Source organism: Erpetoichthys calabaricus, chromosome 4 (genome assembly GCF_900747795.2).
Source record: "Erpetoichthys calabaricus chromosome 4, fErpCal1.3, whole genome shotgun sequence".
Lineage (NCBI taxonomy): Eukaryota > Metazoa > Chordata > Cladistia > Polypteriformes > Polypteridae > Erpetoichthys > Erpetoichthys calabaricus.
Genome location: NC_041397.2, coordinates 253,847,454 through 253,919,542, shown reverse-complemented (window position 1 = coordinate 253,919,542; position 72,089 = coordinate 253,847,454). Strand labels below are relative to the sequence as shown.

The window sequence follows — 72,089 nt, the reverse complement described above, 5'->3', positions numbered from 1 at the left end:
AACCTCCTCAATCTCACTCTCACTCTGTCTCTCCAAGTACAGGGTCAGGCACCTCTGGCCCAAGCTGGGTCACCTGAATTTTCCCCAAGTATCACTCTTTTTTCCTGCTCCGGTATCCTCCAGGCTGTTACAGTACATCTGTTGGCACGCACTCCACCACCTGCCTGCCCTTTTTGCTACACTGGGATTCCACATTCTCTTGGTGTATATATTTATATACATATAGTACAGTATATGGAAGCGAAGGTCTGTGATACATTTTTCATATTTGTAGCTAGAGGTCCACAAAGGAAGAAAATGAGTCACGTATCTTGAAATAGTTTTTTATTCCTAAGCTTTTGACAACCTACCAGGTGTCCTCATCAGAGGAAAATGATTAGACATATAGGAATCAAAGGCACTAAATAGCAGGTCAATTGAGGTTGTGGTGGAGGATTAATAAGGTGGGGTTCGGAAGGTGTTGGTCATAAAGTCTTTTATTATTTGGACGTTCTTCTTTTTAAGCCTTCATGTGCTGGGTTCAAGTCCAATATATAATATATATGTATTGTCAAGCTTGGGTCACAAGGTTGCACAGGAGAGTACAGAAGGTTTTTTCAAAGGAGCAGAAACTTTATTGCTGTTCTGGCAGTTACAAACACAAGGTGATCCGGCTTCACTAGAAACAGCTGTCAGACTTGACTCATCGGCCCCAACTCCTGCTCAAAAGAACACAAAGTCATCTTCATCAAGGGGGTACAGCGGCTTGGAAGCAGCGGCCAGAGCAGAGGGAGTCTGGGGGGACCTCAGGATGACAGTGGCTCGCCCTTTTAAATGTTTGAAGCCCCGCAAGAGGAGCACATCAAGCCTGCAGCTGATCCTGCAAAGAGGATCTGTAAGAATGTGTTTGTTTCCTATTGAAAAACTGTTTAAATTGGGGTTTCTGAAGGGCAGCCATGTCCCCCTGCAGCAGCATTCACAGTATACAGTATATATTGTTGTGAACTAGTTGGGAGACAAAATGGTGAATTGGGCAATATGCTATTAAATCCCAAAAACTGTTGCAAAAAGTCCCACAAGAGGAAGGGTCACTGTCATCCTTTGGTTTGTGGAACAAAACCTGAAAACAATCTTTAGAAAATAAAAGACTTATTTCACAAAATAATGCTCTGTAACACAAGAAGTACCAGAGGGAGTTGCTTTTACAAAATAGGCAATCCAGTGGCAAACAAGTCCCAAAAAACAGTGCATGCAATATACTGCAAGGAACTGTGATGGACAGGAGGGCAAACACCCACAAAATACAAGGAACATTGTAGAAGCATGGACACACAGAAATTAAACAATACAGTACACCAAACTAATACAAAACACAACACATAATAATACAAATAATAGACATAAATAACTATATTAGCAGAAACAAAATAATCAAACATGCACAAAAAAGACATAAAAAAAGGAATTTGAACACTAGCCGGGGAGGAACTCTGGCTGAAAAATAACATTATAATTACATATATACAGTACAAAATAAATGAGGTTTTGCCTGATGTACTACCTAATCAATACCATACCATGGTACAATGCAATGCTGCTCTTTTGCAGGCAACACTCATGCACACCTATGCCCTGTAGTTCCAGTGGCTTTCCTACTCATGCAATATTTTTCCCTTAATGAAATGCTATTTGAGAACATGACTGGTATACCAATGCGCAACAATAATGGGCCAATTTAGTGTCACCAATTATTCTAACAATGACATCTTAGGAATGTGGGAAGATAAGTAATGTAGATGGAGAAAGAGTAGGACCCGAGTGCAGCCATGTGACAGGTGACACCTCAGCACCACATTAGTTCAGATGGAGTGGAACAGTACGAGGTTTTTTATGGTGGCTGGAGTGCCAAGTCTGCCACCAACCCCCAGGTTTTTTCCCTGCAGGCTGGAGGGCCTACATGCAGATTAACGTCATACCCAGGATGGACCAATTGTAGATTAAGGGCCTTGCTCAAGAGCCCAATGAAGTAGAGTCACTTTTGGCATTTACAGGATTCAAACCGGCAACCTTCCAATTGCCAGTGCAAATCCCTAGCCTCAGAGCCACCACTCCACCCATGTACACTGAAGTCCTCGCTAAATTGCCCATCGTGGTCCTGAACATTCTCGCCATTAATCATTCCCTGTCAATAATTGGCTAACTATTTCTCTCACCCCTTCACTACCTAATGGCTAATGTGCGGTAAGTGAGCCTGCTATTGTATCATCCTGGTAGTTGCTATGCATGTGTAGTCATTAAGTGGCTCCCCATTGTCTATGTAAAGTGCTTTGAGTGTCTAGAAACATGCTATGTAAATCTATCTATCTATCTATCTATCTATCTATCTATCTATCTATCTATCTATCTATCTATCTATCTATCTATCTATCTATCTATCTATCTATCTATCTATCACAAAAAAGAAGCAGAGGGTTATGGAAACGTATATGAATTAGGTGATATTAAAAGTGGTGTCTTTCAAGGGTCAGTGCTGCTGCTTCTATTTGTAAAATATATAAAAATGATATAGTATGGCTAAAACTATAAACAACAAGCTGGCCAGGTTTGCAGATGATAGCAAGTAGGTAGAATGGCAGATAATCTACATGTAGAATCCGTTGAATCATTATAGAGGAACTGGGGCAGAATACAGGCTTGGGCAAATTTGTGGCAGATTAAATTTATTGTATAGAAGTAAATGTAGGGTTTTTCATGTTAGACATATACATTTATACAATTGAAGATCCAAAACTTTAGAGTATTCCTCATGAGAATGACCTGGGATTCATAGAGGTCTCAATCTACAGCTAGAAAATGTACAGAAGCCATCAAAAAGAATGCTAGCAGATATGTTAGATTACATAGAACAATATGTGGAGTACAAGTCTAAGGAGCTTATACTTAAGGCTATATAATGCACTAGTGAAGCCAGACCTGGAATATGCTGAGTGTAGTTTTAGTCTCATTGATACAAAAATGAAAACAGAAGCACTAGAAAAAGTCCAGAGAAGAGTGACTAGGCTGATTCTAAATCTGAGAGGTATGAGCTATGAGGAAAGATTAATGGGGCTGAAACCTTTTCAGTTTAAGCAAATAGAGACTTAGAGGTGACATGATTGAAGTTTTTAAAATTGTAAAAAGAATCAGTCCTGTGGATCCAGACCACTACTTTAAAATGAGTCCAACAAGAACAAGAGACACAGTTGGAAACCTGCTAAAGGTAAATTTTGCACAAATTTTAAAAAGATTTCTCTTCAAGCAGAGAACCTCAGACATAAGGAATAAGTTACCAAGTAGTGTGGCTTGAGGGACCTTCAACACTCAACTTGATGTTTTTTTGGAGGAATCAGGTGAATAGCATTAGTGAGCTTTGTTGGGCTGAATGGCCAGTTCCTGTCAACATTTTTCTGATGTTCTAATACTGTATATACCCGTTCTTTGTCTCTTTTTCTCTCCATAACCAGAGTATCCTATCAAGTTCTTGGTTATGTAATACATTTTGTACTTGACCATATCTTGTTTTCAACTTAACCTCTGGATGTTTAGATCTGAGAGAGGCCAGGTTTCAAAGCCTATATAGGGTTATAATTATACTGTCCTAGTATAAGCTGAAGTACTTTTAAATGTACTGCTAAATGTATGCTACATCTAAATATAAAATATGTAAACACAGCAAAAAGTCTTATTTATATGTAGATATATTGTATATCCACCTTAATAAAAGGATGTGTCTGTGAGTCTGTGTATCTGTGTGTCTGTCAAGCTGATATATCTCTGTCATTCCAACAGATGATATATCAAAAACATTTGTAGTAATAAAATGCTTTGTGTTTGTCATTCCAACAGATGGTGCATCACAAACATTAACACAGCTTCTATGAATCCAATACCAAATGGCAAAAAAAACAAAGACATATGAATTGCATGTGTCATTCCCACAGATGGTGCATCACAAACATTTGTAGTAATGCAATTTTTACAACAAATGTTTGTGATGTGCCATCTGTTGGAATGACACATGCTATGCATTTTATTACAACTTGCATTACAAAATACATTGCAATAGATGGTGCACTATAAACATTAACACTAACGTGTCCATTGATTACTTACAATTTAACCCGTCTGAGATGGGTAGCACGGCTATTATTTACATAACCATGTAAACCATAAATTGTAGTGACATATTTAATATTGATGATGCATATTTGTGGCACACTACACACCAGATCACACATAAATATGGGAAAATAGGACCTAGAAGTTGCATTTTCAAAGGTCCAGAGGTCGATATTTTCTCTTCACCATATGGCATTGCAACTTAACTTAAGAGGAAGATGTGTTCTCTTTTCAGAGCTGTTTAGTTTTAGAATTGGAGTATTAATTTAGCAGTAATGGAGAGCTTTAGCCTTCTCCACATCTTTTCAATTTGGGATGGCTCAAGAAATTCCTAATTGTACAGATTTCTGATTGAGAAACATGCGCCTTCCTAAAGTTTTGTATTACCAGGAACAGAAGTCATTTTAATCTGAAATACTAATGCAAACGGCATTGTGCTGCAAAACTGCAGGCCCCCACTTAATGACATTTTGCTGGAAAAAAAGATTAAAATGCCTCAATGCGCATGGATTTAATGTTCATCCAGTAATTGCAATGGACAGTACCGTTTCGGAGAGACAAAGAATTAGATTAGGAGAAAGACAAATAGTGGAAATGTACAAGTCTTAGAATTGAGAGAATATCATACAAAATTCAAAAGGTGATTGTGCGGTAATGAATCTGCCAAAAGATAAAAGTTAACTGGAAGTTGTGATTGAATAAGCTGTAATATTCATTAAAATCTACCTTAACGTATCAATTTATTCTAATGATTTTATAAGGGTTACAGGGCAGCAGGGCTGACTGACAAAATGACTTAGGAAAGGCTTCAGAAAAGTGACACAGATTTAATTACGCTTACCTTGTAAACCTGCCAAGACTGAGAGGTGTATACTGTTCTGCTTGTGTGACTCCCCCACCAGCCACCCAGTCCACATGCCTTTTAAGTCATATTCCATAAATGTATGAAACAAATATGATTTTTTTGGGAAAACAAGTTTCATTGACACAATCTTTCTAGCGCTGGATTTGAATCCTAAGCAGTACCTGATTGCAGTTATCACATTCTCCTCCTATCTGTCTGTAAACTGGCACTGAGTGTGCATAAATGAGCCCTGCGATGGTCAGGTGTCACTCTCTCCAGGGTAGGCACTGACTCACCTCAGCCCCCCCTGCAATCCTGCCAGACTTGAAAATGGACAGATGAATGAATTCATTACGTCTTAATACAACTGGAACTCACTCCAGTGTTTTACTCTAACGCATCTGACCTAATGTGCCTTTCTTAATTTCAGACAAAATGAAGCCTTTGATTTGGAATTTTTCTCCCTATAGTGGGAAATTTATTTATTTATTTTTTTAAAGATCCATGAAATGTTGTGATATTACTGTAGCATATCAGATTGAACCCAAGGAGTGTGTTTATTCTTTTTTTTTCTTGCTCCTTTAGACGTACTTTGTTTAGTTTAGCGCTCCCTTGAAAGATTACAGGGGTTATATTCATTGTAAGGTAATTAAACCATTACTTCCTGAAAATCTATTTTTCCCCTAAAAGGACGAATATATTCATGTTGGTTTCACACGCAGTTATTTTTAAACCTTAATTTAATATCTAATTAAGACGCAGCTCGAAAAAGCAATTGATTTCACAGTATACACAAGACTTTATCGACAGTGTCATGGTGCAGCTGTTGAAAAGGCCTCATTCTCTCTCTCTCTCGCTCTCTTTCTTTATTTTCATTAAGCGTTTTCAAGAAAAGCTTGAAATCTGGAAAATGAGCTGTTTCTGATAACTTTTAAACTGTCCAGTGTTGAAACACAAGTGACAGACCTCTGCACTGGGGGTCTTTGGGTTTCTGCACATGTCAAGTGTCGTCCACACACCATCAAGTTGAATTACTGTTAAGAAAGAACAAATGTTAATTTGGGTGCATCCCTTTTATTCTGTCCCAGCATTACATTTGTAAAAAATGGCAGTGCTTTAATAATTCAGAATTTTCCAGAACAATTAGCTATTAACTGTTCTGTGACGGCACTTTAGTAGCTTCCTCAAGCCTGCATTAGTTGCCTTAAAAGTCTTGAATTGCAGAAATTAAAAGATTTCTGCACTTTCATCCTAAAGTGTGTAATACAATTTAGTCTTTTTTCTTGTTGTGCGGATGGTTTTTACATTGAATGTTAACTTGCTCACACTTGAGAAATGCCTGATGCTTCCAAGACGAAAGAAAAAAGAAGCCTCCTTTGATCTAACTTCTTCACGGTAAAGAAAAGCAGCAGCAAACCTCAAACAAGGGTGAAAGCTTTCATATGGCTTTAAAGCTGTCCACCTCCAAATCTGTGTGAGGGAATGATAAGCAAGCTAATTGCGTGTGGATGCTGAAGCACATTTCCTTTTCAGACACAAGTAAAGTAATTCCGCCCTCTAGTGCAAGAAATGAGAATTACAGCCACATTTCACAAAATACTTGGCTGGAAAGAATGTGCAGATGATGACTGGAACAGAAATCAAACCCAGACCCCTTGATTGACTTCATGGGTTCTCAGACTCGGTCCTGGAGACCTACTGTGGCTGCAGGTTTTTGTTCCAGACAGATTCATAATCATTGACAATACCTAATAACACTGAACTCTTTTAATTAGCTGGTATTTTTTTCTCTTATTCTACATTCAGAAAGGCACAGCAGCATGATTTTTACTTTTCTACAACATTTAGAAATATTTCTGCTTTTACTATAGATTTAAATGCTTAACTGTCTTTTGCTGATTTCATTATATTTTGACCTTTCTCTGTGCAGTTTTTCCCCTTCCTTGTATCTTATTAATGACAATTAAAAGTTAGCAGAGCAGAGCAAACACCCAGGCAAACAACACTGAGTAATCAAAGGCTGCAACTACTTTAGCATCAGACCCATTAATTAGTAAATAACCCGGAAAAGTAGAATGAAAATGAAGATGAAAGTATATACAGGGTATATACTAGCCCAGGGGTACTCAATCACGGTCCTGGAGGTCCGCAGTGGCTGCAGGTTTTTGTTCTAACCCAGTTGCTTAATTAGAAAGCAATTCTTGCCAATAATTTAATTTCATGGCTCGTAAGTGCTTTTACTCTGCTATGTCAGGTCATTCTCATATCCTGGATTTTCTTCCTCTTTCTAAGGATATCATCCGAATGATCTGAACGCTAAAATGGATGAGTGATTCTTAGTCCTTCACTTTTTTCTCTTCACCTTCCTTCCAAATATTTAATTAAACCAATTAGTGCACGATAAATACAGAGGTGTAAATGGTAACAAGCTAAATGGAGAAATGCTGGTCTCTTTTGTCATTTGCATGTTACTGCTAATAAGGAGCAATTAAAAACCAAGACTACAGCTGTTTAAGACTAAAATAAGCAATAAGGGTTCAAAATCTTAATGAGCAAGACAACTAAAGTGAAGCAGAAGTGTTACTTGAGCAGTAAGTGCTTCTTATTAAACAATTGGGTTGGAGCAAAAACCTGCAGCCACTGCGGACCTCCAGGACCGTGATTGAGTACCCCTGTACTAGCCGTTCCCCGCTGCTTCGCCTGTGTATTAGTTAAACAGGACAGTGAGGAGGGCCTGGCCCAGCTCTCTACTCCTGACGTCACTCTTCCCATCCCCTCTCAGCCCACAGCCTCTGTCTCGGATTAGCGCGAATATATCGCTCCTGCAAGCGAACTATGATTGTTAACGCAAGGAGGGAAATCACAAAATCAACCAGAATATTCAAGGAAATCATAGAAAAGAAAAGATCTAAATCCGTTAAGTAGTTCTCTCGTTTACTAACTAAGCGGAGTTAAGCTTACACCCCGAGGCAGATGCGTGAGTGAGGAGGGCCGCGCCTTCCTCCCCGCAGCCTGATGAGTCTCTCTCAGATTCGTGCTAATAAATCGGTGCCACAAGCAAACCATGATACTTCGCGTGATGAGAAAGTCGCAAAATCAACAGAATGTTCAAGCAAATTATAGAAAAAAAGCCGATCTAAATCTGTTAAGTAGTTCTCTAGTGAAAAGCAGACAGACATACAAATGGGTCTAAAAAAACTATAGGAAATTTTGCACTTGGACCACGAAATTTTTAAAACCATTTCTTAGCGAGCACCTATGGGACAAGGGTAACCTACATTCCAAATTTCAAGTCCCAAGTCGTGATGAGTGAGTCAGTATTTGGTTTTTATATAGATAGATTTTTTACCAAACTTAGTTTTCTAATTTCTATATTGTTCCCTTCTTCAGGCAAGATGTAATCAATTACATCAATTACATCTTGCCTGAAGAAGGGGCCTGAGTTGCCTCGAAAGCTTGCATATTGTAATCTTTTTAGTTGGCCAATAAAAGGTGTCATTTTGCTTGGCTTTTCTCTACATTCATAATGGCTAACACGGTACAACACCCTAGTATTATATTGTTCCCAAAACAGTGAATCTCAGAAATAACAGTTCACTTAATTAGCCCAGGAGTCCAATTAAAAACAGAAGCGGGTTGGAACAAAAACCTGCAGCCACAGTGGGTCCCCAGGACTGAGTTTGGGAAGCACTGATCTATAATGAATAATAGAAAATTCTAAGCAATAATTCTATTGAATAAAGGGAAATGGTTCCTTTTTGCACTTTGAATTGATTTTAATATGTTGTAATTATTAAATTGAATTTTACACATACTGCTAATAAATTTTACCAGAGCACATTTTCTGTTGGTGTTTAATGTAGTCTTAGTACAATAATAATTTACACTGATAATAATATTGTATTCCACTGGAAATAATTGCAACCAGCCCTTTAGCTCACAGCCTGCTTAACCTTGTATGTACTGATTGATGTCTGTAGCCTAACCTGGTAGCACTGGACACAAAGCAGGAGCCAGAAATGGACAGCACACCAGTCCATCTCAAGGTGCACTCATGCAAATGTCACAGTCATTCACACCAACTCGATTTATAGCTTTATAGCGTCATGTTTGCCTAGTGTACAGAATACAGTGAAATTCTTACTTTCATGTGCCAGTCAACATGCAACATCTCAGCACTTTACATTGCTATGATTAGCGAATGAGGCTGGCTTACCTTGAAACTTCTGAAAAATCTGAGCACGTGCAGCATTTATTATATTGTTGCAATTCTATATTTTCTTGAACACTTTAATGGGTTGCACTATCAAGTGGCATTAAACCAGTAGTTTTTTTTCAAGTTGGGTAAGAATCAGAGGCAGGCAACTAGCAGGTGAGAAGAGGCACCATAGGCAGGGGGCAGAATAATACCTGGCAGCCGCTGGTGTGTTGCAAAACTCATGGGCCCCATCCTCAAAAAAAAAAGCATTTGTGCTAAACCAACCTGCACATGTCCAATTAGTTGCAATTTGTGGGGAAAATGTTTTGGTGTTAACAGATTAATAGTGAACCATTGTGAACCTGCAGTGTTTTTATTCATTAATTTTCATTCCATTACTATTATTTGTTGTTTCTACCTGGGTTTGGGGCCAACTGGTCAGGCGGCACATACTTCTTAATAGGCACATGGTCACTATGCAAAATGCCCCATGGCAACTAGAGGAATCCTGTTGGCTGAACACTGAAATCTTACCCTTTTACTATAGAATACACAATAAATTAGATACGGGGAATGATATCAGCTAATATATACATAACATAGGCAGGCAAATTGCATCACACAAGGATATGCAGTCTGTCATGCCTGCATTATGTAGAAAAAATGCTTTTTGTGACATATACTGTATAACTGACGCACTATTTGTCAATGACCAATGCTACTTCACCTGGATGGTTTCCTTTACCTCTGGAGTTGAATGCCAATTTTTTTAAAGCGGCTGCCAATCTCCTGTTAGCCCATTTGCATTTCTGCTGACTGCTGGGATTTGAAGTCCTCTCAATAGCACTGGCAATGGATCTATCCAATAACAGCTTGTTTATTGAACAACTAAATATAGCAACATGGTAATGCCTGAATGGTGTTTTGGATTTATTTGTTTCCTGCCCTTATTCTTGAACATTTCAGATTTAAAGAATGCAGACTGCTACAAATCAAACATCCCATCCTGCCCATCCTGGTTCCAGACCCTCATCTCACTCCATCCATCTCCCACACATTCAATCCTGCCTGTAAAGTGAATTCTGCACACTGTTATAATAATTTTTTGAAAACTAAACCCATCAGTGGGCACTGAATAATTTATAACGTCACATGATGTAGTCTGAAGTTTCACACTTTTTCTATAGCCCAAAAATGCCCAAAATATTTATTTCTCTTTCCAAAAATGAATGTATATTTTTGTGGTTGGCAATCTAATGAACCTCATGGCAGTTGTGAGGGCATCCCTTAAACCAGATCTTTGCTGATGCTTTAATAGTATAATGAAACTTAAATGATTTATTGATATTAGGGCTGCTAGGCACTTTGTACACAATTATCAAAATGCAATTTACTTACAATATTTCTAAGAGTCAAATTCACAATTTTGAATACTGCATTGTGTGTTGGGCCTAGTGTTTGTTTTAGCTTTCACCACAGGGTCTGAATAACACAATTTATAATTGTAATTTAAAGTGGTGCTTTTTTAATTTTCCCAGATAAACTAATGTGAAATGTAAACTGCTCAAAAAAATTAAAGGAACATTTTTAAAACACATCAGATCTCAATGGGAAAAAATCATGCTGGATATCAATACTGATATGGACTGGGTAATGTGTTAGGAACAAAAGGATGCCACATCATTTGATGGAAATGAAAATTATCAACCTACAGAGGGCTGAATTCAAAGACACCCCGAAAATCAAAGTGAAAAAATGAGGTGGCAGGCTAGTCCACTTTGCTGAAATTTCATTACAGCAACTCAAATTGTACCCAGTAGTTTGTATGGCCCCCCCACTTGCTTGTATGCATGCCTGAAAATGGACATGACAACGAATGGTGTCATGGGGGATCTCCTCCCAGATCTGGACCAGGGTATCACTGAGCTCCTGGACAGTCTGAGGTGCAGCCTGGCAGTGTCGGATGGGCCGAAACATAATGTCCCAGAGGTGTTCTATTGGATTTAGGTTAGGCAAGCGTGGGGGGGCAGTCAATGGTATCAATTCCTTCATCCTCCAAGAATTGCCTGCATACTCACGTCACATGAGGCCGGGCATTGTTGTGCACCAAGAGGAACCCAGGACTCACTGTACCAGCATAGGGTCAGACAATGTCTCCAAGGATTTCATCCCGATACTTAATGGCAGTCAAGGTGCCATTGTCTAGCCTGTACAGGTCTGTGTGTCCCTCCATGGATATTTCTCCCCAGACCGTCACTGACCCACCACCAAACCGGTCATGGTGAACGAAGTTACAAGCAGCATAACGTTCTCCATGGCTTCTCCACACCTTTTCACGTTTGTCACATGTGCTCAGGGTGAACCTGCTCTCATCTGTGAAAAGCCCAGGGCACTAGCGATGGACCTGCTAATTCTGGTGTTCTATGGCAAATGCCAATCAAGCTCCACAGTGCCAGACAGTGAGCACAGGGCCTACTAGAGGACGTTGGGCCCTCAGACCACCCTAATGAAGTTTATTTCTGATTTTTTGGTAAGAGACATTCACACCAGTGGCCTGCGGGAGGTCATTTTGTAGGGCTCTGGCAGTGCCCATCCTGTTCCTCCTTGCCCAAAGGAGCAGATATCGGTCCTGCTGATGGGTTAAGGACCTTCTCTGGTCCTGCCCAGCTCTCTTAGAGTAACTGCCTGTCTCCTGAAATCTCTTCCATGCCCTTGAGACTGTGCTGGGAGACACAGCAAACCTTCTCGCAATGTCACATATTGATGTGCCAGCCTGGAGAAGTTGGACTACCTGTGCAACCTCTGTAGAGTCCAGGTATCGCCTCATGCTACCAGTAGTGACTCTGACCATAGCCAAATGCAAAACTAGTGAATAAACAGTCAGAAAAGATGAGGAGGGAAAAATGTCAGTGATCTCCACCTTTTAAACCATTCCTGTTTTGGGGATTGCCTCATTGTTGCCCCTCTAGTGCACCTGTTGTTAATTTCATTAACACCAAAGCAGCTGAAACTGATTAACAACCTACTTAACTGACCAAATCAATAGCCCAGAAGTTTAATTGACTTAATGCTATACTCTCATTAAAAAGTGTTCCTTTAATTTGTTTGCTCAGTATATGAATATTTTAGCATAGCGCTATACTTTTAGTGTATAAGGATTTTTTTGATGCTGGCAAAAAAATACCCTATATCAACTAAAGGTCTTCCAGGCCATTGGAAATCATCGTGTCTAAAACCAATCTAATGGAAAAATTTGCTTAGTTGAGTTCACCAATGTCCAAAGCAAGGTTCTGACCTGGCTGATATCAAACAGTTTTTTAAAATTAGCTGATATGTATCAGTGCTCTCTTTGAATTGTTATAAAATTTTGAGCTAGATTTGTCAATGTAATGAAAGGTAAGGACAACTTTTAGGACATTCAGACTGCAAGTCCAAAAAAACTTTGTTTTCCATGTTGATCACTGATTTTACTACACTGCAATAAATAAAGTGCATCCATCCTTTTCTCTATCTATTTTCAAACCTGTTGTCTTCAAGGTAGAAGGGAGCCAGGGTCTATCTCAGCAGGCACCACTTTTAACTAGGATGTCATTACATCAGGCAACACACTCATTCACATATCCGCAAATGCTCTTAAGAGCTCATATTCAAATCTACATATTACCTAAAAAAGTAAATCTTTGGGATGTGAATTGAAACTGAAGAACTCAGACAAAATGTAGACCACCACTGGAAAATCATTCAAACTCCATATGCCTGGGCTAGAAATTGAACTGAGTGCCATGGAACTGTGAGACACTGAATAGTACAGATAAAGACACACGGAAGTGAAAGACACTGCACTCACCCAGCACAGTAGGATTTAGAGATATCCAGATCAGTGTCACTGAGATCATGGCAGAAGAAATCCACTGTCAATTAATTTATTCTGATGAAAGCTGTCTGTTGGTCATGTTAGATGTGAACTGAGGAATGTAGAAAAAACTGGCAGCACATGTCGGAAAATGTAAATGTCCTAACAATGTATTCATCTTCCAAGAATTTCACTAACACTTGGGACCTGCTTGGCCAGAGGGGAAAGGAACAGTTCTTATAGAAACAGGCTGCAAAACACAAGCTCCATATTGAATCAAACCAACGTTTCAATAGTATGCAGGACTATCTGTGCTTCTGTTTGTTTACAGCCATGTAGTCAGTTGGCATTCACATTTACAGTGGAACATTCACTTTCTTCTTTATTTTTTTTCTAATATATACTATCTAATGCAAAATAGTCTTACATAAACAGAAAATAACCTCTATGTGTGAAGTGAAATAAAGAAGAATAACAAAGCCTGTAATACATGTCTAAAATGTATGCTACTGTATAGGACACAGGAAACCGCTTAATTATGTTTAAACAATTGTCACGGGCGGCACGGTGGCGCAGTGGGTAGCGCTGCTGCCTCGCAGTTGGGAGATCTGGGGACCTGGGTTCGCTTCCCGGGTCCTCCCTGCGTGGAGTTTGCATGTTCTCCCCGTGTCTGCGTGGGTTTCCTCTGGGCGCTCCGGTTTCCTCCCACAGTCCAAAGACATGCAGGTTAGGTGGATTGGCGATTCTAAATTGGCCCTAGTGTGTGCTTGGTGTGTTTGTGTGTGTCCTGCGGTGGGTTGGCACCCTGCCCGGGATTGGTTCCTGCCTTGTGCCCTGTGTTGGCTGGGATTGGCTCCAGCAGACCCCCGTGACCCTGTGTTCGGATTCAGCGGGTTGGAAAATGGATGGACAATTGTCACATTTGCTTTTATGCAGTATTTTACGTCTGGAAATTTGGCATTTAGAACAACTATCTTAACTTATGTTATGACTTATGTTAAATTAACAGGAAATTATTAACAGCAGATCTAACACTTAGCTTTAATACCAGTAAATTTGTGTTAGTATCATGATAGGCAGCAGCCATCACCTTGGTCCACATCTTAGCTGTTCCTGTCAGGCTCAAGGTTTAGATTCAAGGTTAAGAACAACAGATTTAAGAGATCTTTTATTGTCAAAGTTCTTAGAGATCTGTACTTTAACACATAAAATATGTATAGGTAAGTGTTGGACACAATGAGAAACATACTCTTGTGTCCATCTTTTTTGATTTACATTACAATAATGTTTTATACTTGCATTCTACATTCCCTTGGCCTACAAATTTTCTTCTGCATGTTGTGGTGATGATGTAAAACAAGACCAATGTGCCTCAAAATAATAGATTGGTGGAGGACTATGTGTAGTACCACAGAGAGCAGGTTGGGAGTGTCTCAGGCTAATAGGTGCTAATCTCATCCTCACTATGGATAAGTGTTTTGAAAGTATCCTGACCTTGAAGGGAGATGCAGGGTTTGGGATTGCAGGGACACCACAGAAGGGAACACTGTGAAGAATTTTAGTGGAATAGCTGTAGGAGTTCCCAAGGCCCTCCCTGACCTCAAAATGCTATACTGATCTTCTCCAGAAGTAGTACTTCTCTGGAACTTAAAAGCCCTGTCCAGTTACAACTACCAGGGAGCTTGCAGCTTGTAGGACTAGTGTTAGCAAGGGCTCAGTTGACATAAGAAAAGGACAGCCAAAGCAATTAGATGAAGCAGACAGAATGAGTAAGAGAAGATATGTAAAGATATTAACCTAGTGGGAAAGCGCTCAAGGCACCCCATGTGTTGAGTTGAATTTGAATTCTTATATGCGTAGGACAAAAATGAAGGCAAACCTGATGGTCATCATGAACAATGCTGCATATCCTCTCTTTGACACACTATGATTAAGTAATTTTAGCCAATTAATTATTAGGCAGAAGTGTATCAAGAAACTGTACTGGAGCTTCTTCATATCTGTTACAGTTTGTGCCTTTCTTGAGGTGTTTTCTGATTATACAGTGGATTCAGAAAGTATTCTGACCTCTTCATTTTTTTCACAACTGTGCTATGTTGCAGCCTTCTGCTAAAATCATTTACATTAAATTTTTCCTCATATCAAGCAACACTCAATACCCCAGAATGACAAAAAGAAAATGGGATTTTAGCATTATTTGCAAATTTATTAAAAATGAAAAACTAAAATATCACATTGACACAAGTATTCAGACACTTTACTCAGTGCTTAGTTGAAACCAACTTTCAGAGAGAGGCTAAGGATTGTGATCTAATAGTAATAATAATTCTGCACTTTCTTTTAAAAAATGAGGTCTCCTGTTCCAGTGTTTCAAATCAAAGGAACAATCCCTGCGTCTTAATGACAAACAAACACATTAACCAACACAACCCAGCAATTTGTAGTACTGTGAACATTTCCAGACTCATCACATTCACACATGGAGATTTACATATTTGGATCTCAGCAACCAATGCAGTGAACTCAGTCCCAAGGATGCTTCTGACACTGATTTTCTACCAGATTTGAGAAGTTCCATGAAGTATTATTTTCACTCACCAGTTTTTGGGTTGTGAGCTTGGTTGGCAACAACAACCACCCTTTAACCTAAGCAACTTTGTAATCCCCAAGTATCTGAAGTGTGGAGCCTCATATAAGAAAATACAACTTTAAAGACCATTTTGCAATGGCTTAATTTGCTGTGGTACCTGTTATACAAATAAGCAACTTTGTCCCCAAATATGTTTTTTTTTTACACAAAGCCCAATGTTTCTGAATCATACCTCCAGAAGTCTTTCAGTTTGAACACAAGAGATGCAGAACCCTTCTGAGTCCTGCAACCATCATTACTATGAAGGATGAGTATTCAGACTAATTGTAAAGTAAAAGGTAAAGTATTCCTCTCTGCAATTCAAAGTCTACATAGGGGGCAATCCTGTCAATGATGAGCTGCCTACTGGGGGAACACCTAATTGAGAGAGAGAGAGGGGGACTTTAATTAAACTTTAATTAAACTTTAATTAAAGTCTGCTTACAAGGCCAATGCTGTGCAGAGAGGAACTTTTTAACCTCCTGTGCAATCTTTGCTTCATCACGGATGACCCAAGATACAACGTCTAACACACAAAGTTTATTTTATTTAGCTTTTTTTATAATTTTAATTGAAAGTAAATAACAATCCATACAATCAAATCAAACTTAAAAAAACCAAAATTCAACCCCCACCCAAAAGAAAGAAAGAGAGGAGAACCAGCCAACAAATTAAATCTTTGAAGCAGCAAGGAAGGAAGAGTATCCTTTTCCCTGATAGAGAAGATTATTTTAACATGTTATTGATTAAATCCTGCCAAATTTTAAAAAGTTTGGAATAGATCCTCTGAGTGAGAATTTGATTTTTTCCAGTTTCAGATAGTATAGGACATCAGTTATCCACTAACTATAAGGTGGTTGGTTGGGATTATTCCCGTTGAGCAAGATAAGTCTATGTGCTAGTAGTGAGGTAAAGGCAATTTAATGGGTTAGGGCTGATTGTGACACCAAGGCTGTCTGATAGGCATTCAAAGATTTTTGTCCAAAGTAATGTTAATTTGGTGCACTTCCAAAACATGTTGCCCAGTGAGGCTGGGGCTAAATTGCAACATTCACAGGTTGAATCTTGCCCCTGAAACATTTTGGATAGTTTTAATTGAAAAAAGGCGCTCAACAGAAATAATTTAACTTGAATAATTGAGTACTCTGAGCATATGGAGCTAGAGTGTAATCTGCCTTCCAGTTCTTTTCTGAAATGTTAAGTAAAAGTTCCTTCACCCATTGTGCCCTGGGATCTTTGTAAAGAAAGGACTTTAAAATATTTTTTCAATTGTGAAGATGCTATTTGGGTCTTCAAGACTGATCAATATTCCTTCTTGAATAGAAATAGGTGGAAGGTGAGGAAAATTGGCCAGGTTCAGTTCAGCGAAGTTTTTAGCTTCAAAGTTTTGGAAAACTTGTGTTGATGAGAAGTTAAATTTGAAGCTTAATTGCTTGTAGGATGCAAAAACATTATCGATGTACAAGTCTTTAAATGTTTTAATCCCAGACATTTTCTAAGCATTAAATACTGTGTATGATTGACAGGATGGAAAGAGTGGTTGTCATGTAGAGGTGCAACAGATAAGAGCTTCTCTGTCTTTAAGTGCTTCCTACATTGGTTCCTTATTCTGAGTGAATGAAGATCAATTGGGTTATTAGTGTATTGACGGTAATTTGTATTTACTGGTGCAAAGAGCAGAGAGTATAAAGAAGTACTGCAAGATTTTAATTCTATTGCAGACAAGGGTTGTTTAATTTGTTTCGATGCCCAGGTCTTTATGGCCGGTATATTTGGCACCCAGTAATGAAATTGAAAGTAAGGTAGTTCCATGCCCCCTTCAGCTTTAGGTTGTTGTAGAGTTGCCCTTTGAATATGTGAATGTTTAGACCTCCAAATTAATGAGGTTATAATCAAATCTAATTTCTTAAGAAATGATTTGTTAACATATATGGAGATGGTTTGAAATAGGAAAACAAGCCTGAGAAAGACATTCATCTTAACAGTGTTGATTCTACCTGCTAATGTAAGATGGAGGGTAGATTATCTATTCACGTCTTGTTTAATTTTTTTCTGTGCAAACAGCAAAATTTTATTAAAAAAGAACTTTTTATTTACTTGTGGTATTTACCCTTAGATATTTAATCTGATCTGCTAAGATAAATGGGAAGGTTTCCATTCTAGTATCGTGTGCTAGGGAGTTCAATGAAAAAAGTACACTTTTATACAAATTAATTTTGAGTCCGGCTATCTTGTGAAAGCTAGTGCTTTTAGGACTGATGGCATAGAATTTTGAGGGTCAGATAGATATGTACTATAATATTTTAATATAATGATATTTTACTTTCACATCCTACTCTGAAAATCCCCTTTATGTTTGATGCATTTCAAAAGTAAACAGCCAATGGCTCAATTGTGATTGCAAAGAGCAATGGTGATAGGGGACATTCTTGTTGAGTACCGCATTCTATTTTGAAGTAGTCCAAAATAATGTTGTTAATACGAACTGAGACTTCTGGACTAGTATAGAGTACCGTAGTTTGATCCATGCACATATGTTCGGGCCAAACCCAAATTTGTGCAATGTGGTGAATAGGTAGCCCCAGTCAACCATGTCAAATGCTATTTCTGCATCCAAAGATAGCAAGATCTCTGGGGTGTTAGATTTATTGAGTGAATATATTACATTAAACAAACATTGAAAATTAGAAGATAAGTGTCTGCCTTTGATAAATCAGATTTGGTTTTGTGATTTTACAAAAGGAACCACTTTCTCAATCCTTCTAGCTAGAACATTGGAGAGTATCTTCACGTCATTATTCAGGAGTGAAATTGGTCTGTATGACGCGCATTGTAACAAGTCCTTATTTTTCTTATGAAAGACAGAAATTATGTTTGCCGAAAAGTGTGAGGTAGAATTTTGTTGTCTTTAGCTTCTGAAAATGTTGCTAATAATAGTGGAGCCAACTTATTTGAAAATGTTTTCTAAAATTCCACTGGGTAGCCATCAAGGCTGGCTGCTTTCCCACTTTGAAGTGAGTTTATAGCATATAGTAATTCTGAGAGCACCAGAGGTTTATCCAGTTCCACATTACTAAGAGTATATAGCTATGGAATCTACTGTATAATGCTGTTATGGCATTGTGGACTTCCTGCTTGTGGATTTGTTGAGCTAAAATCTTATTGGCTTTACCTCTATGTTCATGTTAATGATGTCGCAATTTAAATATGAGCTGTTCTGTTTCTTTAGTAGTCAAGAGGTTAAATCCGGATTGCAAAACCTGTCTTCTCCTATAAAGTGCCTCATTTGGAGACCTGGCGTATTCTAGATCTAATCTCAATTTTGCTGATTAACTCAGACATCTTCCTTGTTTCCAATTAATTTTTGTAAGAAAGATATGAAATAATCTGTCCTCTTAAAAATGCCTTCAGAGTTTCCCAGAGTATACCTGCAGAGACCTCTGGGGATGCATTTGCCTCCAGAAAATAATCAATTGCTTGGATATAAATTCTGCACAGTGCTCATCAGCTAATGACAGGGGGTTAAGACACCAGCTACAAGATGAGTGTGTAGGACATAGTAAGTTAAGCTTCCTGAAACACACAAAGTTTAAATTTGTCTTGTAAATGTTTCCTTTGCACCTGACACCTGTCCTATCCCTTGGCTTTTTTGGGTTGAACCCACCAGGACTGCAACAGGGCTACACTGACTGCCCAGACACCAGGCCCTTACCCCTAAACAAAGTGCACTAACATGGCTTCAGGGAAAGGTTCCATTTTTAAGGGCAGTTTGCTTGTCTGAGTGAGAATCAAAACTGGAGTCAAATTAGATAGCCCCGTTTATTTTATTTTATTTTTTTTTTTTTTTTTTGCAAAGAACAAGGGTTGATACAGTGTATGAGTGTTGTTCAGCTCGCTCACCATGCTCACATTCTTAGAAGGACTGTGGGGAACGACCTGGACACAGACAGGCAGACACCGAAGGTTCAACCCCCAACACACGTTTATTCATCTCCAACTATTATTTACAGTGCACACAACCCAGTACCCCGTACCAAACACCCACAGTCCAGGCCTCTCTCAATGCCTCTTCTCCTGAATACCTCCACTCCTCTCCTCCAGGCTTTGTCCTCTTCCACCAGCTGCTGAATGGAGGGACGCAGCCCCTTTTATGTTCACCTGGCACTTCTTGGTGTGGCGGAAGTATGGCTGTGCACCCGGAAGCACTTCGGGTGTCCCTGGTTTTCTTCCCTCCAGCACTTCCAGGTGTGGTGGAAGTGCTGAGGGCCAGGGCTCCTCAGGCATTGGGGCGCCCCCTGGTGGTGACCATGGACCCCTATAGGGTTGAGCTTCCAAGCTCCTTTCCCGTGGTCCCCATAGCCACCAGGGCGGTCGCCCCCTCGTGGTCTGGAGGAGGCGTAGTCCCTCTTCCGGTCCTTCTGGGTGTCCCGGATGGGTACCGCCCCCAGCCGCTTGCCACAGGACAAATAATATATAATCAGTGTCTTGTTGATTTTAGCATATGGTAGGTCAAGTCTGACACCAGTTAGTAATGGCAAAACGTAGAGTCTTATCCAGAGTTTTTGTACATGCTTAGCAGACATTTAATACCAAATAAAAATATTTAAAGAATTGAATTTATTCTTATGCTGCACATGTAGACTTACATATAGCCTAGCACACTATACATAATCCACCTTCAAAGAAGGACATGAGTATTTATGTGATGTGTGTATCTCTGTGCCTTTTCCAGTTTCAGTGTCTCTATTATACGCCATTTGCTGTGGGATGCGTAAAAGTTGTATTAATGTTTGTTATGCACCATATGTAGGAATGAAAAATGCAATTCATTTTATTACATGAATTACAAAATACATTCCAACAGATGATGCATTTGTAGCAAAGTGTAATCTGTGTTTTGTAATTTTTTGTAGCTTTTAGTTATGAACTTCCACAAGATAATTTTTTCTTGTACATAGTTCATCCATCCATCCATTTTCCAACCCGCTGAATCCGAACACAGGGTCACGGGGGTCTGCTGGAGCCAATCCCAGCCAACAAAGGGCACAAGGCAGGAACCAATCCTGGGCAGGGTGCCAACCCACCGCAGGACACACACAAACACACCCACACACCAAGCACACATTAGGGCCAATTTAGAATCGCCAATCCACCTAACCTGCATGTCTTTGGAATGTGGGAGGAAACCGGAGCGCCCGGAGGAAACCCACGCAGACACGGGGAGAACATGCAAACTCCATGCAGGGAGGACCCAGGAATCGAACCCAGGTTCCCAGATCTCTCAACTGCGAGGCAGCAGCGCTACCCACTGCGCCACCGTGCCGCCCCTACATAGTTCATAGAATACCAATTGTATGTTATATTACGGATGCTAATTAATGTTACACCCCACAGACTGCATGCACTGGACTTCTCTGTTAAGCTGCCAGACAAATGGTGGATGCTGTAGGGGTAAGTCATATTTTAACTCTTCCCATGCATTTTCTAATTTTATTTTATTTAATTTGACATGTATATTATTTGGAAAAGCTCAAGTGTGTAATTAGTCACGTGTTTTATTCCAAGTTCTCACATGTAGTTTTTGTATGTTTAATTAAAAAAAAAAAAGTTAGTGATTATTCTTTTAACGTGGTGCCATGATGTTTTAACGTAATTCGGAGTAGTGTACAGCATGGCCATATGCATGCTTTGGGTTTTAATTTTTATTTTATTTTTTTTGTAATTTTATATTAATAGTTTGTGTTTATAATAATTAGTAATCAATTTCACTTATTTAATAGGTATTGGCTAGAAGCTGTTTGTATGACACCCTGTTCTTTGTTTTTTTGTTTCTGGAAAGGTATGCTATTTTATTGTTTTTTTAAGAATATATAAGATTATAAAGCCAGAATATTTTTATTGTGCAGGGCTGTTTATATTGTAAACAGTTTTTCCTAGTGAAATGTGCATAATATATTGTAAATAATTCTATATGTAATTTGCATATTATGTTATGAAAAAAGGCCAGACGCATGGTGGATGCTGCAGGGGCATTAGTGATAAGCTGTTTGTACAGTATATTTCTGGAAAGGGAGAATAAAGCAAATTTAGTTGACTTCTTTTCACCACAATGTCGAGTAGGATGGATTCCAGTCGGTTACACATTGAAATCTTCAGTTTCAAACATTCTGAGAAGAGTAGCACAGCTACCTACTTATATATTATAGTTACAATTTAAGTACAGAATGACATTCAAGAATCATAAAACACAAACATACTGTATTGTTTAACACAAATGTGCTTTGTGAAAGGAAACCAAACTGCAGAGATGTTGCAAGGCTGGGCCTTAAAGACATACAGAAGAACTCAAAGAGAAATCAAGAAAAAAAATTGGGGTATGGAACTGGCAAGTGCCAGTGTAAAAATTCAATGTCAGCTTAAGGAGGCTAAGCCATGTTGGTATGAACAGTGCTTCAGAAGCATAATAGGCAGGAGCACGGCACCGATATGGTCTGAGTGGAAATAGAATAAGGTAACAAGCTGCCATGAAGACTCTATTAAGAAAGAAAGAGAAAGAGAGGAAAAAAGCCTGGTAGCAAGTTGCAGCATATGTTTGCTAGCTGTGGAAATCCGAGTCAGGTTGCTTATTCAATTTGTTAGTTGACTTGATTTTGACTGTGTTCCTCCTGTTAGATAATGGTCGGTGGGGTGCCTACAATGGTGACACAGCCCTTTAAGGGCAAATAATGTTTTATGGCTGGAAGGATTGCATGAGCCGGTAACGGTAGTTTTATGTTTGTGTCCCTGTAAAAAATGGTCAGAAGTAACCCCTCTTCTTCTTCTTCTTCTTCTTTTGGCTGCTCCCATCACCACAGCGGATCATCTTCTTCCGTATATTTCTGTCCTCTGCATGTTGTTCTGTTACACCCATCACCTGCATGTCCTCTCTCACCACATCCATAAACCTGTGCTTAGGCCTTCCTCCTTTTCTCTTCCCTGGCAGCTCTGTCCTTAGCATCCTTCTCTCAATATACCCAGCATCTCTCCTCTGCACATGTCCAAACCAATGCAATCTCGCCTCTCTAACTTTGTCTCCCAACCGTTCAACTTGAGCTGACCCTCTAATGTACTCATTTCTAATCCTGTCCATCCTCGTCACCCCCTGTGCAAATCTTAGCATCTTTAACTCTGCCACCTCCAGCTCTGTCTCCTGCTTTCTGGTCAGTGTCACTGTCTCCAACCCATATAACATAGCTCGTCTCACTACCATCCTGTAGACCTTCCCTTTCACTCTTGCTGATATCCGTCTGTCACAAATTATTCCTGACACTCTTCTCCACCCATTCCACCCTGCCTGCACTCTCTTTTTCACCTCTCTTCCACAATCCCCATTACTCTGTACTGTTGATCCCAAGTATTTAAACTCATCCACCTTCACCAACTCTACTCCTTGTATCCTCACCATTCCACTGACCTCCCTCTCATTTACACACATGTATTCTGTGTTGTTTCTACTGACCTTCATTCCTCTCCTCTCTAGAGCATATCGCCACCTCTCCAGGGTCTCCTCAACCTGCTCACTACTATTGCTACAGATCACAATGTCATCAGCAAACATCATAGTCCATGGGGACTCCTGTCTAATCTTGTCTGTCAACCTGTCCATCACCATTGCAAATAAGAAAGGGCTCAGAGCCGATCCCTGATGTAATCCCACCTCCACCTTGAATGCATCCATCGCTCCTACCAAAGACCTCACCACAGTCACACTTCCCTCGTACATATCCTGTACAACTCTTATGTACTTCTCTGCCACTCCCGACCTCCTCATACAATACCACAGCTCCTCTCGAGGCCCCCTGTCATATGCTTTCTCCAGGTCCACAAAGACACAATGCAACTCCTTCTGGCCTTCTCTATACTTGTCAATCAACACCCTCAGAGCAAACATTGCATCTGTGGTGCTCTTTCTTGGCATGAAACCATACTGCTGCTCACTAATCATCACCTCACTTCCTAACAGAGTTTCCACTACTCTTTCCCATAACTTCATGCTGTGGTTCATCAGTTTTATCCACCTGTAGTCACTACAGTCCTAAACATCCCCCTTATTGTGAATTTCCCATTGGGATTAATAAAGTATCTATCTATCTATCTATCTATCTATCTATCTATCTATCTATCTATCTATCTATCTATCTATCTATCTATCTATCTATCTATCTATCTATCTATCTATCTATCTATCTATCTATCTATCTATCTATCTATCTATTCTTAAATATTGGCACCAGTACACTTCTTCTCCACTCCTCAGGCATCCTCTCACTTTCCAAGATTCCATTAAACAATCTGGTTAAAAACTCCACTGCCATCTCTCCTAAACACCTCCATGCTTCAACAGGTATGTCATCTGGACCAACGGCTTTTCCATTCTTCATCCTTTCCATAGCTGTCCTTACTTCCTCCTTGGTAATCTGTTGCACTTCCTGATTCACTATCTCCACATCATCCAACCTCTTCTCTCTCTCATTCTCTTCATTCATAAGCCTTTCAAAGTACTCTTTCCATCTGCTCAACACACTCTCCTCATTTGTGAGTATGTTTCCATCTTTATCCTTTATTACCCTAACCTGCTGCACATCTTTCCCAGCTCGGTCCCTCTGTCTAGCCAATCGATACAGGTCTTTTTCTCCCTCTTTAGTGTCCAACCTCTCATACAACTCATCATACGCTTTTTCTTTAGCCTTCGCCACCTCTCTCTTCACCTTGTGCCTTATCTCCTTGTACTCTTGCCTATTTTCTGCATCTCTCTGACTATCCCACTTCTTCTTTGCCATCCTCTTCCTCTGTATACTCTCCTGTATTTCCTCATTCCACCACCAGCTTTCCTTTTCCTCCTTTCTCTCTCCAGATGTCACGCCAAGCACCCTTCTTGCTGTCACCCTTACTACATCTGCTGTAGTTTCCCAACTGTCTGGTAACTCTTCACTGCCACCCAGTGCCTGTCTCACCTTCTCCCTAAACTCAACCTTGCAGTCTTCCTTTTTCAACTTCCACCATTTGATCCTTGGCTCTGCCCTCACTCTCTTCCTCTTCTTGATCTCCAACGTCATCCTACAGACCACCATCCTATGCTGCTTAGCTACACTTTCCCCTGCCACTACTTTGCAGTCTTCAATCTCCTTCAGATTGACTCTTCTGCATAGGATGTCATCTACCTGTGTGCATCTTCCTTCACTCTTGTATGTAACCCTATGTTCCTACATCTTCTTAAAATACATATTCACCACAGCCATGTCCATCCTTTTGGCAAAATCCACTATCCTCTGACCTTCTCCATTCCTCTCCTTGACACCATACCTACCCATCACCTCCTCATCTCCACTGTTCCCTTCACCAACATGCCCATTGAAATCCTCTCCAATCACCACTTTCTGTCCCTTGGGTACACTATTCATCACTTCATCCAACTCACTCCAAAAATCTTCTTTCTCACCCATTGCACACCCAACTTGCAGTGCATATGCATACTCTGTCTAACACACTTTTCACCTCCAAAACACTCTTGACATACTGTTCCTTCAGAATAACCCCTACTCCATTTCTCCTCCTATCTACACCATGACAGAACAATTTGAATCCACCTCCGATCCACCTGGCCTTAGTCCCCTTCCATTTAGCCTCTTGCACGCACAATATATCAACCTTCCTTCTCTCCATCATATTGGCTAACTATCTCCCCTTACCAGTCGTACTGCCAACATTCAAAGTTCCTACCCTCAGTTCCACTCTCTTTACCTTCCTCCTCTCCTCCTGCCTCCGGACATGTCTCCCCCCTCTTCTTCTCCTTCTTCTTCTTCAGTCAACAGCAGCCCAGTTTCCGCCAGCACCCTGTTGGCTAACAGTACTGGTGGCAGTCATTGTTAACCTGGGGCTCGACCGATCCAGTATGGAAATTTGTATTGTTGTCTGGATATTGATTTTGCAAAGTTTTACACCGGATGCCCTTCCTGACATAACCCTCCCCATTTATCCGTGCTTGGGACCGGAACAAAGAAACACACTGGTTTGTACATCCCCTGTGGCTGGGTTAGAAGTAACCCCAATGAGGGTTTAAAGCCAATAAGTGCATAATTGAGTCTGCACATAAACTGAGGGCAGGAGCAAAGGATGAACTAGTAGGAACTTAAGTTTGAGAGAAAGATGAAAGGTGAGAAAATGAGTGCCAATTGGAACTGAATGAGGTGTGCTGCCTGGACAGGAGTTCAAGGTACATATCAGCCCAGTTTACATTAAGGTTTTGTTTTTCTTCTTTATTATTTGTATTTTGTGTTATTCCTTAAAATTTCCCATCTTTTGTGTGTTTTCTTAAGAAATGCACCTTTTTGATAAGTCTGACCTCCTCTGTATCATTCAGGGTATGAAGGACCATTATGGGCATTCCTGTTACATCATGTACCTCTTTTATTATTGTGTTAGCTAGTTATTCATGCCTCTATTAACTACGCTATATGGTATGTAATAAGGCTGTTGAACTATGATGCACTTTTCCCAGACAAAAACGGAAACAGACAGGCAGCTTTTAGATAGATGATAGATAGATAGATAGATAGATAGATAGATAGATAGATAGATAGATAGATAGATAGATAGATAGATAGATAGATAGATAGATAGATAGATAGATAGATAGATAGATAGATACTTTATTAATCCCAAGGGGAAATCCACATACTCCAGCAGCATACCTATCTATTTACCTATTTAACAAAGGCCCATCTAGTCAGTTCTATAATAATTGTCTTTAAAAACTTCAGGAATAGGATCCTATCTCATTCCAAGGAATTGTGTGTGCGTTACCCTGAAGTGTGGTTCTTAAAATAATACATTTTTACCAAATACATGGAAATAATGCTTTTTATTGTAACGTCTCAAAAATAATTCAGAAAATGACTGCTAGAGGCTTCTCCAATGACTCCAAATGAGAGCCTTGTTCTTGAAATAACTAATAATTAACTGGGTTGGTGAGTATGTTTCCTGAGTCTGCTTTTAATTTTATACATATGATCACCCTGGGTGGTATGAGGGTGTTATACACAAGTCACCAAGTGTCTGCTGTTTGTAAACGAGTCTCTGTTTGCGCGGCACAACTCGAAAACAAACTGTATCTTTCTCCACATGGTTTGCCTGCCAACAGATGCACCCTTTAGTGATGTTTTGCATAATTTTTAATGAAGGATAATAATTTTAGAATTATTTCAAAAGAAGAAAAGTCTTTGCACTAATTAAGTGCTCATGATTTATTTTGATAATAATTATTTATGTGTATAATTCTGGGTCTTGCACTTATGTAATGGTTTATAATTTGTTTTTACTGCTTTGCACTATAATTTAATGCAGCTGTAAAATGAAATTTAATTCAAGAGAAAGAAAATATCTATCTATCTATCTATCTATCTATCTATCTATCTATCTATCTATCTATCTATCTATCTATCTATCTATCTATCTATCTATCTATCTATCTATCTATCTATCTATCTATCTATCTTTAATTTTATCATAATGGTGGCATAGTTGTGCTTTGGTTATCACTGCTGCTTCACTGCACTTTCATCCTGCCTGATTAGTGCAGCGTGTACATTCTCACCCTACGTATGTTGTTTTCTGGGCACTACAGGTTTCCTTTCTCAAACACATGCATGTTAGTTTAGCTGATCACTATACACTATATACTGCAGCAAAAATTGTGGAACTACAGAAGAAACTAATGATATACTGTATATAAACTCAGTTAACACATTTAAAAATGTCTTACTGCAAGAATCAATTTCTTTAAATTTTCAATCTGTATTTACATATGAGGCAGTGTATTCTGTACATGAAGTTCATTGTTAATTTAAAGGGCATGTTCATTTATTTTTAGAACATTGTGTACAACTAGAACATGCTTTTCCAAGAATGAGCCATTCAGCTCAACAATCCTATTCACCTTATTTCTCCAAAGTAGCAGTAAGTTGAGTTTTAAAGGTCTATAAAGTCCTAGTGTTTATCACACTACTTTGGAACTTATTCAATGTGATTCCTAGGTCTTCCTCATGAGAGATACTTTCAGGTTTCAAGCCTCCCATGGTGTATTCAAACCAAACCTTATTACTTGATCTATTTAATCTCCTTATATAGTTTTACTTGCCACAAATCTGCCCAAGTCTAAATTCTGTATAGGTTCATATATTATGATTTATCTGATTCTTGATCACCTGCCATTCCACTAGTTTAAGGTCAACTGACAATGCTTTTTTCAATTTTTATCATTGTTTTCTTTTTGTTTTGTATGCTGGCAATCTACTGTTTCACATGTTGGTTTGGATGTAGTCGTGCAGTGAATGTGTGACATTGTGGGCCACATGGCCTCTCAGGTGATTTTGGGATATTGCACAAGCAGACCTGTAAGCATGGTAAGATCGTTATTCTTTCTGATATTTTTTGTTTATTAAATATACAAACGGTAATTTTATTATTAGGTTCTTTGACATTTAGTATGCCTGTGCATTTTCCCTATTGTTTAATAATATACATATTGTTGATTTTTTTTTTGCATTAGAAAAAACAAAGTTAGTATGAGATTGAATACTACATCTTACTCATACAGATAAGATACACACTCCCATATCCACACTAAGAAGACTTAATTTTAAATTATCACTCAAAGATATTGAGGTATTCAAAAGGTGTGCCACAGTTCAGCATGCACAATTAATTTAGGACTTTAATAAATCCCTCTCAGATTCTAAAGAAATGTTGAACTGTTCCACATCAAGTGGCCTTAATTTTCCCTATCTTATTATAATAGGTTGGCTTGGATGCCCCCATTTGTGCAAGATACGACCATGTGGTAGCAATGTAGTGTAAGTTATTACAATAGCTTGTTCAATGAGCAGCAATATGTCAGACATACACCATCCAAATGTGTCCTGCATGAAAAGCTAAACTACAGGACTGCCGAGCAGATATGGAGGAGCTGACAAGAAGCGTCACAAATAGATTAAAAGAAATCACAACAATGAAATAGTTAAGGGTGTAATCTAGAAGAGTACTCAAAAGTAAAAATATCAAACACAAAATGCCAATACCAAAAGTGGTCAAAGGTAATAAAGCCAAGTCAAAACTTATAAGACACCATAAGACCTTTATAATTAGTTCCTTTTTCAAAGTAGTGATAGAGTCTGTGAAGGATTTTGTTTTTTGCTTTATATAATTGCATGTACAGGCTGATTATGACAATATGCTTCTAAATCTATTGTATCCTTTTCTCTTATCAAGTTAGCTCACTCTTCTACACATTCTGCAGGTTGTATGGACCTCTTGTAACACTGAAAATGCGATTATGCACCATCTGATTATTTTCTGCTCTAAGGAGATCTTTGTCTCTCTGACATTTCACCCACTGACCAAAAAACTTATTTTTGCTTCACATTTTCTCAAAATCACAGCATTTTTAATATTTGCCTTCTCTATCCTATCCACTGCTAAAGATAACCTCCTTATGTACCATGGTTAACATGACAGTCCTTGTTTCTTTATTCAAAAATAGACAGCATCAAAAGAATTGCTTTTAACTTCAGTTCTCTGTTGAGGGTAAAGAGCTTAGGATCAGAGGGATGTAGAGAATGTCTGGTCACAGTGCACACAACGAGAACTGGATTCCCATATCTGTTACTACTGTTTCCAGGGATAGTTATAATTCGATAAAAATCCAATTAAAGCTGAAGTTCAGAGTTATAATGTTCATACGGCTATCAACCAGATTCTGCATTTAGGTTAAATGACACACACTTCATCTTCTTAAATCTGCCACTACTTTCCATATTAAATAAATTAAATACTAAATTAATAAAATTAATTAAATAAATTATAGATTAAATAAATCTTTTTTAAAACCTGTGTACCACCTTGATTAACCTCCTATTCTTCCATCATTTTTCAGTAACTTTATTCCCTTAACTCTATCCAATGTCGTTGATCTTTCTAATTCTTGACACATTAGCTCCTCTTGCTCTCTGTGTTTTTCTGATCTAAAGATCTTTCTGTTGGGTTTATTCCCACTTTCCTTAAGCTTGTACAAGTTATTATTGTATCGACCAAGCAAAACCACAATTCATAGGTTATTTCCAACTATAAGTCAATCACTAATCTTTCTTTCCTTTTTAAAATCCCTTCTGGGTATTGCTTCAAATTGCTCAGACACCTTCTTTTGTAATTTCAGTAGGAATTCTCACCCCTCCATAATAAGGATAAGGCTCTTGTTCATATAATAAATGATCTCGTCACTGCTGGTGGTGTTTGACTGCTTGTTTTACCTCATGTCAACTTTTCATGTAGTTGGCCAAAAAACTTTGTTGAACCATCTGGTAAAATATACCGTGCTAACTAGTTTAGTGCTTAGATTGCCACTCTTTCAGTGTCAACATGCTTGCATTTATCCACCAACAAGACCTCATTTCCATTCATGTAAGGAAGACATCTGGATTTATATAAAAACTATCCTGACCATACAGTAGATAAGCTAATTGTGTTTCATAATAACATCAGTAATTAGATAAATGCAAGCTTTCAGCTAAATGGTAAGATACAGAACTTCTTCTGACTTCATCATCTTACTCATCAGGATTAAAATATGATACTATATATAAGTACTGTACCTTTCTACTAATTATATATTGTGATATTAGAGCTTGGTTGATGCCGACCCGACACAGACTGGACACGGGAGACACAGGCAAAATAAACAAAAGATTTATTTTTCTTCACCTGTGGGGCATGTCTTCCCCGTCTCAAAACACAAATAAAACACCCCAAACCACACTCTTCTTTCCTCCACTCCTCCCAGGGCAGCTTCATCCTCCTCCTCCTGACTCTGGCGCCCTGAATAGTGGATGCAGGCTCCTCTTATAGCCCACCTGGAAGTGCTGCAGGTTCTCATTGACCTACTTCTGGCTGCACTTCCGGGTGTGGCTGCACTCCCGCCCAGACGGGCTCATTAAGCCTTGCAGCTCCCCCTGGCGGTGGCCACGGAGCCCAACCAGGATGAGCTCCGGTGTTCCATATTACCGGCCCCAATGCAACCCAGGGGGGCTGCCACCAAGTGTTCTGGGGGACATAGCATGCATCCCATGGCTGCTCCCCCAGATCCAGTGTTGTAGGGGTGTCCCGGCCGGGCATGGACCCTGGCCGTCCGCCACAATATCTATTTTATACAAGCCTGTGATGATTGATTTTTTGTTGTTTATTGATTATTTTTCTTATATAATTTAATTTGTTTTTCTTTTCTTTCACCTATTTCTTTGACCTGTTGTAAAGCACTTTGACCTACGTCCTGTTTATGAAAAGGCGCTATAGAAATAAATGTTGTTGTTTTGAGATTTCAAATACAACTCAAGGTGTTTTTACCACTTGCTATTGAATCAAATCATCCCATCATCATCTGATTTCCACAATCCTCATGTAATTCTATGACCTATGATGTATTTGCAAGAGTCAGTTTCAACTAGCCACCATTAGATGCTCCATCTTTATCATTTCTTGTGTAGATTTCAGCAATTCTCTGTCTTTAGAAAAATGTCTGTGAACGGGATACTAGAAGTCTCCACTGCTTTCCTGTTCATTCCTGCTTCATAGATCTGTTCTTCCATCTCTTCTCTACATTGGATTTGGGCATGATTGTCCATGTTATAGCTTCTCTGGGTTTGGTAGCTTTCTTTGTTTCCACAGTGCTATATTTTATATTATTGATTTCACCTGTGTTCCAAACTCCTCCATTGTCAATAAACATTCAGTTGGACTTGTAATCCCTTTTAATTGAACTAATTTTAATGTAATGGTGTATTTTCATCTTATGAACCTTTTAAAGTGCATTGTGAAAGTGCAACCTATGGATTTCACTAAATAAACTAAAAAGATAGAGTGATTAATTCAGGCCATACTTCTACCCAAAGCCCCCTAGTTTTTCTATATTTTAACAACCACTTTATAAAGATCATTAAGTAGAAAACGAATTTGCACCTACAGAAGTGTAAACGTTCATCATGCTGTCTTCTTTTAGCCTGAATCATTACAGTATACTCAGCAAGAGGAGTGGGACTGAACAAAAATGAATTAAATACTTGACGTTGGTTTAAAAGGATTTTGAAAATATTTATTATCCCATCAAAGCAAGTCCTTTATGCTATTATCTCATCTGATATGTAGAACAGTATAAATTAGGTTTATCTGGGTTTTTTAAAGGAAGAGATATAAGCACCTACCTGGGCCTAAGTTTTTGTTTCACAAAGCATTGCAAGCTAGAAGAAAAGTGTGTAGTTCACCATTAAAATCAAACTCAAAATCCCTTTCCAAAAGAAAGTATTTATAACACAAGGAGATATTTTTTGAATAAATCAACAGGTACTTAGCAGATGGTTTCATATTCCACCTCAATTTACGTTATTGACTACCCTCACACAGGATCTTCCCCTGAAGCTTTGCAAGCAGTAGTTTTATTGTTGTTGCTGTTTTTACAGAGCTCTAGTTTTATGCTTTGAAAGACTACATTTTAAAGTTGGAGTGTTCAGGTTCTGTCCTAACTAGTGTGAAATGAATAGCCTTGACATATGAAAAAGGTTTGGGGCAGCCACCCACATACTTAAATACTGACTGCAACAGGCAAATATGTTGCACAGTTGTGAACAGAATTGAGTCCAAAATAGAACTGTCAGTCTAATGCAGGAGCTGGTCTGTCTTTTAAGGCAGGTTGGCGAAAGTGGCATCACAGGAACCAGAACCAGAAGTGGCATCTTCAGGGTCATAACCAGAAGTGATGTCTTCGGGACCAGGCAGAATTTCATGTATTTGGTCTGTAGAGATAACAGAGAAAGGGTTAGCGCACCTCCCAGCCTGGCATGGAATTACCATCTGTTGGTCCTTTTAGCTGCCTCCCATGCGCACATGTGTGACGCTAGATCTAACAATATTTTAAAAATCCTCTTCAGATAAAAGGAAATACAGGTCAAATCTCATTATAATGAATACCAGTCAAATCTCGTTATAATGAATACCAAAGTAATGAAATTTTTGGAATAACAAATTCTTTTTGTTGGCCTGGGCAAATGTTTATACAACATCATGTTTAACTAATTTCATTGTGACGAAAGTAAATTTCAGTATAACTATGTTTTTCGACAAAAATGTCCACCAAAGATAATAATGTGATGCAAAAAACACTTCATGCCATGTCTATACTTTCACTGGGTCCGGGTACCCTGCAACAGACTGTCTCTTTCTTGTTAAACTAAAAAAGTGACAGCCTGTCGCAAAATTTTTAGGCTTAGGCAGTCTCAACAAGGCTCGGTGAGAATGCAGGTGTGACATCATTCAGGTATAGATGAACTCTGTGTTAGTGACTGCATGGGTAGTGGTTATTAGTGCGGATACCGTAATGCTTGAATAAATAAAGTGAGAAACAGCATCAGTTTATGATGAAAAAAACACCTATGTCTCATTTTCAAATAAAATACTTTTTGCAGTATAACAAGCCTTGTTTTTAAACAAGTATTGTGAAACTTGGGTCACAGAGTTGCATGAGAGACTGGAAGGCGAGTCTGGGTTTCCAAGGAAAATACAGTTACTTTATTACTGTATAGAGAAGACAGGTACAGTCTCAAGACTTCATTCAAAATAGGAGCTGTTACTTCAGTACTCAAGCTCATGAGATAGGAGGCACAACACTGGCACTCGTCCTGTTTTAGAAGAACACTAGCAGCCTTGAATCACAGCTGTGGCAGACCAGAAGAGTTCAAGGAAGAGCAGGTCAAAGTCTGGTGTTAAATGTTCTAAAGCATGTGACAAGCATGTTACGTGGTAAGCCTGATCCTGCAGAGGACAACCAATTACTTTGCCCTTGGTTTACTGTTTACCAGACACAGCAGAGCAGCTATGGAGCTGTCCCATTGCCACTGCTGTTAGAGATGGCGATTTGCCGGCAACCCCATTTTCATTTTAACAAAATTTCTAGTATAAGAAATATTGTTATGGTCCCATGAATTTCGTTACAATGGGATCTAACCTACATTTTATTTGTTCATGGGGTTTCTGTGGTTAGTGCTGCTGCCAGCATCCGGGGTTTGAGTCCCATACATGAGCATTGGTTGTGTGGGTTCTCTCCATGTTTGCATGATTTTCTCTTGGTACTCTGGTTTCTCCCCCTCAAATATGTGAGTGTTAGGTTCATGAACAATTCTAAATGGGCCTGGTGTGAGTCAGTATGAGTAGTGTGTACATACCTGGGTCCTGTCTGTTTCAAACTGGCTTTTGCCTGCTGACCGTTTTTCATTGTGGCTTTCAATTAAATGTAGCATTGCTGCTCCCAGACCCCTATCTACTCAGCCTGACATAAAAAAAATTAAATCCCAGAAATTACACCTTGGCCCAATAATTTCTTATGTATTGAGTATTTGGTGTAAAGTAGAAAGACATCTGGGGCCTCATGTATAAACGGTGCGTATACACAAAAATGTTGCGTAGGAACGTTTCCATGCTCAAATCGCGATGTATAAAACCTAAACTTGGTGTAAAGCCATGCACATTTTCACAGTAGCTCATACCCTGTCGTACACAAGTTCTGCGCTCGGTTTTGCAGACTGGCGGCACCCAGTGTCAAAGCAGTGCTACTGTTCCTGTGTGGTTACCCTTTCTTTTTTATATCCACATCCCCGACACGGCTTTATAAATACACTGAAATTAACTGCATATTGTTTATTAGTTTAATGCATCTGATTGTAATTAACCTGTAACAATATAATGTTCCACAGAATGGTCAAACTATTCCAAATACCATAACTGCTTTAGCGTTGTTACTCTCACTGCACATTCTTTTTCTTCTTTCAGCTGCTCCCGTTAGGTGTTGCCACATCGAATCATTTTTTCCATATTACTCTCACTGCACTACTTGGAGTATTTATATCACTGTACCTGAGTGTGAATCACAGCTGTACAGCAGCTGATCGGATAGAGAATTATCGGTATACAGCATCAAGCACACACTGCCTCCGCTATTCTGTCTATTGAACTGGTCTAATCCGACAAACGCTTCAGAGTCTTTCCTGTACAGACCTCACGGTTCAGAAACAGTTTCATCCCAAGAACTCTAAACGCACTCAATCAGTCCATCAAGTGCTCCTTGTAGAACTGTTTGTACTTATAAATACAATTACCTCACTGTAAACTTGTGATAGTTATAATATTGCACAACCTGAGCCACTTTATAAAGCGTGTATTTACATATGATGATGATATCATTTTTAAGATGAAATGCAGCAAAATATGTTTTGTATATTATACAGATAAAACTTTAACTACACGGTGCAGCAGCGCTAGCTAGTTCACGGATTGTTTGTGCCTCGTGCTATATTCTTGCTGTGGCTGGCGCAACACTGGAAGGATAGATGAATAGAATTATTAAACACATACTATGAAGATATTTCAATGTTCCTTAAAAGTTTTGAAGAATCGGTGTTCTAAGTTTACAGATGGCTTAACGTCTGTTACAGAGCTGATTGTATGGCGATTGGGTATTTGGAGAAAGAAAAGTAAGGACAGGAATTGGAGGTTAGTACGTTTGAAAGAGATAGTACTGCTACAATAAAGTATTTCATTGATGTTCGCACATGGCGCAGCAAGCATCTTGGATGAGACATGAACAATCATTGCGCCACCGTGTTCCCATGTTTAATAACATGCTTTAACACCTATCATCATGAAAATGATATCATGTATACTTCTTAGTATTTTAATTATTCAGAGAGCTGTAATATTACGAATGTAATGGATTCTGTGTCCTGTTGGAGGAAGAGAAAGCCCGTTTAAGAAGCACATAGTGATTCACACACATAGAGCACATAGAAGATCAAATACAAAACAAAGCATTTAACGTGCTACTTTAGTTACGATGGGATTTGAGAAACTATAAACATTAAACGATTTTAAGATGAAGTTTATGATGTTCTACTTTAATGACAAAATAAACTACGTGATTAAAGTGGACATTTAGAGATTAAAGTTGACATTTCATGCTTTTTTTCCCCACTATGTGCCTTTTTTTTCTCTGTACCCTAATAAGCTTTCATATGACACTCAGACGGTGGGCTACGACTCGCCTTTTCACGGCGACTTTGATATGTGACAACTTCTTTTTTATTTCGGGCACTGTGCGACTTTGTGAACTTGAGCTTTCGAGTTTCTCCGACACTCTATGTCACTCAATGAACTTCCTTTTGTTGTTTATACCACTGTTTAAACCAACAAATAGTAAGCTTTTCCTTGCCTCCACTTGGTATTCGCTGAAATCCTTCTATTTTCCCTCGTGCTTTTGCCATTGTCTTTTCACAGAAGGCTGATCTTAAGTACTATTTATATTGATTTGCATATTCAAAGAGGCGTAATTCTGGGAGGAGTTGGGGCAGGACAGAAAGTGCGTGCATGTGCGTTAATGTTCACGCTGACTGGGATTTATGAAGCGGAAGAACGTGGAAGTTGGCGTTCACACAGATTTATGCATCTGGATTTTTTTGTTTGACATTTCCGCTTTTGTGCTTACATCATGTTATAGTGCGAATTCTACGCATGGCATTATGCAAGAGGCCCCTGGATTTTATGCCCATTCTGGTATATTCAAACACCTATTTTTCAAAAATATTCTGTTTGTGTATTGCAGATAATCCATTGTCCTTCCAACAATAGTCCAAGCAAGGCATCTCCACAATCTTGAGACATTTTTAATGACTCTGGTCTTCATACATTTTAGTCCTTGAGGTCTGACTGTGACATTCCTTTTTTTTCTCTATGGATTGGTCCTTATAACATGTAAAATGTATTTGTCTTTTACCGGTCCCTTCCCAAGCCCTAAATCAAATTATATTCCTCAACATCTCAAGTCTGCAAAACCATATATCAGCCCTATATGCAGTTTTATGAGGTGCCTCAAATCTTGCATTGCCTAATCAATCTATTTGGCAAAGTGATCTATCCATGGCCCCTCCTCGCCAATTATATATTATGTTAAAAAACAATAGTATATCTGCTAGAAACTGTAATCTTCAAAATATACAATTTTAATTTTGTACACAGTCTATACTCTACCCCAGGTAAACGCACTTCATTCCATTTGTGTCAATCTTGGGCAGTACTTTTCTTTACATGTTTTGGTAATGTCCCATTATAGCTACTTTTTGGTCCAATGTTGCCTTTTTTGTCTTCCATTCTTGTTGTTAATATTCCTCTCTTGCTTTATCATTTTCTTCAGCTTGATCTTTCCTCCCTCTTATTTAACTTTCTCCAACAGAGGTTGTTGTCTCTTGACTGCTAAATATATTTTAGTAACCTGTTGGAAAACCATAGACTCTGTATCATTTCAGCTTTCAAGGCTTCTTTTCTTAATTTAACGCTATTAGAGCTATCAGAAGCAAAGACTAACAGGGCACCTAGGGTTAACATTTGGAAGTGGCAGCATTGGGTGAAAATCATTCAGAATCGGGTTCCAAGGGGTCAATACTACTGATCATGAGAGTTGGTTTGGCTACCTCTCTGACTTGCCAGTTTGGGTTTCTTTAGATATATACAACAGAAATGTTAGTTCCAAGGGCTGGGGTAAGGGGTTCGGGTGTTGGCGTCAAGAGAGGGGTGTTATCTCCTTATGTAACTTTTTTCGTACACTGTTTATCGTCATTTGGTTGTGTTTACCCATTTCATTTTCTGCTGCCAGAATGGCCACATTTGTGTTGGAGGTCATATGTAGGTCTGCACTGGGCCAGCCTGGTGCTGGCCTTGTCACTGGTAACGTCTAGCCAGTGTCGCAGTTTGAGGCCCTTGTCGTCCTCTTGAACCCTCTGACTCGACTCCAGACACCAGGTAAAAGTCCAAATATTACTTTTATTTGAACCATACAGTGCACAAAGCACCCTCCACTCCACACTACTCATATAATTCACAATCACCAACAATACTCTTTCCTCCTCGCCCAGACACTTTGCCACCCTACCTCCCAGCTCAGCTCAGCGTACTGGTTTCCCAGAGTCCTTTATATAGTCCCTGACCCGGAAGTGTTTCTCCCTTCTGTCCATGTGATCATGAACACTTCCGGGTCGGATAAAAAGCTCCTTTCTTCAACCCGGAAGCACGTTGTTTCCTCTTGTCATGTGATTATGACGCACCTCCGGGTTATAGGGCAAGTAAGAGTTCGGCAGCCTCCCCACAGCGACTCCTGGTGGTCCCCATGGTATCCAGCAGGGCTGTGCATATAAACTACAAAGTCCATGAGGCCCTCCTGGAATTCGGGGAACATCCACGCTGTTGGGAGAGCTCCACCTGGTGGCCTGGGGGTGATGGCAGGAATAATTAGCCGGCCACACACCACACCAGCTTGGGACCTCTTCCACAAGAAACTAAAAAAATCTTTGAAATTATGAAAAAAAATCATTTAATGTATTTAATAACTGAACACTACACTACAACCATTGAAATATACCTTATGATATTTCATATATTTTCATAATTTGATTACTGACAGGTTATTTGACACTTGTCTTCTGTTACAGTGCAAGTTTTGAAGTGCAGTAATACTTTGGTTAATGGATTTCACAACAAAAAATTTGCTTCATAATAAAGTTAGCATAAAATGTTCTGTGGCGCATTTTACTTTTGTGCTAGGGCACTGGGAAGTCATTGTGCAGCACCCCTACACTAAGTAGTTGTTGTCTACAATTGACATTGTGTGTAGCGTTGAATGCAATTTTATTATACAGTATGTGAGCACTTAGGTATTTTATGCATACTGTAGTTATTTCAATAATTTTTTAAAGACAATCTATTTAGAAACTTAAATTCAGATTATATAATGTAGAAAAGGGAGAAAAAATGCTATGTAGCAGAATAATTGGGGTTAGTACCTTGCCAAGAAAGGAGCTGCTGCAGAACATGGCAGAGGGAACATGATTAGAGAACACTTATCTTCAAGATATTAGGAGGTGCTTACCCTCTGCTAAAAGCCATTGGCCACTGGTGAATCTCCTTAAAGATGTTAGCCTGGATCGACTCACACAGTTGGGGCAAGTGAGGCGGAATACAGCACATAGAAGTTTCCATGGAAGATCAGGACATTAGAAGAGGTGCTCAATGGTAGCCAAGAAAGGCTGTTTTGGCCCCAATGAACAATCATCTACAGTACCTGGTCAATTATACACGTATAAAATCATGTAAGAATGAAACAAACTGTTCTTAAAGGCATCAGTCTACTCAGTTATTTTTGTAGTCAATGGATCACAATTATTTTGACTTCTTATTCTTCATTTAATAATTTCTCAGATTTTCATACATATGAAAATAATAATCAAATAAATCATTAACACAAAAATTTTATTAACAGAAGATTTTTTTGTTTCAATTGTATTTTTGTCATTTTTAGTTCATACATATATATTTGTACATTCAGAAATGGTTAACTCATCTTTCGCAAAACTGACAAGAGAAGCTTCCCTGGATATCTTTGCTTGTGCTGTCAAAATTACTGTTTACCATCTCCACATTTCATTTGTGTTTGACATCTCCACAGCACTGAAGCTTTCATTGACAGCACATCATGAGCAGAACAGACTGTAAGCTCTAACACTTTGTAGCCTTTTTAATTAAGGATTTCAATCGGCTAGAAGAAAATCAATTGCACAAAAGGCGAGAGTAATGAAAAAAAAGCTGCAGGAAATCTGAATGAAACACCCAGGCTGACATTAAACCTGTTTTCCTGTCAGAACATGTATAAACAATCCTACTTTGCATTTGTCTCCAAATGACTTGAAGAAATCACCCCTTAAGCAGTTTATGTGGAATTGAGAGAAATAAAAACAACGGTTTGAAAGTTGGACTGCATTTTCTGTTACCAGCTTTGTGGACAACAGCACTTTCATCCATCCATTATCAAGCTTGTTAAATTGAGATTAGGGTTGTGGCTTGTTGGAACATAATTTGCAAGGCAGGAACTAACCTGGGATGGGGTGGCAGTGCACTGCAAGGCACACTCACTGGCACACACAAGGCCAATTTATCGTAACCAGTTCGCCTAACATAAATGTCTTTGGGGTGTGTGAGGAAAACCAGAGTATCCAGAGAAAGGTTTAGTTGTGCCATTTATTTATTTCAATTTTAAACTACAGTATACCATAATCTTATTTGTTCTTTAAAGCAGCATGTGGTTGCCATTACTGTGAATGGAGTTATATACTGTAAAATAATGAATGCTTGATTGATTTAGTTATTGATTAATTTGCATTAATCCGTTTGTAGGAAACAACCATTGAAAACATCAGTGTTGTACAAAACACTGTAGCCATAAGCATTAGTCTTTATTTTTTCATTTAAAAACATTTTTACATCCCAGAAATGTATTAAACATCAGCCTTCTCCAAGTAATGCTGCAGTAATTTTTCAAACAAGTCAAATAGCAGTTTATATAGTGATAAAACATTTTTATTAATCTGCAAAAGTAAATAAACAGAAGCAATATGGAAATAACAAATTGAAGATGACAACTCCTTAATAAACACAATACAATTTACCTCTACAAATAGTTGTTTCTCCTTGTACCATAATTTTTGGCATATGCTCACTTTATTTTCACATTATTTTATCTCTAATACTCATATTTTAACACCAAAATAAATATGTTTTTGTGTATGGCATTTCTGTCTTGCATTCATTGCACTGATTCATTTATTTTCTGAAATCACATTTCATGATTATAGAGAGCCAATCCTGACAGTTTTGAGCACAAGGCACTAAATATCTCCTCACTGCAGTGCACATTTATGCCTGCATTCATTTTCACTCATTCTAATTTAAAGTCATAAAATTAGCCAGCAAAACGTCTTTGAGTTGTGGGAGGAAAGCAGAGATGCTAGAAAAACCCATGCAGACAAAAAGAAAATGGCAGGAGGCAACATTAATTGTCATAGTATACCACCATGCTGCAATATTTGGAGTAACCACATGCAGATACATATAAAATGTTCTAGCCTGAAAGCACAAATATTGTTAAGCTGAATTATAAAATATGTTTATGCACTTTAACTATTTAAGGCCCACAGCACACAAAGTTCACTGCCTGGTTTATTTTCAGAATCAAATACTTTAATCAATAAATTAAATAAATATACTAAATATTAATGATGGTAGTATGGTATTTCTCTGCTGTATCATAGTCCAAGTGATCAGGATTAGAAATAAAGTCCGACATTTGTGTGGAGATTAAATGTTCTTTCTCTCTGCAGGGATTTTCTCAGGTCAGCCCACTTTCCTCCCACATCCAAAAGAAGTGCATATCACACTAATTGGCGATGCTGAATTCATCAGGGCTGAGTGTCTTTAGGAGTGTGCCCTGCATTCCACACTTGCTTTCTGGGCTTGAGCTCCACAAAATACTCGAGCGAGTTCAGAAAATGGAAGGATAGTTAGCACAGGTACCTATTAATAAATACACTGAGCATAGAAAAATCATTATATAAATTAAAGTTATTTCCACATTCCAACCCATAGACTTTTCAAATGCATTCAGTCCAGTATAGGGGTACCAGAGTCTAGTTCAGCAGCACTAAGTGCAAGGCAAGAACCAACCTAGACACGGCTCCAGTGCATTGCAGGGCCTTCTCACACAACCATGCAGAGCAAATTAACCAAATCTACTGTTTTTCGGAAGGTGGAAGAGAAGCGAAATTATGATTGGTTGATTATAAAGAAAGTAAGTTTTCATTTACATTGACAGTTAATCCTGTTATGTTACAATGAATTTTTTGCAAGTGTGTGCGAGTGTGTGTGTGTGTGGGTAAGAGAGAGTGTGGTACATTAAATACAAGTGTGCTTCTTTTCAAATTTAGCAAAAAATACCATGGGCACTGGCCAAGGCATTATTAATGCTTTCCACACTGGGATGGTAGATTTCCTTCCAGTATGAGCAATTTGCTTTTTAATAATTTAGACTTGTAAAAATGTAAGAGATGGCATTTTTGTTGGCAGTTCAATGCTGCACAAATAAGAGCATACAGTGACATTAGTTCTGTCTCTCAAAGTCCTTTATGCTAGTTTTAATTCATCAAAGGTAGTACTAGGGTGTTGTACCGTGTTAGCCATTATGAATGTAGAGAAAAGCCAAGCAAAATTACACCTTTTATTGGCTTTTATTATCAAACCATTACATCGTGCCTGAAGAAGGGGCCTGAGTTGCCTCGAAAGCTTGCATATTGTAATCTTTTTAGTTAGCCAATAAAAGGGGTAATTTTGCTTGGCTTTTCTCTACATTCATCAAAGGTCAAATATTTAATGTACAAAAACTAAAAACCCTTTTAACCTTTAACCCTTTTGCACAGAAAGGTCAGAGTGACTGAGACATTTTGGCATCAATAGCCTCAGAGAAACTTGTGTAGTAACGCCATATTTATAAGAATTAGCGTGTGCTGAATAACACTTCAGGATGCCCTGCAGTATGTAGAGTCTTGGTCAGTATTGTTTTATCTTTGTTTATTCCAAAGATGTGTAGAGCCCAGCAAGTTTCTTTTTGTAAACTAGAGTTTTAACTTTTACCTTTCCTCTAATGCCAATAGGCAATAGCTTCTGTATGTAAATAGTGCATGGTCTTGCACTATTTTGCTACCAGTTTATATCTGTAAATGTATATAAGTGCTCCATGCTTGGCTTTAGAGAGGAGTCCTGTATAATGATAAGTTGAAATTAGTTGAAAAATAATACAAAGAGCAAAAAAGTAATCAAATCTGCTATACTGAAATAACAAGGGAAGTGATGATGAGCCTTTAAATATACATTTAAAAATCAACAATTTTAATTGTTATATTAGTGTAATAAAAACATGAAAGGAGTAATGATACATATTTATCATGGTTACATGTTTAAATTCAAGTGCACAACATTGCATGCTGTAATTTTCACTTAATACATTTAATGGCACTTTACCAAGATAATGAAATATTAATTAATGTGAAGATAATTTAATACAGGTATTATTAATAGATGCTAAAACAACTGAAGGAATATTATATATTATATGAAATAGTGGTCTGATAAAACCATTGTGCATTCATCATGTTGCATTATATTAAGTAACAAAAAAATCCCTGTGGTTTACCTGTTCAAAGTTCTCGAAACAACCTGACTTAAGTGCTATGAAGTTGAACCGTACGACCTATTAAAAGAAAAAGCAATCCAGCCAACAAAGAGAAGAATATTCCTATGGGTGCGACCATGAAGGACCATCCATATCTGACGATAATTTGGAAATCTTCGCATAATGATTCTTTCTGGTGTTTGATGTACACAGTAAGACCATCCAGTACCTGAACCCAGATGACATACATGACAACCACTGTGGCGAAGAAGATACCTTTAAAAAAAAAAAAAAAGCTTTACATGAATTTAAATATTACAAAATGGAAAGAATAAAGAATTTATTCTTAACACAGTCCAATATCAGTATTTTATAATGTTATATTCACATCTTGTCTTGTTCATGAGTGAGGGAAGAATAGAGCGGGAGTTTGACAGACGGATCGGTGTGGCATCCGCAGTAATGCAGGCTCTGCAACGGTCCATCGTGGTGAAGAAAGAGCTGAGCTAAAAGGCGAGGCTGTCAATTTACCAGTCGATCTACGTTCCTACCCTCACCTATGGCCACGAGCTTTGGATAGTGACCAAAAGAGCAAGATCGCGGATACAAGCGGCCAAAATGAGTTTTCTCCGCAGGGTGGCTAGACTTTCCCTTAGAGATAGGGTGAGGAGTTCAGTTATCCGGGAGAGACTTGGAGTAGAGTTGCTGCTCCTCCACATTGAGAGGAGTCAGTTGAGGTGGTTCGGGCATCTGGTCAGGATGCCCCCTGGACTCCTCCCTAAGGGGGTGTTCCGGGCATGTCTCACTGGGAGAAAGCCACGGGGCAGACCCAGAACACGCTGGAGGGATTATATCTCCTGGCTGGCCTGGAAACGCCTTGGGGTCCCCCCAGAGGAGCTGGAGGAGGTGGCCGGGGAGAGGGAGGTCTGGGCTTCCCTGCTTAGGCTGCTGCTCCCGCGACCCAACTTCGGATAAGCGGTGGACAATGGATGGATGGATGGATAATGTTACAGTATATTTAATGGTTGCATTATTAATTGTTTACAAGGCGGTTTAGAAGAAACCTTCATAACCTTCCCAGGAGAAACAGTTTCAGAAAATGAGATGAGAGATTTAGAAGAAACCATTCAGTCCATTTTGTTTATTTCTTTAAAGAAATACTAATACTATTTGACAATGCATTACTTTTCTAACCATTCTTTTACAACACTGTTCATTAACACATTGCATTAATAATATTTTTAAAGGCTCCGATATGATAAAATATTTTTCCAATAAGAGGTGTTCTAATCTTATTCACAAAATAGTATTTAATAATGAAGCATTTCATTTAAAAAGTGCTTTTATTTTATTTTACTGAAAACAAAGTGACAGAACAATTTTTTACACTAATTTTGTAATATAATTTGGAAAATTTTGGATTAAAACTTGTTATAGAATATTGGTCAAATAAATAATGTGTACACTATATGGGGAACTCTAGAGTCATCTCCGAACCAAAAACTTGACCAAATACAGCAAAGAGCATCAAAGTAAAAGGGATGGTTAAATGCCTCAGGAAGAAACCAAACTACAATGAAAAATGGAAACCAAAAAAGAGCCAGTAACTCTGGTACCACAAGATCCTTTCAATATGTTTAAGTGTCCCTATTTATTATGTAAGATTGCTGGTCCAGTTATGCATTGCAGCTAACATGCACTCTCATCTCAACTTTCATGAAACTTCTTTGCACACTATGACCCTTTCACAGCTTCCTAGCAGTTGAGACCTTGCCAAATTCTTGCTTCCTGTCTCTGAACTCAAAAGTGTACCAGCTGGACCTGGTTTTTAATCCACTTCTAGTGTCCTGGACAATGTATAAGATTTCTAGAATCACCCTCCCTGACCTCCATCTAGTGACCGCAGGTATTCCTGAACTTCAATACCATACACTTCATAGGGCTGCTCTCCCTTGTGGCTAGAGGCCTAAACACATTGTGACATTTGCTGAATCTGAATGGAGAGCTATTTTGGTGTGTGGACAAGGGCTATGCCAAGGATAAAATACTTCTTAGAAAACACTTAATGTAAGGGTGTGGGAGAGCTGAATGACAAGAATGAGGGATAAATACTGGTGCAATGGCTCCAAAATGTGATGGGTGGTGGTGTAAACTAAATGAATGAGTGCATTAGAAGATGGCGACAGAATGAAACCAGAAAAAGGAGTGAGGGACAGGCAAGAGTCAGACAAGTCAAGGGAGAGTACTCTATAACTGTTTTGGAGTTGTTGTCATGGTCCAGATAACAGAGGTTAGTAGGGCATCACTTATACAGAGCAATAGAAATAAATGCCAGTTGGCAACTTTGGACTCATCCAGACAAGTGACTTCTGTGTGACTCATTCAGTAAGCTCATCATAATATTCTACAGGGACTTCAGTCTGCCAACATAGCAGAACTCCTGACATTCAAACAAGAATTTCCACTGTTGCTGCTTACATAAATTCAGGACTTGTACATCCTTGTATTTGACCTTTAGCATTTGCTATATCTAGTGACTTTACCTTCACAAATGCAATAAATAATGTGTACCCAAAATATCCAAGAATTCTATTAGAAACTTTAACCTGATTGGGGTCATAATGAGATTCCCAAGTACTGCATGTTATGCACAGTATTAAATAAAGAGCTTCCATTTTAATGAAATACGATCATACATTATATGGTATGGCTGTTGCAGTAATGTCATTTTACTTTGGCAAATGACATAAGTGGACTTACAAAAGCTTAAGATAACATGTGTTACTTAGAATAATGGAAATTAAGTTTGATAAAATGTTGCATAGAGAAGAAAAAAGGCTTCGATAAAAAAACAATCCATTCTTAACTGATATGCAGTAGTTGTACTAAACTGGATGACTTTGATTCTCTTATAACAAAGGGCATACAACGCATAACAGATAAAAGTGACTTGGGCATAAAGTGGAGAGATTTTATGCACAGGTCACTTTATCTATCATTTCAAAAGAACGGTCACTGCACTGATTTGAGGAAAATACATTTAAATGACTCATTGTGCAGTTGTGGCAGTTGTGTGAAGATGACTTCAGAACTCGTTCTGTGGTTAAATTTGGACTTACCAGCAGCTAGGAAAAGTCCACCTCCAGCCTTATACAATTTATGACTAGAAAAGGGAGCTCCGCAGATGATAAAGAAGCCTGCTAACACTATGGATGTCACACCAATGAGCATGAAGACACTCCAGAATCCACGATAAACTAGAAAAAGATAAATAAAACAGAAACAGTAACATTTACTTTTAGACAAAAAGAATGCCATGTTTTACAGGGAGACATGATTCAACTCAATTCAACTTATGTGGTGGACTTCTCTTTATGAGCCCAGATGTATATTTTTTTGACTACTGTGGCTTAGTAGAAATGTTAATCTAGGAGAGGTACAGGAAGCCTCATCATGAACACTTTGTCACAGATGGTTACATTAAAAAATGCAGTTTGGTAGGTAAGGTGTTCATTTGCAGAGAAGTGAAAGAAAGTCACCTGGTCAAAATGAATCACACTTCTTCTTGTCCTTAATAAGCTGGTGACAACATTGAAGTAAAGGATCAGGCACTTAATATTCACTTTAAGCTACATTTCCACTTGTGATCTGTATATGACAATGTTTTTTTTTTTACTTTCCTTCCCAATTTTTCTATATCATTCATAAGTCAGGAGGGTCTACGAACGCTCTTTATCCTTTGAGGGATGGCTGGCAGCTCAACCCAGACGAAAGCCCCAGAACGCTAGATGGCGAATTCCCTGCAGCTTAGCGGTGCCCCAGATTCCTGCAGGGCACTCTGGGAGATGGAGTTTGGCTTCACAGCCTTGCTGGGTACCATGGGTGCTGCCAGGGGATGCTGCAGGGAGACAAGGGGATTTCTGTTTCCAATATAGCCCGGAAGTACTCCCAAGTCATAGGGACGGAAGGACAGAAGTACTTTCGGGCTGAAGAAAAATGTAATTCTCCATCTGACCCGGAAGTGCTGACAAGTCACGTGAACAGAAGAGGAGAAGCACTTCTGGGTCAAGGACTATATAAAGAACTGTCGGAGACCCAGCAAGAGAGCCGGAGTTGGGAGGGAGTGTGACAGAGCTGCTGGGAGGAGAGGAGGAGAATTGTTGTGTTTATTCATTGTGTGCTTATTGTGGCCATGGTGCTTTGGAGGCACTATTAAAGAAGAAAATTAAAATACCTCTTAGTGCTTTTAAACCTGTGTCTGCATCTGTCTGTTAGGTTTCATGGGGCAACAGCGCCCCCAAGCGTCCATTCTCTTACAGTCCACACAGTATATGTGCTTCTTCTAACAGGTATTCCAGTGGATTCTGAAAGCATTCAGACCCCTTCACTTTCTGTATATTTTATTGTGTACTAGATTTAATTGTCCATTAATCTACACTCAAGAACTCATATATTTCATGTAAACAAAGTTATTATAAAAACAAAGATTAGTTACATTTTAAAAAATGCATTTCTTAAGTATACAACTGACACAATATGCATGTCAGAAAACTACATACTATACTGATTCCTTAAACAGTGCCAATATTTTTGAAAAGAAAGCAAAACATTTTTCATGTTGGTTGTGCAGTAAATATGGCCTTTGGGATTTTACGAAAACAAACATTTATGATAAAAATAAAAGTTTTTCGCAGTACTTACTTATTGCATTTTCATAAGAAGTGGCATTGTGAGTCTGCTGTGACACTGGGAATGGCATTAGGTAGGCATGCATACACACCTTGCTTGATGGCTGGTTAGCTAAAAAATCAAAACAAAATAAACATTTTTACCAATAATAATGCCAAACAGACTTTTACCAGAATGAATACAATATACATATTGGATATAACAATGCAGCCCAGGTCTTTTTCACAAGTGAAGGCAGAGATGATGTTGAGATTGGCCAGTGAACTGGTACAGCAATAGCAGTAATTTTACAAACACTGTACTGGTCCTCAGCAGTAAAGGTGGAGCTAAGTCTGTAATTCATCTACGGGTCACTCTAAATCCTTATCCTCATCTTCACCTTTCATAAGTATGGTTACCTGGGTTTGATTTCTTCAGGAACTATACAGAGTTTGCACATCCTTTACATCTAAAAGATCTGCATGATAGCTTAATGACCTGGTATGAAGAATTGTGCTTTGTGGTGTATTGGTGTATCAGCCAGGATTGGTTTCTGCCCTGTATTCAATGCTACTGGGATTCAAGATTGCTTCCATGTCATGAACAAAGTGAAATACAAATATAGATAAATGGGTAAGCAATATGTAGATATTGTTTAATTCAACCTGTTTATTTCTGTCTTTTCACATGTACTGTTTTCATTACAAGGTGATATATGCCTTGATGTCATGTGCTGTGTAAGTGTGTCCTTGCTTATAAAAATAGCAGCCACAGTACTATATAATCTGGTATCCTTGACAGAATAACGGGAAAGGTGCTATATAAATAAAATTAATTCTTCTTCTTCTCTTATTATTGTTATTATTATAATGATGATGGTTATTATTATTATTATTAAAACTATGGAATGATTCTAATGGTGGTCACTCAAATGAAGATGCAGATTATTGTTTCTAGTAGCAGAACAATTACCTAGTGGTATTCAGATCCCTTGCTTTTCATATGCATCAGATAAATCAAAGCCACATAATGGATCTTTTATCATCATTTTATGTTTCATTGTCTGCTGATGGCCAAAGGGACATCACTGTTAGAGAAGTAACTAAAGCTAATGCCTCCTGTTGGATACAGCAATATTATTTTTAAACTGTGTTTCTTCCTATTGCTCACTAATTAAAAAAATCACTTTATTTATTTTTTGTCATTGTGAATAGCCTTTTCATGGGATCCTGTCATTTGACCAAATAGACAGGTGGTTATAAAATTCATCCTTATTTTCAAATGAGTATAAAAATAGTTTTTGAGAATAATAAAAGCATTGAGACCTAAAAATAGTTAAACATTGGACAGGGGTGCAGAAAGACTGCTTATAATTGAATAGACAAACAGGCAGTTTTGGTGTACTGATTAAGGTATTAGACATAAATATTTAAACTTCCAAGTCCTTAATCTGCTTGTGCTACAACTGTTTAAAGAAAAAAAAAGCAGTTGTAATATATTGCAATATATCCTTAACTTATAGGTCGCCTAGGATAAAGGTGTCAGCCTAATGTAAATTAATAATAGAGTTCAAAATGTTACATGCAGCCAACAACTGGAATAATGATATCCTGATAGTCACATTTAGAGACCATCTGACTGATGAAATAAAATACACTGAAAGCAGTAATACTAATCCTTATAATCAGCTGAATTGACACAGTCTTTTAGTAGGAGAATACTGTATGTGTTGCATTCACTTGTAAATTTTGAAACAGAAAAGGTGCACTTCTGTACGATTTTGCTTAGCTGTGAAAGATCAGTACATATAAGGGCGGACGCAAAAATTCCCACAATTGTTAAAAAAAACAAAAAAACTTTATTATACAGCATACTGCAATTTCCTTTTAGTCACTGTTAATGTACTCCTCTTTAAATGTAATACACTCGTCCCTGTCTTTTTTCCATTCCTGCAAACACTTCCAGTACTCATCTTTTGTTATCACTTCTAGAGCTTTTTGAGATTTTTTTTCCTAGTGTTCTGACATGGTAGCAAGTCACAGGGAATGAGATCTGGTGAATACAAGAGATGCAAAGCAAAAATCACATTGTTTTTGGTCAAAAACTCTTTGGCTGACAATACAGTATGTGCAGATGCACCGTCATGCTACAAAATAAAGTATTGTATGTGTACTGCTCAGGATGTTTTTTCCTGATTCTTTCCCACAGACGCCACAGCAGTTCAGTGTAATAGATAGACAGATAATGATGTGGATTAAAAGTCTGTTCATAGAGAATCTCTTTATTAAGAAGTCCATTAATGTCCAAAAAACATGATCATCATTGTGTTAATGTTTGATATGACCCGACATGCTTTTTTGGCTTATTGGAAAAAAAAATCGCAGACCTCACAGGCATGATTGTAGAATAAATGCCAGAAATATGCATCTCCATCATCTGGCAGACTGATTAACAACACTGTAGGCATATAACACCTTGAACCATAGTTGATAATTACTCCCAACTCCCTTGCTATTGACCAATTCTGGGAATGTTTACGTTCTCTTTTGTACATCTGTTAAAGCAAAATGATATTACTTATTGAGTAATATTTGAGCCAAGTTAATGAGGAGAGGAATTTTTCTGCTTTTTGATAAAAAAGTGCCTGTTCTACTAGCCCTGTTATTGGTCTACTAGCCCTGTTATGGTACAATAACAGAACAAATTTTAAAAAATAATCCAGAATTGTCAAGTATTTTGTGGATGCCTAATTTGTTTGTGTGCTCAAAGTAAATCTAACCACGGGTAAAATACCTATTAGTGTAGTAAACTGGAGTCTCAGACATGGAAAAAATGGGTGTTGAGGCCTTCAGACACACCAGCCCAGCCCAGATGAGGCACACCCCGTCCAGTTAACTCTCAACTATTAACAGTAACTGTCAGCCTGAATAGGCCCAAAAAATGGGGGAAATGGTTATATACTTAAAGTATACTTAATGTTCCATGAATGCCTCTCAAGATGAAGAAACCAAGCTGAATTCCAAATTAATTGTGACCAAAAGGCAACAAGAATTCTTCATAAATGAAAAATATTTATTCAAACAAAGAGAGAATAACAAAAGGTGGTCAAAAGTGCAGAATGAAGTTGCCTAAAATAGGCAATCCTAAAGCAAACAAGTCCTAGTACACTATCAAAGAACCCTAATCCAAGAAACAGAGCAAAGTAGTGAGGAAAAAAAAGAGTAGATATAATTTAAAAAAGTATTAACAAAAAATGAGAAACAACTTAAATGAAAACATGGACTGAACGCTTTTCTCCTGGGCTTAAATGGTCAGAGGGAGTGATGTCAATGTGGCTCCAAATCTGGGGAGATACCCACAAAGAAAAAGAATGAAAAAATAATGATTCAAAAACAGCAATAACAGCCATGACACACATAAACAGCTTAATACATAACATGTTGCAGGATTTAGCTTAGTTTCTTACATTTCAGAAACTTTCTGATATTAAAAAGGGATTGAGCACTTCACCATTGAAACATTTATGAAAGTGACTTAACTTTAAAACAACGCAACCCAAAGACCAAACACATGTTTAAGAAAAGATTGTCTACATACAGTATATACTAAATTGAAGAAGTGTGACTTTCCTGTTTAGTCAGTAAAAATCATGAAGTAAACAATCAAAGAAGAACAGCTGTTAATGGGTTCAACTAAGAGAGAAAAAGCATGAAAAATTAATTTCTGACATCATTACATGTTTTAAATAATAATGCATGTATTTTGCAAAAATAGTCATGGGCTTCACCTACATTAATTATGTATTACAAGATTAAGTTAGTGTCATTTCCCCTCTCAAGGAGAACAGCACTGAAGAAGAAGATGCCTTAAAATTTTAATAAATCTGGGAAGACAGAAATGTACTTGAGTTTTTTTTTTAAGACACATTATTATCTTTTATGTTTTTAACTATTTGTTTAATAAAGTATCTATCTATCTATCTATCTATCTATCTATCTATCTATCTATCTATCTATCTATCTATCTATCTATCTATCTATCTATCTATCTATCTATCTATCTAAAAGGCCCTAAAACTGTTTCTACAAATTGAAGAATAAAATGTGTTTGGAAAAGAATTGTTTGTTAACTTTGTTTGTGTAGTGCAGAATCCAGAATGCTACAGGTGGTACCAGAAGTGAGGGTTTCACAGACTGATCAGCAACAATAACAATATTTTGTTCAATCACCTCTTACCCTCATCTTGAAAAATGGTTACACCTCAGAGCTCTGATATATATGTTATACATATGCTACAGACAATGACCATACGGGTGACTCTTTCAACTTCTTAAGGTTTTCAAGAATAATTCTCTTCTGCTCTTGAGAATGTTGCTTATGAAGAAGGTCTTATGTATACTAAAGGATGTGGATAAAAATAAATATTCTACTGAAATTCAAGACATTGAACATGATTTAAAGAGTGAATCTGGAGAGTAGTCCCCTCTCAGGAAACTACAGAAACAATCTGCCAGTCTCTCAGAACCTACATCTGAATTTAATGGCTCTGTACTTTTCACTTACACAGACAATACTGAGTTCCTACCTAGTCAAAGAATATACAATTCTCCAAAGCCCACACTTACACAACTGCAAAAGCCTAGATTTTTCTTTTAAATGGGCACAACTTATAGATGACAAATATTACAAAGAAGACACATGATTTGAAAACTTCATATTTTATAATGAAAATGATTTATTGTACTGTGTGATATCAGATTACATTATTACTGACTAAGTAAAGCAGTTGGTTGTTTCAGTCCCACAGGAAGACTGTTTTGTGTCTCACTCACTCAGATGTGTTTGGCAGACATCTCAGATCTGAGAAAATGAGAGAGTGCACGTCAAAACATTTTTATTGGTTAAATCTGGCTAAAGATGTGGAATAATTTTCAAGCATCTTATCTGGATTATCAGATACTGTAGTTTCTGAACACTAATACGCCTTTACATTGTTAACACTTATACCAATAATAGAAATTCCATCTGAGAGAGTTGGGATTGACTTTAAGCAAATGATTAGGCATGTTGTTTATGAGGATATGATAATATGGGACACTGTGGTATTGGTTCTAATGTATGTACTCATTACAATTCAGACATTGTTTAAAATATATATATTTTATTATTTTTCTAGGTTCTCTAGTTATATTTTTGAGGGTTTTAAATATTATCTATCATTTCCATATGATTATTTCATTTATATTATGTCCCCACAATTTAGTATATTAAATTATTTTTGGTAATGTCATCATTTTCTTTTGATTATGAGCATTACCAAATAAAAATAACATAATAGTATGAATTAGCTTTGAGAATTAACTTTAAAACATGAAATAAACTGTAGAAATCCAATCTTCACATATAAAATCCCCCAAATTAAATTTAACCTGTATAGTTTGGTAAAGTGACAGCTCTGTTGTATCTGGGACTTTTATTCTCATCTCCCATGAACATTCAGCATTGCAGTCTTGCTATTACTTATGAGTACACTGAATTTTAATGTGTCATTGCTCATTTGGTTAAGAGAGTAAAGCTTATAAAATAATTTATACATTGTTAGTTTACGGTGTACATGGCAAGAATGGTAAGACAACAATTATCAATGACCTGTAATAAGATACTAGCTACAAAACTGGGAAAGTAAGTCACCAGCACCATCTGTAATATACACAGGTTCTTAATGCAGAGGTCCACAGTGGCTGAAAGATTTTCTTCCAACCAATTCCATAATTCATTGCTATTTACTTGTTAATTAATCTCATCACTTAATCAGGTGGCTTGCTCTAGCTCTCAGGTTTTTCACAATAAATAAATAAGTGATTTTTACTTCTATTCCAAATTTAGAAGAACGCTTATTGTTGCTATGACTTTTACTGAGTCTCTTAATTTCCTACTTTTTGCTTCATTATAATTTACCTACTTGTCAAGAATTTTGAGTTCTTTAGTGTTTCTTTTCATTAATCAGTAGACAATTAACTATGAGTGGCAAATAACAAGGGAGGCAACAGATAATCATCTAAATTGATGCCATTTAAACTCATATTCATCATGAAGTTGATGATTTTAATAAAATACCTTTTAAAAATAGAACACAAATTGGAGGATTTAGAGGATCTAATCTTTATTAGACAATTTTGCTGATTTTCCCAGAATATATATAGAGGGAGATAATTTCTGACATGGCAAAATAATCCATCCATCCATCCATTTTCCAACCCGCTGAATCCGAACACAGGGTCACGGGGGTCTGCTGGAGCCAATCCCAGCCAACACAGGGCACAAGGCAGGAACCAATCCCGGGCAGGGTGCCAACCCACCGAAGGACACACACAAACACACCAATCACACACTAGGGCCAATATAGAATCGCCAATCCACCTAATCTGCATGTCTTTGGACCGTGGGAGGAAACCGGAGCGCCCGGAGGAAACCCACGCAGACACGGGGAGAACATGCAAACTCCACGCAGGGAGGACCCGGGAAGCGAACCCGGGTCCCCAGGTCTCCCAAAACTGCGAGGCAGCAGCACTACCCACTGTGCCACCGTGCCGCCCTAGCAAAATAATATCTAGTATAAAGACCAGAATGTTTAATTAAATTAAACTTGACCTATGTGTTCAATTTTCATTCCAGACTCACTGTGTGACCCTAAACAACTCATATATCTCAACAATGCTTCCATTGCATAAATACTTTCTAATAAGTAAAAAACAAAACAAAACTGAAAAGTTAGGATAAAAAATATGATGAAGTGAAAAATGTAAGACCAAAATGAACTTTTGGAACTGGTAGGACACAATGAAACTTACAAATTTGAGAAAACTGTCTATCTTAAAACAGAGTGCCAGGCTTCATGTGAGTTTGTGGATTTTAACAGATTTGTACTCTTTATTTGGCAATTCTTTTTCAAAGAAATATGAACTACAATTACTTATCCAGTCATAAATAAAACAAATTTTTTAACTTGTTTATAAATTAAATATATTGGGCTTTGGTATTCTTGATTATGTGTATTCCATCCATCCATCCATTTTCCAACCCGCTGAATCCGAACACAGGGTCACGGGGGTCTGCTGGAGCCAATCCCAGCCAACACAGGGCACAAGGCAGGGAACCAATCCTGGGCAGGGTGCCAACCCACCGCAGGACACACACAAACACACCAAGCACACACTAGGGCCAATTTAGAATCGCCAATCCACCTAACCTGCATGTCTTTGGACTGTGGGAGGAAACCGGAGCGCCCGGAGGAAACCCACGCAGACACGGGGAGAACATGCAAACTCCACGCAGGGAGGACCCGGGAAGCGAACCCAGGTCCCCAGATCTCCCAACTGCGAGGCAGCAGCGCTACCCACTGCGCCACCGTGCCGCCCTTATGTGTATTCATTGTATTTATATATATTAATATCTCCTCAGTCTGCACCTGTTGATCACTGACCTAGCAATTCATACTATGAAAGTTATGTGACATTATCCACTGCCTGCACAGATACTGTAGATGTTGAAAGTCAAACAAACCACTCTGTATTAAGCTTTCAGTTACACACTTAGAAAAGAGACTTGCAGTTGTTAAGGTTGTTGGTTTGGGTTCAATTATATATTTGGATTTCACATTAAACTATGCTGAGGCAAAATCTTTAAAACAAATAATAATAATAATAATAATAAATACATTTTTTTTATATAGCGCCTTTCCCCTGCTCAAGACACTTCACAGATTTTAAGATAGAACAGCAGGGTATACAGTATATAGCATTGTACTAACCAGATAAATAAATAAAGAAGATTAAGACTGTAAATTCAGAGAAAAAAAGCCTAACAGACAACATAATTGATGGTCTAGCACACACACATAGTTTACATGAGCATCTTGACATAAAGGAAAATGTGACAAATGTTGCAAGATAAATATAAAATGAGTTTACTAATAATTAGCACAAAACATTATTTCTATTAATGTTATCAAAAACAAGAAAATCAAATGTAGCTAAAAAAGTACAAGTTCATTATATGTCAGTGCTTGTAGAGCTAACTTATACCTTTATTTATACATTCCTGATTTGGAGGTTTCTTTGATTAAAGCACATGCTGAAAAATAATTAAAGTATCGTATACTCTATTTCAAGCAAACATTTTCTAATACCTTATCTTTTTATATGAGAACAAAATTGGCAGTTCTTATGCCACAGTATATTTTATATGTTCAGTCTTTGCAATTTAACAACTTCAGTCACTGTTTTTAAATGTTTGAAGATTTTTTTGGTTTCCATTGTGCATTAATTTCTGTTTGAAGATGTAAATATAATCCTTAGTTGTAGCAACTTAAGCTTTATTTTTTATTAGTACTTTGCACTATCAGTTGTTTGTTGTCATGAGGCGATCCACACAAAAGCGGTACATCTACAGCTACAGAACCCAAGATGTGGATTTCCAGTGAAAACTATAATAAAAAAACATGCTCAGTATCAGAAAAGTGAGAGATCGGGAATGGGAATCCAAGCTCAGAATCAGGACAATGTGGGGAATCTTTCGGTCAAGGATGATGTGTGGCAAGGTACTGGAAATAAAAGAGGAGGAAGAAAATGAGTTGGGAGGAATAAGAACCAAGAAAGAAAAGCAGGTCTGCCTCTCCCTCTGAGTAGGTCAAGCTTTGTTAACATAGTGGGGAACACTTTATAATAATGTTTAATAGTAAGTCATTAACAAACATTATATAATGCTTAACAGATTATTAGTCCATGTACATTCCAATAATTATAAATGTTATTAAATGAAAATTCTTATATTGATATTGCTTTATAATAGCCTTTGTTAGTAACTTTCAGTGTTTAACAAACACTGTGTAATGCTTTTTCAAATTCTTAATAATTATTGGTTTTAACTATTTTCAACTACTATTTACTATTTATTTAACTATTTATAAATTGCTCCAAATAAACAGCTACATTAAAGCTAAGAAGCATTTCAGTGATGGAAAAGGTCTGCTGTTTCTTGCCAAACCCCCACCCCACAATGACAAGTGGAAAAACTGCATAACTGGCATTCTTTAGTGCAATAAGCTACTAACCCACCCCCACCCCCATATGTATACTTATAACACAGTGAAAGTAAAAGTAGGGCCTCTCAGCTGACTGATGTGTTACACAGAAATGTCTTATAGCCCTGTTCGTTTATACTATGAAAGCAGATATCATTACAGTTATCAGACAGTACTTGACAACAGCTGTTTCATGCTAGTATGCAGCACAAATGCACAAAACGTAATGCAACTAGAACAAGAAAACAGAATGTTCTTGTTCCAGAAAAAAAGTCAAAACTTACCCCTCATTTTCAATCTTAATTAAGTAATAAAGTGCGCACCATACCCTGCCATCTTGTCTTCAATTGTCTGAGAATCCATTAGGTTAAAGCAGGTACAAGTAGAAGTCTATAAAATTAATAAAACAAATCACACAATTCCTTGTGCTCTTGGTTCATGGTAGTGTTATGATGGGTCACATTCGTATTCCACTAATGTACTGTACTGTACAGTTCAGTTATTATTTTCTATGTACCTAATAGTTAATGATATCAGCTCTAAAAATTCTCTTCAGGATATTAGTCTGACTGTTAGGCAACCAGTATTCGTGTAAATAACACACTCTTTTTTATATGTCATTCTGCATTAAAAAAATATTAAACTGTTTTTCTTGCAAATATGCAGAGACTATCAAGCCTGTTCATTCATGATTTTTTATGAGAAAAAAATACTCTTTTGTATTTTAAAAAAGCAACACATTAAAAAAATATACAAGCATTTATTTGTGAAGTCACAAATAATTTAATACTCTTCTGCAACAATGATTATATTTCATGCCCAAACTGGTTATTCAGCTCTGGTGGTAACTCATTGCTACATCAAAGTTGTTAATATAAATCATTGATAATTACACAGCAGAGAGTATCTTCTCAAAAAATTTCAATACGGATACTATTAATATGCAAGTTCATACTCAATTTTTAAACTGGGTTTAAAGCATAATATTCTGTTTAAAATGTGAGCATTAGAACAAAAGAGACAACCAGAACACAGCATCATTAAAATTCTCCTTGCCTAAACCGATAGCTGAATATTATTTGCTTGAATTTTTTTTAATTCTCTCATGATGATTTAGTGATCCCTTTGTATACAAAGATTTGGACTGTGAATTGATATCGATGCTTAACCTAATTCAGGCTCACAGCACCTGAAGCCTGTCCCAGCGGCACAGGGCACATGGCAGGAAAGATCCCATCTGGCTACTTGTGAACTGTTTAAAAATAGTTTAGAAGATGCCAGATGAAACTTGCCTTTACGTGCTATATAGGGCTTAATGGGCATGGAAACACCTGAAACAACTTGAATGAACTGTGTCCTGTAACCAAAAAGGGCTACCTCTGTGACAGTGCCTCAATTAGTCTGAATTTGGGAGAAGAATCCAAAGAAAAGATTGAAAATGTGTCAGGAACACATCATTGACACACAACAGAAAGAGAGATAGAGATAGATTAAGAGAGGAGATAAGAGGTAAGAGTACTTTTGTCAGTAGTGAGGAGATGACCACACCATCAAACACATACGGGAGAGCTGTTTATGAAGGGTAACTGATGCATAGGATTTATTGTTTTGTCTAATTTTTTAGCTACTTTATTTTTTCCTTAGTGTGAGCCCTCCATTTTGTGTTTAAACAATATAAATTAAATTTTTATATATATTAGTCTCTGAGTTTACAATATGGAAATACAGGATACAGTAGAAAAATTAATTTCTGCATTGTGACTGGTTTAACATATGTGTAACTCATGATCTTAGGTTAATATACAGTATCAAATTTATTCAAACACTCACCTCTGCAAACACCAATATAACCAGTGCATAAGAATTTGCAAGTGGTGCAAATCACAAGAGGAATGAAAAAGAATTATGAAAGAAACCTGGTGGGATAGTTTAGTATTCCAAGAAGAGCATTAATGAAATTGAGACATAGCTGAGTAAGTATCACTTAAATAAGCCTAGTCTTACAATCAAGGCTTAATTGCTTTTACTAACACAAAGTGTTTCTTGTTAACTAAAGACAGGCTGAGAATCTGAGGCAATCCATGTTTATGTGTGCATTCATGATTTTTCAGAAGTCCTAAATAATGGGCATGGAGAACATCGTTCATGGCTTAAAAAGACAGAAGAGAGTGTATTATCTATAGATTGAGTGCCTGTGACCTTAAGTCCAAAGCTTATGGGATGTATGGTTTTATTACAGAATAGCTTAGAAAAGTAAAAAAGATACAAGTTACCATCCTGTTATTTGTAGTTATTTGTTTAAATGGACTTGAAACCAAATAACATATAGGAAAGAGACGGCCGCAGTCTTTTCAGCACCTGGATAAGGAGTCATACTTGAGTTGTACAAAATGCTAAAAAAATTGTAATTAAACAAAAAGAAAATGCATCTACTATTAAGAGAGTAAGAATGCATAACAATCTATAGCAGAACAATTAAATGCCTAAGTATGTTACAGTTCTGAATTTGAGCATTAAATAATTACATGTTATTGATACTGGCCAGTTTGATTGTAAAACAAATGTTTTTTTAAAGTTATACTTAAAGCACTTTTGATATTATTATTCAGTATTGTGAGTGATGTGAATGCATTTGGCAGCAAGTTAAAGTTAAATACAAAAACATAATTCAAAATGCCTAGAATATAATTTTATATGCAATAATATAGCACTTTTAGCAACCAAATAGAAAGCTGCAGCTTCTGTCAATGATGGGAGGCCTCCAAGTTCAAAGCTCGAGTTTGTTGAGTAGTTTGCCCCTACTATACATGTACAGTATACACCGTCACAAGGTATCTTAGGAGAAACCAAGGTCACATAGTTTACAGATAAAATATAAAAAGACAAACTGAATTGAGTAGAAAATTAGGTATGAACAAATAAGGTGTTCAGAAATCAAAGATTTACCCAATAAGCAATGTAAAGGGGAAAGAATGAGGAGAAATGTAATTATAATACAAGATAAATCAGGTTAAATTTTTCGAGATATTTTGCGTGGTATGTGAACATGTAATAAAACCAAGTCAAAATATGTAACAATCCAAAGAATTAAAGTAAATTGATAGTATTATGCAGTCATTTTCTCAACTAATACATTTATTCTTGGAACATCAACATATTGGAGTACAGTGCTATATAAAAATAATTCATGAATACAGTATGTAGCTCTGTAAAACAGTGTTTTTAATATGAAGACCCCTCTAATATGTTAATTGTATAGACTTTTTTTTAAAATAAAAAATATGTTCCTTTTTCATAGCAAAAGAGCAAAAGTCAGTGTTGAACAGATTTTCTAGTAGAGGATTCTTATCTGGGAAAGAAAATGCTGACCTGAATTTGCCAACCATGTGATATTTACCTACTGATTTTGTAAAAACCGTGATAATTTTTTTTAAGATTATTCTGAGAAATCAATGTGGAGATACACAAATAATGCTGAGAGCTGTCCTGGTGTCTGGGAACCATGTGGTATTTTTGTTAATTATTTCTATAATAAATCCTGTTACCTTCAGAACCTGCCTTTTCCCATTGGAAGGCCACAAGGAGAGATAAACAATCCCAGTAATACTGGGTACAAGACAAGAAACAACTTTAAATAAGGTGTACATTTATGAACACACCCTACATGCACCCCTACTGAGCCAACGTAGAACTCAAAGACTAAAATTCACCAAAAAAGTCTCAGATTTATTTCTTCAGGATGTGCAAGGAAACCAGATAACCCAGAGAAAACCTAAAAGAGACACACAATGCAAATAGATGCTGACTCAACGGAGAGCCAAATACACAGAAAATGAATTATTACATTGTTTTAAGAAAGGCACAAAAGCACATAGTAGATGCCAAATTGATGCACAACGAAATGATGGCAGTGTTGAAAACAGAAAATGCAAAAACATCTTTGGGTCTGTGCAGTGAAATCATAAAAAAGGAGCCAAATGTTCCTAAGTATATACAGTATATCTAAGCTATCTCAAAGTGTAGCTCTAGTTGTTGACCAAGCAGATTTACAAACAATTGAACATTTCAGTTAATGAATGATAACATATGACAACTTCCAAACATTTAATTCTGTTTATTTTGCTTTGAAAGAAGAATAGGGTGCATGAATGAAGATAGGGTGCATGAAGCCAGATATATCTTTCACCAGATTTAGGAGGATGGCACCGAACTTTTGTAAATCATACCACAATATGAGCCTTAGAGAGACACATCCAAATAATATGCTACGCAGCACTGCATAAAAGTATACAATATAAAGTATATTGTCACCTTAAAAGTCCAAGTCTATTTGTATAGAGCCAGTCATGATAAACACCAGTCTATGGTACTTTACCATGTAACACAATATAAGATGAACAGATATGTGTTTAAATATTTAGTCATAGCTTGGGTCACACTGCATACTAGTTTCAAATTCAGCTGCTCAAAATAGCCCATAAATAACAATGTTAGTTGAAGTGAGTATTTTAAACTAAACCTTCCCTTGTTTTGTTGCTATTTATTTCTATTATTGCTTAATCTTAATTGTTTTCTCTTCTTGTAACTTTTTTGAACTTCTGTAAAGCACTCTGAGCTACATTGTTGTATGAAAATGTGCTCTATAAATAAATGTTTCTGTTGTAAATATCAAGGCCATAACAGAACAGATAGGATCACCTCCCTTCAAAACAGACTCAAGAGAAATTTACTTGACAGGTTTAGAATATTACTTTGTAGATTGTGGAAGGGAAGTGGGCAGTGTCAAAGGGCATTGTTAGACCTACAAGACATTTAAAGCAGAAAGACAAACAAACTCAATCAAACTCTAGCTTTTACTGTAACGTTAACTAAATTTAATAATCATGCTTTTTTGTTTTGTGCATACTCTAGACCAGGGGTCTCCAATCACAGTCCTGGAGGGCCGCAGTGGCTGCAGGTTTTTGCTCCAACCCAATTGCTTAATAAGAAGCACTAATTGCTCAAATAACACTTCTGCTCCACTTTAGTTGTCTCGCTCATTAACATTTTGAATGCGTATTGCTTATTTTCATCTTAAACAGCTGTATTCATTCAGTTTTTAATGGATCCTAATTAGCAATAACATGCGAATGACAAAAGAGACCAGCATTTCTCCATTTGGCTTGTTACCATTTATGCCAGTGTGTATTTATCTTGCATTATTTGGTTTAATTAAATACTTGGAAGGAAAGTAAAGAGAAAAAAGTGAATGATTGAGAATTGCTCGTCCATTTTAGCCTTCAAATCATTTGGATGATATCCTTAGATAGGGGAAGAAAGTCTAGGATATCAGAATGACCTGACATAGCAGAGTTAAAGCACTAACAAGCCATGAAATTAAATTATTGGCAGAATTGCTTTCTAATTAAGCAACCGGGTTAGAACAAAAACCTGCAGCCACTGCGGCCCTTCAGGACTGTGATAGGAGACCCCTGCTCTAGACAATCAAAAGTTATATCTAATGCTGTAAAACATTTTCATATGCAATACCTGAATTGTGGAAGCTGCCATAATAAAGACATTAAAAAAAATCAACTATTGCACCATATGCCATAACATAAATGCTAGTCATAATTCAAATTTAAAGATACCTAGTTATATACAAGGGAACATGGTCTTGGATATTATTGTAGAGGTGAATATCTTTTACATGTAGTGCTGCAAACCCTTTAGACTTTTCTCAATTTCTGTATAAATATGACCTAATATGTGACCAGATTTTTACATAATTCCTTAAACTAAATAAAGAGAACCCAATTAAACAAATACATAACAAAAACCATTATACTCATTTATTTATTAAGAAAAATGATCCAATGTTATACTTTTATGTGTAAAAAAGAAGTATGTAAATATTTGTTTTCAGTAGCTGGAGTGATCCTTTGTGTAGCAATAACTTCAACTAATTGTTTCTGGCTGTTGATCAGGCCTTCACAAAGGCATGGAGGAATTTTACCCAGTTCCTCCTTGCACGACTGCTTCAACTCATGGATGTCAATGTGTTTCCTTGCATAAACTGTTTCTTTTTGGTCCTTCCACAATGTTACTACAGAATTAAGGTTGTGACTTTCACAAAACTGTTCCCAAAACATGAAATGTCTTCTGCTTTAACCATTCTTAGGCAGAATGACTTTTGTTTTTAGGGTTGCTGTCTTGCTGCCTGATCCACTTTGTTTTGAGCTTCAACTTACAGACTTATTCCCTCACATTCCCCTGTAGACTTTGCTTGAACAATTCAGATATCATAGTTCCGTCAATAATGGTAAGCTGTCCTGGTACAGAGGCAGCAAAGCAGGCCTAAACAATCATACTGCTAAAACATCATGTTTCACGGATGGAATAAGGTTATTATGCTAAAATGAAATGTTTGCTGTTTCACAAACATAATGCTTCCAATTCAAGCCAAAAAGTTACATTTTGGACTCATTCATCTACAAAACATTCTTCCAATAACCATTGGTGTTCAGCATTGTCCTAATGGTGGACTCATGAACAGTGACATTAGACAATGAAAGAGAGGCCTATAGATTCTTAGACATTACCCTGGGGTTCTTTGTGACCACCTAGAATATCACACGCCTTACTCTTGGTGTCATCCTTTTTGGTTAACCATTCCTGTGGGGAGGGTAACAATATCATTGAATTTTCTCCATTTGTACCTGATCTGTCTGGCATTTGACTAGTTGAGTCCACATTCTTTAGAAATGGTTGTGTGACCTTTTCTGGCCAAGTGACTTTCAACAACTATTTTTCTGAGGTCCTCATCTATCTCTTTTGATCAAAGTATGATACACTTACCTGTGCGGTAAAGACCAGGCTGTTAGTGAAGACCCATAAGTGCCTTGAGCATGGGAAAGGCGCTATATAAATAAAATGTATTATTATTATTATTATTATATTTATGTTCTTTCAAGGGCAGGGCCTCTCACATGCACACATGATTGTCATTCCATTGACTGAAATAGTTGACTCTAATTTCCCCTTCGAATAAACTGATAATCAGAGAGATTCATATACTTTTTCACACACAAGTATGTAACAGTGAACCATTTTCTCAATAAATGAACAAGTATAAAAAGTTTTGTATCATTTGTCTTATTTATGTAGAAAGAGAAAAAAATTTAAACAGTACCTAAACTTTCTAGTACAACTGTTAATCTTTACAAAGAATTATGTATATTTCTAATTTTATTGCAGACTTACTAAACCAGAACTTCCATATATCGTCTTCGGAAAACATCCCACTGAATTTACATCTCCAGAAAAATCCCTCATGGTGGAAGGTTGTATGAAATTCTTTTGAAGAAATCATTCCATCACCACGCTAAGCAAAAAGACAAGCAATTTAATAAAAATAGTTAGTCTGAAGAGTAACACCGGTTCCAGTAAATGAATGCATAATCCAAGGAAGGCGGAGCAGGACATCATTTAAAAAGTATCTGGCTAATATTTTGATAAAGAAGCCCTACAATATTTTGTCAAAATACAGTCACATAACTTAATGATAATGCTAAGTTAAGAGTTTAATGAACAACATTCAACATTTGGTCCAGTAAACTACTGCAATTTATGGATTTATCCAAAATGATGATAGATCCTATTTTATCACGAGCAACACATGTCCTTTGTGTTTTGTGTAATTAACATATCAATACAAACTAAAACAAACAAAACAAGATATTGGAAAAAAATTTCTGTATCATTTTGACACTAGAGAAATAATGCAGAAATAATGCAGGAAGTATTCAGACACAAACCTAGTAAACATCATACGTAGACATTGAATTGTGATTCCCAAATAATTCAGTCAACACATATTATTCAACAATATCCGTTATATAGGTAATTGGCATCAGTAAGGATAAAATAAAAAAATACTGTAGCATCAACGTCTGCATTGTAATTTCCATCTAGGTAACTGGGAAATAACTTTAATAATAATGGGTGATGGCTAAATAGCCTTGTCTCATTAAAATATTTATATACTGTATAATATTTATATGTGCTTGACATATGCATGTGACTTTCATTTGGTACCTTTGCATTACCTAAAGAAATCCCAGACAGTTTAATGATTTATCTAGCACCTACAGTAATTATGACAAAATAAATGGACCAATCAGTTATACCATGCAGACACAGGAAACACCCTTAATGAAACAGGTGATCTTTATTTAACAAAATTTTATGAATTCTCCATGCTCTTACATTAGTTGCACCAGGGCCCATGAAGGCGTACTGTAGTAAGGGTAGTTAATACTTTCAGAATCTGCCATGTTCTTCATTTATATATCCATTAACATGTCCCAGGGAGACAAACCAGGCATCTCTATCCTTAATAGTATTCTCCTGGTACTTCACCAGGTAGTTCAGGCATACCCATCACCAGAAGACATATTCTCCTTCAAACATTTCCTGGGCCAGTTCCTGGGTCTTCTTCCAGATGACTATGCCTGTATGCCCCATATCAAGTCACTTACTTTGTATCACCACGATATGCTCAAATCACCTCACCCATCATAGGAATTAAATCACTACCCATAACCAATCAAAAGATGGTGACTGGCTTATAATAAACTGAATGTGATACCACTATATTCTATTACAATACTTTTAAAACTCCAAACATTATACTGATTTGTTTATCAGTCTCACAGCCTCACCTCTTGACAAAACCCTATATATGGGGCATCTGCTTCCCACTAACCTCCAGAGAGCAAGACACTCTTACGACAGAGAACTATGACCTCAGACTTAGAAGATCTAACTGTAAATTACATTACAGTATGTTTGACTGACAAACTGATTTACACACAAAAATAATTGAAAAGAACCACTCAACACTGCACCAGCTCATTCAGTATATTGATGTACACCTAGGGCTCCAATGAAGTCCAGAAATCTCCGGTTTTGTTATTAGTTTGGATATATTTGAATGGATGAAATGTTGACATACAAAATATGTAAACCATCCAAATAACAATAAAGTAAAAACATTTTCATGAATATGATTTACTGTAATTCAAACAAAGCTAACTGAAAGTAATCAATAAGTTGACGTACAGGTGAGCAAGGAATCAATAATGAAGTCCTGCAAAGCTTGCAATAGATGGTCACTCTAATTTAACATCAAGTAAAAAAACAAAATCACTGCTCCTAAAAAAAGGACTGAACTCTATCAAGAAGAAGACATAAGAATGGCATACTTATTTAGTACCCTTCACAAAATACCACAGGGGAATAAAAATGTCTATACATGTAATCTGGCAGACACCCATGAGCCTTCAAAAAGCTAGGCAGGGTATAAGAGGTGCCTTATAAATGGAAAGGCCTTGGTTACATTGGATATGAAGTTCAACTATCACACACACATACCATCACTCACTCATTAATATTCATGATGCATAAAAATACCTCTTAAGAAAAACCTCCCTAAGAATGGACAAACTCCACAGAGAACCTGACTAGACATGGATTCAAACCCAGCCACGTAGATCTGTGATGCATATCCACTAACCACCATGCCACAGTGCTCCAAGTCCATTCTGAAACACAATAAATTGTGAATAGCTCAAGGGGTGAATACTTTTTATGGCAGGAGTATCTTGTCAAAACCATTTTTTCAAGAGATAAATTACCAAGATGGAATTGAAATTTGACAAGTAAAATACTAATCAGACTGAAGCAGCAGTCAAAACAGTAAAGCTCTGGGGTCAGTAACTTGTTCAAATATAGACCTATAACATTTATTTTAATTTTCAAAAAATCTTTAGTTGGTGTTGTATTCAATTTTACTTTCAATTAAACGGTATTCTCTCATTTTACTGATCTTTTATTAGGACTCTCTCATGCAGAAATACTTTTAAACTGTTTATGTAGTCTATATATATATCAAGGGCAATGGGTGCAATTAATTTTAAATGTGCAATTATACCAGCTGCATATTAACCTACTAGCAGGTCTTCAGACATAACCCCTAAAAGAAATCCATGGAGATTTAAGGAAAACATGAAAAGCCACACAGCGTTTCATGTGGTGTAAGGTTGTAACTCTACAGCTGTGCAACTCTCCTGCATCTTATCTATGTAAATGCATGTTATGTAATATACAGTATATGGGATTCTTAAGACTAGACAGAGTATTGTCTTTCATGTCTTCCACTGGGTCAACATTTTTTCACTCCTTCATTGTGTCTTAGGTGTTAATTAACTGAATGATGAACATTTCTGTTTGCTAATAACAAGAACTATCTACAGTATATATTTAGTATGATAAGAGGACTTCTAAAAGGATAACTGTATCTCATTATTCTATATTCATACTCTGCTCACTAGTGTAACTTTTTAAAACATTGAAAATGCATTAAGTGTTGCATTTACTTAATCAAAATACTTTTGTATTTATAAGATTTTAAATATTAAAACTATGTTTAACTGAGCTTTAAGAAAAAAACTGTTTTGATATGTACAGTACTTTATAATGTTCTTTAATATATCTGTACATAAAGGAATAAATTACAAAATAAAAGCAAATCAAGCAACATTCTCACTCATGAAAATAAGCTATAGTTTAAGGTAAAATGAGGTATCTTATTTGTTTATGTTTTATATTAACTTCCTGTTATTACATTTTGTAAACCACCTTGAGCTACATTGTGTATATGAAAACATGCTATACAGATAAATGTTGTTGTTGTAGTAAACTGCAAATGAGTGATTTGAATTGTATGGAAAATCTTTTTTTTATTTTGAAAGAGCACTATCTCTTCAATGTTTAATTACAAGCATACACTTTTGAAATTTAAATATTGCTCAACAGACCCTGAAAGGTACAATAAACGAAACATTTAAAAATAATTCAAGTATTGGGGTATTTTGTATTATTATGAATTAGAACACATTCTGAGTCCCAAAAAGCAGAATATTACTTTGAAAAAACAGTCACTGCATGTCATCTGCAAACTTTATAATTACCCCAGATTTAAAGTCCCATATGTAGATGATGAATTCATGAATGTAAACACCAAGTGTAGATAAGAAGAGACACACATAATCAAAAATCAGGTAAAATAGTGAAACAACATTTTAATACATAAGTTAATCAGTTTGGTTTAATCCCAAAATACTCAATTATATATCTGCATTTGTTTTACTTAAATTTTTTTCTTAAGTTTATTATCATGTTAAAAAATGAAGGCAATCCACCTGTCAGTGCAAATCAGATAGCCAGATAATAAAAATGACAAACCTCAGTGGGTTCAGTATTGGGAGTATCGTTTCTTTTCCCAGCAGCTGAACATGTTTCCGAAGCCAACAGCCAATAATCCGTACCGAAGGCCAAAAGAAAAAACACTGCCCCAACTGCACCAAAAAAGCCTGCAAAAAACAAGGCAACACTAAGCTTCATAGTGATTCACGATTCCTTTACAACTTTGTCTCACTTGACACCTTCAGTTGAATAAGCCCTTTAACTCATGTGACTGTAAAGTTTTGCTGTTTGCCTGACTGTTGTAAACTGTCTAGCAAATGGGACCCTCTGTCTATTTCTGGATATTGACAGAAGGTCTCCTCTGCTGAGGGGAGCGGTCAGTCAAAAATAGCTGGCAATTGGCCTTTGCTGCTGATATGAAAAAGGAGACATGAAACACATTGAAAATCCTAATGTGGCTGTCTGGTTTTGGAAAAAAAAATACTCTGTACATGTTGTGGTGATATTTTATAAACATTTCAACTAATCAGTTTGATGAACTTCTTTAATATATTCAGGCGAATGTATTTGAAATGCAAAGTGATCAAACATTCACTGTAACTTTAAATGCAATTATACTTGCTACAGTTCACAAAAACTTAGCCTACCCCAGTTACTTGTGCAAGTGCATTATGTTTCCTTGTTGCTATGTTTAATTCATTGATCTTCTAATTTAAATGATAATTGTATGAAAATTGCAAGTCAGAGGATAATACCAGGGTTATTTCACAGCAGTACTGCTGTACAACTTTAAAATAATTTCAATTCACTTATGTATAGTTAAGAAGAAATACCTATGCATTGAATTAAATTTTTTCTTATAAAGGTTGATTGCTCTTATAAATGCCATACACTTTACCAATACAGTATAATTAAAACAGACCACAAAACCAGAATTATGAACACAAAACATAATGTAATTAGGTGTATGAATACATAAGAGGGTTTTTATAAATCCTTAAATGCATATAAGATTCCTAAAGCATCCAAAAGACAAGGAAGAGGAAATAAAAAATCTCGGCCCAACTATCAACTTCCCTGGCTGGCATAAAGACACTTGATGGCACAAGTAGCCACTTATGATTCCAATGAAGCATAATGAAGTTCTAACACTGTATTCACCATTGGGTGATGACATGTCCACTCTAAGAGCCTGTTCCAAATGAGGAAAAATAATGTGATTAAAAAAGGCAAATATTACTGGAGGACAATGAAAGGGGAAGAGCATTTAAAGGAATCAACAACAGGCAAACAATTATCAAAAATAAACATGCAGAGTCTCTTTAGCAGCTTTAAAAAATTTGCTATGTTAAAATATTGTGTGTACAGTATACTGTAACATTAGTAGGAAGGGCATTCCAGAGTTTGGGAGACTATACCTAAAGGCTCTGTAAACTAGCTGTATTTATTCTGTTCATTTTAAAAACATATTTGTCTATTGTGTATACAGTGTGAATTCTGGGGTGTAAATATTAATAAGGTAAGAGTGGAGTTAAGTCATTTACAACTTTATTTGGCAAACAGAAGGATTTAAAATTTGGTTCCAAACTTAGCTGGAAACTTAACTGAAGAATAAAGGCGCATTATAAATAAAATGTATTATTATTAATTATTATTATTATTATTATTATTATTAAGAACTGAATTTTACTTTATCATTTATCATGGACTGCCATTTTTGATGAAGGTAATTCTTTATCATTGCAGAGTCTTATTCATTGTAAAATTGTAATGAGTGTACCATGTTTAAAGACTAAATACAAAAATATTTTGTATCAAGGAGGAACAGATAAAACAAAACTTCAAAATCAGTCCTATTGAAAATCAATAGGGAAAAAATTACTATATTTTAGCATTATTTCCATTAGTCCAAGCATTTTTTGAATTTGTCTGTTTCATGACAGAGTAAATGTGAACTACTGTAGAGCCTATCTCAGAAGCAACAGATTTAAAGGAGGAACAAACACTTATCAGTACACCAATCACATATTCACCTACTTTCACTGGAACTAGGATTTACAGTATAGTCAAGTATTAACCTTCTGTTGGGCTTTTCAGATGGAAAAATTAAAAAGAGGAACTCTGGACATAGGGTGGATGACTACCCAGAAACTGACTCTAAGTCACTGGAGATGTAAGGCAATAGTGCTAATATTCCCCTGTGCCATCCACATTGATATAAAAATATTAGTAATGTAGTACTTACATTTAGATGATTTTAAAAATGATTACATACTGTACTTTTTCTTTTATTTTAGTGAACATTCACACTGCCTAAAAATAGTGTAAAGTGGATGAGTGGAATATGTCTTTGTCCACATTTGAGAGTTTCACCATGAGATTAACAAACATTTCAGAAGGAATTGCACTCTTACATTAAGCTCAAGCTAATTATCATAAATGCAGTACATTTTACAAGTGCTAATGAAAAGCCCAATTAATAAACACTGTAGTGTGAAATTGTTATTTACCCTGGCAGAAATTCCTGCAAACAGCCTTCCATTCCTTTAGTATTCACACTGCACATAGAGATTTTTTTCTTTTTTAAAGATTTTGTTTCTTGAATTTAAAATTAACTCTTTAAAAAGTCAACGTTTACAATTGCCCTTGGTGTGCAAATTAGACATTGTTTGCATGTTTGTCTAATTCAATTAGTCAGATTTCTTTAATGAAAGAGGTCTTCAGTTCAAAGACAATGGTTTTGAAAAATGGACTAATACTCTGGACTGATTCGGCTTCACTAAATACTGTATGTTTAACGCATCTTTTCATTTATCGCCTTTTTTCTTATTCACTAAAAGCTGGTACAAACAGATTTTTTTGCAGTCTGAGAAGTGGGTAGTGCCCGGGATTGGTTCCTGCCTTGTGCCCTGTGTTGGCTGGGATTGGCTCCAGCAGACCCCCGTGACCCTGTGTTCGGATTCAGCGGGTTGGAAAATGGATGGATGGATGGATTTTTATGTTACGTTTTTGTCATGCTTTAAATCTGGCTTATTTTAAAATCTACATATACTAGGGGGCTCTGCCCCCTGCTCGCTTCGCTCGCCAACCCCTGGCGTTGGGACATGACAAAGAGTGAGATGTATGAATTAGATATAGAATAGTGTGCAGCCTTGGATGATGCGCATAGAAATAACAAATAAAGTATCAAGAAGCGGAAAGCAAATGTCTATGCGTTGGAATGTAGGTGTGTTGTTTTTATCAGGACGTAAATGTAGAACAATATCTCTGTGAAATGGAGGCTCACCATCTTTACTTTGAAAGACAATTGCCACTTCATTAACGACGGGCAGATTGTATCGTCTTGGATCTTGTTCTTTGTCCTTTATCAAGACCAAAGCAATTGTAGTTGCCGCTTTACCTTCTGCATTTGCTTTTGTATTTGCCTCCTTTTCAACTTCATGTAGCATTTTTATAGACTTAGCTAATGGGTGATTGTTTATGACATGAGTGACGTTTCTTATTATAAGCTCTGTGCATTGTTTGTTTTCAGGAAGGTTCATGCGTTGATAGATTGCCTCATCTGGATCTAGGATGTAGATTTGTGCATATTTGCGTTGTTGATTTGTTTGAGGGTGCACTGTTCCAATGCGATGCAATATTTGTCCACATATGCGAAAGCAGTATGGGCCATTGCCTTTTGGTGGCCTGATATGTACTCCGGTAGATGCAAAAACAAATGAACTATTGTAGGATGTAATGCAGTTCATAAAGTTTTTACTTTCAGGCACATTGTTAGTTAGAAGCTTCTTTAGATATTCAGGATATGAATGTAAAGGAGGCAGTCTAATCTGACCTTTTTGACAACAACGTGTAAATTCATTATTTGTATTGCCAGTTGTTTCTTCTGTGAAGTTAAGTGAATGACAATGATTGCAAATGACATTCATTAATCCCAATGAATTTTCCTCAATAGTGGATTCCTTATTGAAGGCGTTTTCAGCCATTTTGCGTAAGCGTTTAACAGGTGTGTGGCGTTGATGTCCGCGACGGGCATGTTTCGCTTTTTGCGTTTGATTGCCTTTTTGTTGCATGTCCATTATTTGTGACGCGCTATTTTTTTCTTTTTTTTTATTCGCCTCCGCTTTGCGCAAAGTCCGTTTCAGTCTACGCCGTGCATTGTTTGTATCGAGCCTTGTCCGTTTTTGTATGTCGGTCATTTGAGCTTGGTGCTTTTCGCGTCTTGCTTTTTTTTTTTCTGTCAGTTCATTTGCGCGTTG

The 72,089-nt window shown here is 37.2% G+C and overlaps 1 protein-coding gene across 1 annotated transcript; it reads right to left on the bottom strand.

The window, feature by feature from the left end:
* Positions 1–40,043: 40,043 nt before the first annotated feature.
* tmem182a (transmembrane protein 182a) lies at positions 40,044–68,159 on the bottom strand. The gene is made up of 5 exons (XM_028800653.2): positions 67,870–68,159; positions 63,826–63,946; positions 47,535–47,633; positions 45,953–46,090; positions 40,044–43,109 (listed from the first exon to the last, which is right to left on the bottom strand). The coding sequence occupies exons 1-5, from the start codon at positions 68,026–68,028 to the stop codon at positions 42,883–42,885; spliced, it is 744 nt and encodes a 247-aa protein (XP_028656486.1). The 5' UTR covers positions 68,029–68,159; the 3' UTR covers positions 40,044–42,882.
* Between the last annotated feature and the right edge of the window lie 3,930 nt (positions 68,160–72,089).

Excerpts from the sequence above, each read along its gene's own strand:
- tmem182a (XM_028800653.2), bottom strand. The coding sequence starts at position 68,028 with ATGAAGCTTAGTGTTGCCTTGTTTTTTGCAGGCTTTTTTGGTGCAGTT. Across the intron at positions 47,634-63,825 it reads TATATGGAAGTTCTGGTTTA|CTAACCAGCCATCAAGCAAG; the intron begins GTAAGTCTGCAA and ends TTGATTTTTTAG. Across the intron at positions 43,110-45,952 it reads TGGACTTTTCCTAGCTGCTG|GTATCTTCTTCGCCACAGTG; the intron begins GTAAGTCCAAAT and ends TTTTTTTTAAAG.